At 38.3% G+C, this 62,611-nt stretch overlaps 5 protein-coding genes across 5 annotated transcripts; 3 read left to right on the forward strand and 2 right to left on the reverse strand.

Annotated features, from left to right (window-relative positions):
• Positions 1 to 28,929: 28,929 nt before the first annotated feature.
• Positions 28,930 to 36,896, reverse strand: LOC107188310 (ataxin-7-like protein 1). The gene is made up of 6 exons (XM_015576589.1): positions 36,499 to 36,896; positions 35,504 to 35,560; positions 35,287 to 35,391; positions 32,778 to 33,532; positions 29,843 to 29,893; positions 28,930 to 29,741 (listed from the first exon to the last, which is right to left on the reverse strand). Exons 1-6 carry the CDS (start codon positions 36,581 to 36,583, stop codon positions 28,998 to 29,000), a joined length of 1,797 nt encoding a protein of 598 aa, XP_015432075.1. The 5' UTR covers positions 36,584 to 36,896; the 3' UTR covers positions 28,930 to 28,997.
• Positions 36,897 to 37,873: 977 nt separating this feature from the next.
• Positions 37,874 to 39,580, reverse strand: LOC107188592. The gene is given in 3 exon segments (XM_015576909.1): positions 37,874 to 38,320; positions 38,323 to 38,538; positions 39,496 to 39,580. Coding segments are annotated over 3 exon segments (384 nt in total). The 5' UTR covers positions 39,499 to 39,580; the 3' UTR covers positions 37,874 to 38,155.
• Positions 39,581 to 47,125: 7,545 nt separating this feature from the next.
• LOC107187591 lies at positions 47,126 to 49,191 on the forward strand. The gene is made up of 3 exons (XM_015575721.1): positions 47,126 to 47,185; positions 48,031 to 48,734; positions 49,048 to 49,191. The coding sequence occupies exons 1-3, from the start codon at positions 47,155 to 47,157 to the stop codon at positions 49,189 to 49,191; spliced, it is 879 nt and encodes a 292-aa protein (XP_015431207.1). The 5' UTR covers positions 47,126 to 47,154.
• Positions 49,192 to 50,888: 1,697 nt separating this feature from the next.
• LOC107187602 (vitellogenin-like) lies at positions 50,889 to 53,900 on the forward strand. Its single transcript, XM_015575733.1, has 4 exons — positions 50,889 to 50,939; positions 51,603 to 52,113; positions 52,712 to 52,898; positions 53,682 to 53,900. Exons 1-4 carry the CDS (start codon positions 50,909 to 50,911, stop codon positions 53,898 to 53,900), a joined length of 948 nt encoding a protein of 315 aa, XP_015431219.1. The 5' UTR covers positions 50,889 to 50,908.
• A 2,153-nt stretch (positions 53,901 to 56,053) lies between these two features.
• Positions 56,054 to 60,523, forward strand: LOC107187985. Its single transcript, XM_015576199.1, has 3 exons — positions 56,054 to 56,124; positions 58,290 to 58,957; positions 60,046 to 60,523. The coding sequence occupies exons 1-3, from the start codon at positions 56,094 to 56,096 to the stop codon at positions 60,277 to 60,279; spliced, it is 933 nt and encodes a 310-aa protein (XP_015431685.1). The 5' UTR covers positions 56,054 to 56,093; the 3' UTR covers positions 60,280 to 60,523.
• The last annotated feature ends 2,088 nt before the right edge of the window (positions 60,524 to 62,611 follow it).

Below are 62,611 nucleotides of genomic sequence, written 5' to 3' on the forward strand. Positions count from 1 at the left end.
CAAACGGAAGAAAATTTCAAGTGAGACCGCTTGCGCGTCTTAATGGCGGGCTAATCCACCGGGATAAACGTTCGACGATTATAATAATACACGTTCTCTGTAATTTCGATCTACGGGAAGCATTAATTACGCGTGCACGCGGGATCGATGGAATGCTTGACGCTTCAGGGCATAACTGAACGGCGGAAAAAAAAAATGAAGAATGAAACATGCCTGTTTGGTGTCGCGCAGCGAACTATCCTTATATGTATCGACAGAAATGCCGCGGGATCTTGATAAATCACGCGATGGTATCTACGGTGACTTCAGGTGTATTTAAATACGGCCTCTGTCATCGCGTTTATAAAGGAAGCTGGGACTTGTCAAGTTCGTGGAAGCGATTGTGTATTGTAAAGTGTTCCACAGACGTCTGTTCGAATTGTAGATTATTTTGTATTTCTTGGTGAACTGAGGAATCGATGGAACGTGCAAGCAAACTTGACATTGATAGCAAGGATGACTGGGTAATTGTTAATATTAGGGGTACCCATAAGTAATAAATTATTTTCCCAAGACCTTATTTCTCATTAGTTCTGTGACAACCGGACAAGTGTAAGTACAAATTTGTTTAATGTTATTCTTCAACCAGTTTGTTAGTAATTTATTCCCAACAATATAAATTTTTTTCATAGCCCTGCAACAAAATGGTGGGTCACGAAGATAAATAAAAATATCACCCAATGACCGATCGGTGGTTCACGCCACCCTGGATGTGTTAAAATAAATTATTTACATAAAGAATAAGAATATTATCTCGTAAAAACGGAAAATATACTATGAACTGTGTTTCCCAGGCACATCGCGCCCGTCGATGTTGCGTCAAGTAACGAAGGTTAATGAAATTGACAAAGGCAATGATAAAGATATGTTTTGTTTTAACTGTCTCGATTGGAACGGCAGTGGAAAGGCTAAAAGAAATAATACAAAATATTTTAAAACCAGAATAGTATAGAAATAAGAAAAAACTGAGTGGGGACACCACAAAAAGAACTATAACTTGGGTCGAATTCGACCCCGACCTAACCATTAGAAACTTAAATTTGCATCTTGAAAATAAAAGTCAGACCCTCAGCTAAATTTACCTACACATGACAGAATAATATCATTTCTCAGGAGAAAAATATGTAAAATTAACACAACTGTCTAACGTCTAATATTTATGTCTCGTCCACAGATTGCAAAGCGTTAATCATTTCGTCGACGTAAAAAAATGAATACCCATATTCGAAACACGACACCTGGTGACACGGTCTTTCGTTTTATTTCCATTCAGAAGGTTGAAATCGTTTTCGAAAGGGCTCGTTTAACGATCCTGTATGTAACTCATAACTCGATAGAAGAAAATCGCAAGTGTAATGGCCGTGGCGGCGTCGACAAAGGCGAAGGCGGCATGTCTTATCGTCGTCTTTCCACGTAGCTCGAGTCCACTTGTTTTCACGAGCGCGAGCGGAATGTAAGCGAGGATCGAATCGCTCGTAAACACGGAGAAATAGCGGAACGCGATATGCAAATCGTGGCGCGTTGGCGTGTAGCTTGAGCAACCGAGTGAGAACCCTTCATTCACGATCAAATGTTCGCCTCGAGTCGACGTGAAGATGTGGACAAAGGGTACAGCCGGATAAGAGGGTCAAAAGTGCTATACTTACGACAATACGTCGTTACTGGGATAGTATAAATCTACACTGGCCAAAATTTCTACAATAAAGTCACCATGCTTTTTGATGAATTCTTATAATTATTCGATTATAAATGTTCGGTTTATAATTATTGGTTATAATAGAACGGTTCCAAAGTTACAAGGTCTCCGCACCTTTGATTTGCTCTCCTTTAAAGATTGAAAACTGTGACTTAATACACTAAGGTTCTGGGGTCCGTACATATGACCATTTATTCTAAAAATAATGTAAATTAAATTTCAAGGAAATCGACAGTCTAGTTGCTACGGTTACAGATACAAACAACTAAATTGCAAATAAACAGGAAAATGTAGCCCCACAATTAAATTGCAAATCAACAAGAAAAAGTGCATTTAAACCGCTTTCAAAATAAACAACAACTCATGGGTATCTAACGATCTAATTAGTCCAGACATATGGCCATTTATTCTAAAAATAGTGTAAATTAAATTTCAAGGAAACCGATAATTTAGTTGCTACGCTTACAGATAAAAACAAACTAAATTGCAAATCAACAAGAAAAAGTGCATTTATACACCGCTTTCAAAATAAACAACAACTCATGGGTATTTAACGATCTAATTAGTCAGGCAACGCTCGATTTCTTACGCTTTCGAATCTCCGCGTCAAAGTCCATCGAGTGTCGCGGTTTTATCGCGAATTCGTCCCAGCGCCTACAAGCCGACTCGACAGGTTATTGACTCCGTCCCGGCACGTGAATCGAGTCGGGCACACGGCGTACATGAAATAATTATTCTCAATAACCGATATATTGTCGTAATTTATACGTGGTTGTCGGCGCTAATGAACGCGTATCGCTGGCTCCTGTGCACGGCCCGAATCGAATGGAACTACGGGGCGTCGATCGATGGACGACGCAGCGGTCGGTTGAATAACTCTGCGAATCCGATAACATCTGTCAATTAATCGATCACGCTCCGATTGATCCGTTCTGCAATGCCCTTTGGCTTGTTAATGGACCATGGACACTTGTGGGTGTGTGCAATTTTCTGACTGATTTACAGATTTTAGAATTCACCCTTTACGACCTGAATTATTTATTTCAAACAGAAATAAAGTTTCTTTTGCATATAGTTATTTTATGGGTGTCACAGAAACAGGAAAATTTAGGAAAGTATACTGAAGAATATTGTTCGTGAACAAGAACGAATATTTGTTACATAATTCGTAAATATTATTTTGGGGAATGTATCCATCTAATAGGAAAAAATTAAACTATAGAATGCTATGTTGAATATTCAGGGTCGTAATATGAGTTATAAATGCTAAGTTAATGATTCCAGATGGAATTCTGATCTCTGTCCTTCTTTATTCTATATCCCATATTTTTGATGATCGATGGGCGGTACATGGATCGAGATAGACCCCTACTCATCTGTCTTTAGAGGCGTTTTGGAACTTATTTCTTTGAATTATGAAGGTCTTCTTACGAAATACAAATATCTGCATACTTTAGATAGTTACTGTAAATTGGAATAGCACGTAAAGTTTCTGAAAATATGAGTCAAAATGGACCCAGACTCAGTTCTTCGACGATTAAACACTGCTAGATGACCCACGCTTTTTTCTTCCCTCTGTCCTTCGAAAACCATTTACATGTATCCAATGCCGGTTCAAAGTAGAAAGTCACCCACGCGACTACCAACGAATTTCCAATTCCACGAGCGCGTCCGTGGCGCCTTCTCGGCCACAATTAGCGCGACAACACTCCGATGATCCCACAGTGGGATGGTTAGTGCTGTGTGGCGGTGCGATTCAGTCGTCCGTCGTCGATTAGCAATGCAAAATCGAGTGCACGTGAATCGTTGGGGAAATAGTGTCCACGTTTATGGGCCAGCTTCGAGTAAATTAATATTGTGACGACAGGTACATCACACGTGGGACGATCATGAAGAAAATTTGATCGAAGTCGGAAAGAAAAATTAACTGAAATCGGGAAGAACATTTGACCGAAATCGGGAAGAAAATTCGACCGAAATTGGGAAGAAAAGTTGACCGAAATCGGGAAGAAATTTGTCCCTATTGCGAAAGTCCACATTGTTTTTATTTGTTTACGACGAAGTTATAATGTTAATACCGTATATTGTTTAGGTATCGACGATCGTAAGTTAACGCAAATACAAAAGAATTCTATTGATTTATGTTTGTGGATTTAATGTATTGCGGTGTTACTTAACATTTCGACTGCGACATCATCTGCATAATGACACAACTCTTGGTCCAGAGTTCAAAATGAACGTTTATGGTAAAATATTTTGTAAACAGAATTTACATAGGGAACATCTGGTTCGTAAGATTAACAGCATTATTGCATTGATGAATTTTTACAACATCTTAACAACCACCACAAAAACCTACCTCCCATAAATCAAACTTTCACTCCGCTCTATACCTCAAAATAAAAACCTACATGAGAAGCGTTTTAATGTTCAATTAACTCCACCTAAAACTAACATCCCTTAAAAAGAACACAACAAAAGCTTCCAAAACGTCCCATCACTCTCAATCCACGTAAAATATTCCTTTCCTCCGAACCACGTGTGCCGAAACTTTGAAACATCAGTGCATGTCGTCGTATCGTTTGCGCAATCCGTAACCGCATCAATCATCAGTTCCCATTTCCATGACGTATCGGTGTTTTCGGTGGGGGGCAATGTCAGCCCACGACGCTACGAATATTCGAATAATTCGAATACTCGAATAGCAATAGAATTCAATATTGGTACTTGAATCATTCAAATATTCGAATGTTCGAAGTATTTGGATTTTTCGGAGTATTCGAAGTGATAGAATTTTGGATTGTACTGAATAGGAATCTGAACATAATACATCTATCCACGCTTATAATATGAATACTTCATACCATTCGAATATTTCGTACCATTCGAATACTCACAGCTCCAAATTTAATCGAGCATTGTACACGATCGTAGAAAGGAAAAGTAACACTCACCCGGCCTGTCAATCCTCTGGATCCTCGGCTAGCGTCCCGGTCGCCATGTTCATCCGGCTGGTCGATATGTATCGACGTGCAATCGCGACCCCTCGCGTACGGAGTCGAGAAAGGACGCAGGACAAAGCGAGAAAGAGAAAACAATCGATCGTGAGACGCGCGCGAACGATCCCCGGGACAAAATCAACGGTGCTGATCCCCGTACAGGCTCGAAGAGGTGACTGGGGAGATTCTGTGGACCGACGGTTCTGGTTCACGACTGGTTCTTCTCCTTCTCCTTCGGCCTATGGCCCCCCTTCCATTCGTAGCCTCGTGCACACCGACCAGCCGTGAGAGGGACAGAGACGGGACGATGGTTTACGAGCAGGCCGGGAGTGAGAGACACTGTTGGAATAGAAAAGGAGGAGAGATAACCAGGGATGCTGGGTAGGACTCTCTCGAGAGTAACGGCGGCGGGCGTACGACAGGTTGCCGTGAGAGAGACGGGGAACACGGTCGAGGGACCGGGGTTAACAACGTGGGGGCCCCGACACCGGGTGAAAAGAAGTCGATCAGGTAAGGGTCAGGGACGACGGTCGACGAGGGTTTCGGGGCCGGCTGATGATGATGGGGCTCGACTGGGATTCGCGATGAGAGGATGCTTGCTTGTTGGTGCGATCATGGTGGAAGGTTGAGCAATGTTGGAGCTTTTGGATTTAGATGTGGTGCATGTTGAGTATGTTTACGAAGAGTTGAGGTTGTAGGTGGAATGTGGATGTTTTTGGTTAAATTTGTGGGTTTGAAGATCGTGTAATAACATTACAAACAAAAATAATTAAAATCGTGAAATCGTCAATTTCTGCATGTGGCTCGAACAGTTTGATCACCCACTGTATGTTCACCCTTTGTAAGTAGATTAGTCCAACAACACACAGACAAAGGAAAGTGAAATTATGTTAATTAGACAATATTAGCTTAATAAGAATGGATCCTACCATTATGAGTCAACGAAAACGAATTTTTATGCGGGAAATTAAAACTCGCCTAGCTTTCCCCCCTCGGTTGTGTAAATAAAACTAATCGTCGGTCTCGTAGCTGAGCTGTGTAAATATTAACCGTACCCCGATAACACACCTCGAAGGTGTGCTATTAACGAGGAATTACTTTTTTAAGAAGAGGAAGTCCGAAGGTTGCACAATCCGTATACGATCAGCACGACCAGCGCGTTTTCATCTTGCCTTATGTAACCGCTTATAAACGAGATATGAGATCACACTCGTCTAATTACCGGCGTGCTTTCACGCCGTGTCGTTTTACGATGATTGCCGCTCTGCCGTATTCGATTCGTAGGTAAACACGAATACACCGCCGGTGTGCAAATTACTTGATTTCGACGTACTGTTTTTACGATTTTGTTTACCATTGTTTCAATTAAATTCGACCAACTGGGAAAATAAATTGGGAAACAGATTGGAAAACACGTTTCCTATAAACCCTTCGCACTCGACTGTTCCCTGTGAAGGGACAAAATGTATGGAAAATTAGAAAACAAATGGAACCCTAAACCAATGTCTCTGAATATTTCAAATACAGACGTCTCGACGGACCAATACATTTACCTGTTCCCGTGACAAATTCGAGTGACCTTATTATTTCTTTGAACCGACCGCCGTGACAGGAAGAACGTGACGGCGTAAAGAAAAGAATGACGTCACGGTTCCACCTCGAAGAAATCGGGCTATTCAGTTGTCGGATCCCCCCACCCTTCCAGGCCCTGAACAAGACCCTCCGAGGCCCATTCAACGCTCAAAGATTATACCGGAAAGATTTTTGGTCCAGGTAAGAGATTTGACCGATGGATTTCAGCTCTTGTTCCCGAATAGAATCGCGGGTACTCGGAAACCCCTTGGATTCACCCTCACCAGAAGTACACTTCAACGAAAAGCCACGTTTTTATTTTATCTTTTCTCTTCCCATTCCGTTATAGCACGAAGAGGAAGGGCCCAGGAAGGCGCATTACGCGCGAGTAATTCAATACCGAACCGGTCGAGTGAGGTCAAAATGAGCCACGCCGATGTTTCAAAGCCCCGTCGTATCTGGTTATAGCGGACCGTCCACCTGAAACCTTGCGTATACTCTATCTTTAGGCCGGTGTTGCAGTTTCGGCGGAGAGTAAAAAGGCTAGGGGGTCTCGACGGCGAAGAATTTGTTGCCGTTTAGTGCGGTTTAACCGACGTGGAATTTAACATTAGAACTACCAAACAAGTCAAAATTACTTGTCAGTACACTCTTACAACGATTATTAAAATTTTATAGATTTTCTTAGAACTTTTGCAACTTTTAGTACGATATGAAAATTAAGAAATTAATCAATTTATAAATTTATCATGTTTATCGACCGATCGAAATAGATACATATGTGTTTATCGTCGGTAGTTCTAGTGTTGAGGGTACGTTTTGGTATAAATGGTGGCAAGAACGGTTTTTTTAGGATTTTTCTGAAAGAAAACTATAACAGGGAAAACAATCAGTTTGGGATTTATTCATACCCCCTTCAATTCAAGAACGGTTTTTTTAGGATTTTTCTGAAAGAAAACTATAACAGAGAAAACAATCAGTTTGGGATTTATTCATACCCCCTTCAATTGTTTAATTAAATGTTCCACGGTAATCCTCCAAGTGAAATAGATTTAATTGGACATTGCAAGGACTAATTAAATTTGTGACAATGAATGGACTGCGGATTTTATGCATTTATAGCGTAGAGGAATGTACAAAACTGAATCAAATAGAGACTTTGATAATATTTAGTCAATTATTATGTACAATTTATACATGAAGCTAATTATTACAAATAATTATTATAAGTTATTTCCAATCTCCTCTCCCCTGACTCTATTTTCACAAAATGTCAAATTTCATACATGTTGCGTGACAGTAACTGTGAGTATATTCACAAATAAGAAAACAAAAAAATCAATTTGAAATATAATAACAAGTTTTTGGTTGTACCAACGTTCCTGACGTCTTTAAGACGATATTCCCAATAAGAAGAATCGGTGTTCAGAATTCTAAACGACACGCAGCGTTTTTTCTAACAACCACAGATATATCATTGTCAGAAATCTTAGCCTTCCAACGCAACTATACTCTTCCAATAGTCTTTTCTACTCTGTCAGACCGTCAACCTACCATCGAAAACCAAACAACTCCATACTATAATAAATACCACAGAAGGCTTGCCTTGAGAAACGAGGTTCCACTCCCGAGTCACTAAAATTCGAGTCACGTTGCTTGTGGTTGCCTTCGGAATCAGATGAATCCGATAATCACCGCGCGGCATCCACGCCACAATTTGTCTGCGGGGGCCAAAGTCAACAACAGTCGATGAAACGACGGCAATGACCCCGGACACGATGGACAAGGATCCAGGCGAACGCCACGATTGGGCCCAGCTGGTGCACTCAACGGCAGTCAACAAATAGATCCTCGAGGGAGCTCTATACTTCTCGATCCGTTACGTCGTGGATGAGTCAAGCCTCCATTTGAACCCGCGGATACACATCGGTCACTCTTCTATTTTAATAATTGCACCGAGCACCCACCTCTAATTTTACCTCGTCGCCCGTAAATATCCCCTCCGGTGCCTAGTCTAGATGTCCACTTTGTTTTGGTCACCGTGAAACGCGGTGAGCGGCTACGCTGGTACGGAACCAAATGTGTCCCCTCGTATAGCTGATGGTGACGATATACTTGGGCAATAAACCAGAGATGGGCAAACTCATTATCTAGATAAAACGTTTCGAATAACGAATAAAAGATAAAAAAAGTATTTCGTCATTTGTAATGTTTAAACGTGGAAATTTCAATTTTTATAATAAAATAGTACTTCTTTATGAATGAATCGACATTTGTCGAACAATTATTTAATCTCATTAACTGTTTAAAGCTCAGAACGATGCCCTTAGATACTGCTGCTTTCCACTGTGTATTGTTCGAATACAATTCTGCCCAACTTTACAGTAAATTTGGGGGAGTCATTAATACTGGGTTTTGGGTCTGGTGGTCACCAAAATCCCCTTCTAGCGACACCTCTCGATCCCCTCGCTGTCTAAGAGAACTGGAAGAAACGCGAGAATAGAGGCAAGATGAATTAACCGCGCGTCTCGATTTCATTTGTCTTCCGTCATTGCCCGTTCGACCGGCCAAGTCGCGGCGAATTAAACGGTCTGCTTCGTCTTACCTAGCTTCCCTGATTGCGACGTAAACAAATGGAACCTGGTCCTGACGGCTTCTATTCCTTCAGCTGCTGGGTCAAGTAGTTGAACATAATTTTATGAATGTACTGGTTTGTACCTGTAACTTTTAAAGACATTTTATGAATATTTATACAGTAAACAAAGATCATAAAAAATGGTCAGGATCAGAATTGCTAATAGAAAATCTTCATTATAATATTGTTTAACAATTAACTTCACCGAGCCCTGCAACAGAATTTGTAAATTCATGAATTTTTACTGTGATGTAATTGAGTTTATCGGTGTATCAGTAATTAATTTAAGCGAAATATAATTTATAATTTTCTACCAATATTTTTACAGCTTTTATTAAATTCATTGCATCTATTACTATAATTAACTTCGCTTTTACTTTATATCCTTAACGATCCGTTTCCTTAAGTCTACTTGTAGTCTGTCTTTCTGTAACTTATTTGTTTATCTCTTTTCTTTTACTGTGCATCATTACTCTGTCAGAGTAGTTGCTTGTAACTAATAATAATAATCATCATCATTTAAATCTGACATCTTCCCACGCAATAAACAGTAAACTAAAAGAATCTTCAGTACAACATCTTTTAGCAAAACAGCAAGTCACCAAAAGTAAATCTAAAATCTTCCTGCGCACTAAACAGTAAACTAAAACGATCCTCTCTAAATATCTATCAAAGAAACAGCAAGTCACCAAGAAGTAAGTCCATCAAAATCCATGAAATCATTAAAAAAATAACATCTGTTACAACAAAGTAGACAAAAAATTAACCTCGATCTTCTCATCGATCATATTTCTTAATAAACAACCAAAATCCTATGGAATTCCTTCTTCACTTTTTTCCTCGCGTTCCAGCATCTCGTATCCTCATAGGCCACTTCTGTATACCGAGATAAGGATCGTTCTCGATCACAGAGATCGACGGACGATCGATCCACGCACGGTCCCCGTGCTCCTCCCTAGCAGACAGTCGTCGGCGTAGAAAAAAAAATCTGGAATTCCCGGTGGGTGGACCAGTTCTCCGTCCCCGAAGATTGCAGTCGCGAGCGGTGTCCTTTCACGAGTCACGCGTCGCGGAAACTCGCTCGTACGGCGTGGATTCGCGCGATTCACGAACGCAGCCTGCGGGACGTCGCGTCGAGCTGACAAACGTTCGACGTGCACTCTCGAAATGGAACTGCGTCAGAGGCAGTGGTGTTCTCGTGTGACGAGAAACACGTTGTACACTTATTGATTAATCGATACGGATGTGTGGCGTAGATGTGGAAAGAAGATGTACAGGACGGGACAAAAGTAATGGTCCACTGATTTCAGGTGTAAATTAATACCTCTGAAAGTGTTGATTTATTGTTGTGACGTACTTATGATAAAATCGAGGTTTGCTACTGCTTTTTGGTAAATTAATATTGTGGAGCTCGTTGGAAGATGGTGTATGATTAACACTAGGTTTACGGACAATTTTTATACTCGTATTTCCACGGACACGCGTCAACGAAAATGTACAGTTTCTTTAGAAATAACTTATTTTTCTTAATACTCAATCTACGATCGCGTTAAATTGATGCGTATCCGTAAAGATAGGTATACCACGTAGGGAATTTCGACGTTAGAAGGCATTTTAAATGCGTCCCGTAAACAGAGTGTTAAAATTAGGCTTTCAGGTGTAAATTAATACCTCTGAAAGTGTAGATTTATTGTTGTGACGTACTTATGATAAAATCGAGATTTGCTACTGCTTGTTGGTAAATTAATATCGTGGAGCTTGTTGGAAAATGGTGTTATAGTGTACCATGATATTGTGTGATTTGAATAATTTAACACTACTTGGTAACACACGTAAGTTTTAATGTAAACGTAAATGTAACACTGTACTATTATATGTGTATGCGTGTACTAGTGTGACTGTTCTGATTGAGAGATCACGGATCGATTTGCGATTGGTGGAAAATGCAGAATTTTGGTTGATGTATGTTTTTGAAGGAAGTGGGGTTTGGTGTATGTGTAAACAAAACCTTGCAAAATTGTTTGTAACATAGAAAATGAATGTTCACATACTTGCTCTGAATGTACCGTTAAAAAACAATACACTAGAAGAAATACAGTATGTTTATTTCCCGATCCAATTTACACGAATCCCGACCCCCACTGTAAATCAATCAATCGATGAATCAGTAATAAAGTATAAATAAAAAATATAAAAATTAACCAATGAATTATAAGTCGTGACACTTGCTAATTAAATATCCAACCGAGGCAGAGATAAACACGTCGTTCCATGTTTTAAATTTCTTTTTATTTTCGAAGCTTTTATGCACACATAACGATCAACGGTGTAACAATCCTGTCGTCGCTCGATCGCAACCGACACTCTTCTTCTCTATTTCTCTATCTCTTTCTCTCACACGTTTCATACACTTTCTATTCTTCACTCTCTGTCTTTCTTTCTCCCTTCATTAACAGGCAACATCCATTTCCTCAATTCCTTCGTAACGTATCCTCGCAACAACGCGATGCAACCGATAGCCAACCATATCCTTACGTAATACACCGATCGCTCGTTACACGTAATTTTGTAACCGAGCGACGAAATCGTTGCAGAGGCCTGGCGTCAGGATGAACGCTCGTTTCTATCATAATACTGTTCGGTTCGTCTTCGAACGAAACGCCTCGGAAATGTTCCGCGCGCGGAAGTGTCGTCACGTAAAGTTCAACCGTCCGATGGCGGAGCTGGGTCAATTTTGACCAATACTACGTACTATTGACAATCGAAAGATCATCCTATCTTTCGTCTGACTGTCAAGACATTCCGCCGCCGGAAGGTTAAAGAACAAACGACACCCCAGCAAGCGTTCCTATCGAGCGTTAACACCGACGTCGACTCCGCTAGCGTCGAGAATTCGCGGCGTTCCTTCGCGAAACGCGGATGCAAAATCGAATTTTACAATTCTTAACGGTAGAAGTTTCCTGTGAATCGAACGTTAGGATAGTTACAGAAGTGTTTGAAAAGAGGTAAAAGTTCGAGTGGAAGTTCATTTTAAGAGAAATGTTTAATCTAAGAATATCCGGTCGTTCCCGAGAGATAGATTCCGTATAGACTGGTGAACAAATATGTTGTGAGAAACTATATTTAGTATTATAGGTCTTTCATTTGTTGAGTAAATTGAAGAACTTGAGAGGATTTTAACGATTAAAGGTATCTCAGGGAACTGCAAGTAATAGGTGGACCTATACATTTGAACACGTACTGGAAGAATCTTTATTAAATAAACATATTGTATTATTTGTTCGATAAATAGGTTTTTTATATTCTATAGGATTACGAAAAGAATCGATCTATGTAAAAACAGTCTTAGAAACTCTGTTGCAATATCTAGTTTTCAGCAGCCATAAATGTGGACGTTGAAGCCCAGAAATCGCAACTGAAACTTAATTAACTGGCTAACCTGAAGATTATAGAATACCGATCAATAAGAGTTTTCAACTTGATTCATTAATATCTACAATTTAAGAGACGAACGAAGTCAATCGGATGACTTTGAAATTCCAACGTTTCCGCCATCTTGTATAAAAATGATTACCGCTACGAGCCAATATATTCAACGGCATTGTCATCCCGTAGCAGTGTAAATATCAAATTCTTACTATAAGAACTAACATTCTATATTATAATTACACTAAAAAAAAATATGATTATGCAATACAAAAAAAATATTGGAGTTAATCAGTTTTTGTTAACCAGTCTATACAGCAGTCGTTAGTCCCAGAGATTCTTTCACGAGTCAGTCCATCCGAGACAGTCTCGAATCTCACGGAATGAACGATGAAAGATGTGACCAACGAACCGTTCGGAACCCGTACGTAAGATCTATAAAAATCTATAAGTTTCACGGCATGCAGAGCAAGCATCGATTCGCATCGAGCGCGCGTTTTTATTAATGTACAGGAAGTCCGATCACGGAGGAAGCCGCTAAAGAGAAACATGGAAAAAGACCTTTACTACGTACGAAAAAAAAAAAAAAAAAAAAAAAAAACACGCCCGAAATGGGCGCCCCCTATATCTGAATTATTTTATTGCGGAGAGGTGTGTCTTTAGATATAAACATGCTAAATACCTGAGAGAAACGCGATCGCGAGCGTGTTTGTCAACACGCGCCGACCGGTTGCATTAAAGATTACTCCTTTTTCCTGTTTTTTTTTACATAGATACAACGCCGCCAACATTGCCAGCTGGCTATACACGTAGTCGATACGACCACACGACGGGAACGTCAAGTGGTCGAAGATGAATCCTACGATCGATCGTCGACGAACATTCGTTATCGTCGGTGATACTGTACATCTTATTAGTTAGTCGATCCTAAGGTATATATGATCATCAGCAGACTGTGGATATTTATGCGAAATTCACGTGTTTATGGACTAATTGTGGAGAACAGGAATTGAACAGTAATATTTCACAATGAATATTTAGTATAAATGAATGGCTTTAGTACATAAAAAACAATTGAAATTCGATTTTTATTAACCCTTTAACGCCCATGTGACGTATACGTTATATCTAAAAAATCATATTTCCAGGGATTTTGTCGTGAGCATACAGATGAAATTCACGTATTGTGGTTATTTTTAAGTTAACTAATCGCGAGAAATAATTTTTTCCTTTGGAAGAGGTGTTTGGACGTTGAACGGTTAAAAATAAATTGTGAAAATTTAACAAAAATAGGTCGTTTTAATATCGATATTTTCGACTTCAAAATAACAAGATACAACATACATATCAATCTCTTAATTTTAAAATAATGATTTATGAGTCTGGGCGTTAAAGGGTTAAGGTTCATTCAGTTGCATCTATCAGGAATGCATAAAATTATATGCACTTGCAGCATTAGAACGTCCATAGTAATACTGTACATTTCAATATCATGATTTATTGACTGATAAGATCAACCAAGAGTAACTACTATTCCCGGCAGTAGATCCTATCATGATCTATAGCCAACCTGTCCCCTTTCTGCAATTTCATTCCCGTACTGCAAAAAAAAAAAACGCATCAAACCAAGTATGGGCAGAGCTGTAGAAAATTCAATTTGATTCCCATTCCCTCGACAAATAATTCGTAAAACCATGAATACGCACAAAGATTCGCAATCTCCAACGATCCACAGGGATGAATTTCGCGACTCCACCGATCGATGGTCGAGTCGGACGAAGACGATTAAAACGCTACAGGATCCCATTTCGATGTGAGCTATGTATTGTATCGTTCCGTCGATTGACGTAATCTATCCCGATTAATAAAAAAATATGTATTAAATATCGGTGAATGCGTGCACGCGCGAGGCGTTATACAAAGCAGAACTGGGCAAAATGTAATCTAATTACAAAATCCAAATCACGATTACAATATCATTGCAATGTAATTGCAAGACAAGTAGAATTATCATTACATTGTAATTACAATACAATTACATTTTAATTAACTATACTAAATTTACAATAAAAATTACAATGTAATTGTGAAATTACAATGCAATTGTAAAATTACAATGTGGTTGTAAAATTACAATGTAATTCTAAAATTACAATGTGGTTGTAAAATTACAATGTAGTTGTAAACATACAACTTAATTGTACAATTGCAATTGCATTGTAATTGTCCCGTAATTACATCGTAATTACATTGTAATTGTGATTTGGATTTTCTAATTAGATTACATTTTGTCCAACTCTGATACAAAGAGTCAGTTCGCTGATGCGGCACGAAAAAACGTGTGTGTCACGGTGATTTATGCGGTCGGTCGCGCAGTTGCACGCCTTACGAGCTAAGCTAATCGTAATTCTTTCTTTTTCCTCCGGTACCGAAGGAGGAAGCGTGCGCCTCGCGCCATCGAGTGTGTACACACGTACACGATTTCAAAAGCGAGCCGACACACTATTTTCAGTGTACTTTCTAATTTTACGTTACGGCGGATTCCCTCTGTTCCGGCTCCTCCTCGAAAGAAAAGGCGTTTACGGGGCATAATTGGTTTGAAAATAACCCGACCAGTTTGACACGTCGTGACCCCCGGAAAAAGAAGAACGTCTTTGGGTACAGTGCCTCCCCGAGTTATAGTGACTTAAAAACAGTAGGAGTTTGCGTCAAAGTTGGGCATAATTTTATTTGAATAATAGATAGTGAAAAGTAGCAGTATCTAAGGGCATCATTCTGAGCTTTAAACAGTTAATTAGATTAAATAATTGTTTTTCAAATGTCGATTCCTTCAAGAAGTATTGTTTTGTTATAAAAATTGGAATTTCCACCTTTAAACGATTGAAAATGAGGAAGTTCAAGTCAAACGACCAGGGACTGCCAACAAATTTGACGGATAGTGGATGTTCGAGCCAGAAAGGTACACGTATACCAAAACGGGCAGATAAAATATACATTTTTTATCTTCTTAAATAGTTGTACATACTATGAGAAGAAAAAATGATTTCAATTTTGAAAGGTACAAAAAGTATTTCAGCACGTAAATGGGACCAAATAAATACAGCCCTGAATAAGTACCAAAGGACACCCTCAAGGATATCACACAGCACCCCAACTGAGAGTGTCACACCTAAAGTCACTATAGCTAGGCGAGACACTATACTATACACATCTTCAAGTGAGTCCCCGTGGTCTATGTTGCTGTTACATATTTTGAGGGTGTACAGGGTGCTCTTTGAGTAAGTATCGATCCAAAATCTTGTTTTTTTTTTTTAAGTGTATTGGAGTCTTTGTACAGTTATGATGCAGATGAGGTTTAACCCTTTTTTTAAAGATCTTCTATAGAGTGTTAATGAAAAGGTGGAATATTTTCATAGGGTGGAATTTACACGTTATAAATAATAAAGAAAAAGTAGATGAATTCCAGTACTTATTTACGATGTTTTTTTTTAATAAAAATTGCCTTCCTGTATGGTGCTTCGGTCAAATATTTTAAAAAATTAAACAAGATTCTGTCATTTAAAGCAAAGTTCCAATGCTATTAGCAATACAATTACTGAAAAATATTTGTTTAAATTGGTTCCTATCAAACAAGTATCTTCTGAAGTACATTTAAAATAAAACACCTAAAACAATAGAGAATTATTGGAAAGAAAATTTCAAAAGAATTAGGAGTGCAAAGAGCTAAGCTTGCAGATGATTATAATAAAAAAAAAAATGAGTAAAGATCTAAATGAATTCAGATACCATCACCTACAAAATTCCCCTGAACGTCCACCTTTCAAGATTTAAAAATAACACAAAAGGTGCACAATTGTTCAGGCTACAGCACTTTCTGACCAGTTCCGACGTGGCGAAAAAGTTAATGAATTTCTCCTCATATTTTTCACCACTAAAAATTCTCCATAGCAAACGTGGACGTGTCTTTATTCCAAATTCCTGTGAAACATACTCGAAGTACCTAAATTTCCGTACACATCCGCGTTGTACAGATTTCTAAGCACGTTCGACGATATGGCGGCCGTGCGAACCAGGAACACGTCTGTTTACTATATACCATCTCTGATTTCGGATCGAATGGCAAATTAATCGCAATCAACATGTATATCACGACGCACCGAGGGTGGTTGCAGAAGCCCAATTACATCGAGAACGCGGGCTCTTCGATCAATCCGTTTAATTACCAGCCAAAAATTCGATTCCGATGCTGCTTCGAGTGACCAGAGAGGTTTCTGGTTTCAGTCTCGATTTCGCGTTTTCATGAAAGCTGCTGCCACGAGTTACGTGGAATTATATGTATACAGTGACCGAGGAAGGAAATATTAATTGCTGCCTTCTTCCTCGTTTTCTCTTCTCGTTAATGATATGTGACAATACAAGCAATATATTCGAATTTGTACCAACATTGGTGTACGTTCAAATCTTCTCGATTCGAGATATTCGACGTCGATATTGATCGAGGCTTCTGGGTGCAAATTAATGTTTCTGAAGATTTGGGATTTTCAGACTTAACTCAGATTGGCGACGTATAATCGTTACTGTTTGTTCTTTTGAGACCAAGGAGTGCACTCTTGGAAAAATTATCGTTTTATCTGCCTTTTGGCTGAAAATGATAAACTAATACTGATATTACTTAGCGATTTAGTAACTTTGTTGTGTCACGGTTTACTAAATTTCCTAAATTGAAGCATGCTTTAGAACACAGATTTTGACAAAGTTTAGTACCGTCTATGAATTATTATTAATATACTAAAACATTTATCGTGCGCGAAATAATGTTCTGATCAATTTTGATTGTTATATATATTAATATCAAAAATTGTAAATAGGCATAAAGTTTCGGAGTTCACTCACAACACATTCTTGTACGACGTTTTATATTGAAGAAAAAGGAATTTGAAATTTATCTGCTACGTATGCACTCGTATTGACCATAAGTAGAAACAGCGAGTAATGATCAGACACATTAGATAAATCCTATTTAATTGCACGTGTACGTAACAAATTCTCAGAGTAATTTTTTTTTTTCAAAAAGAGAGTCTAATTTGCAAAAATTTTATTTGATATTTTCTACTTGAGTTTTCTATGAAAAGTTATTCCTCACTAATCGCATCACGAGTGATCCCCATCGCGTGTAAAATTAATAAATTCTGCTATTTGGAAGTGATTAAACGCTGAAACCTCGAACAATATTAAATTACAACACCTCTAACATCGCCAATGTCTATTCACAGCTGCTTACACACCGAGACACGCTGAGAAATCGGGGTGGAAGGTAAGAACGGACTGAAAAAACAAAATCAACTTACAAATAAATATAAAACGTATATTTAAATTAAATGCCACAAAGTATTTTGTCTTGCGTCATGAACGAAGTCGGGACCTTTTCTAGTTACTTTCGTCCGCGTGAAATCGCAGTGCTCCGGAGACGACGTGTGAACGAAAACGAGCGAACACGACACAATTGCACGCGAATTGTCCCGTGAACCGGAAGGAAGCGTCACGGTTCTTCGAGTTCGAGTCAATAGATTTTTCGCTACGTAAGAAATAATAACTTTGTGTTTGTACTCGCGATGGACAAGATATGAACCTCTCAAAAATTGAATTGACAAATTTCAGTTTCTACAAATTTTTTAATTTTAAAATTTATGTACAATTTTTACTAAGTTTCATTTTATACAAGCTTTTTAATTTTAGTCTTTTATGTACAATTTTTGTCAAATTCCATTCTGTATAAGCTTTTCAATTTTAATATTTTATGTACAATTTTTGACAAATTTCATTTTGTACGATCTTTTCGATATTAATATTTTTTGTATAATTATTTTTAACCATATTCAATATAGTAACATAAAATGTATTTTTGAAATAAATCGATTCATAATGTTTCTACGTATATTGACTCTAAATAATTCTATCGCTTGGAGTTGATTTGAGAGGTTTTTGGAGATTTGTTTAGTGAATTCGTAAAATTAGCCAACTATGGACTCGCTCCTGTTAATTGACTGAGATCTGAATGATAATTATTAGACCAAGTACATCCCAAGCTGCTTCGAATCTTGGTATTGGATGTATTCGAACATATTACGAGTACTTAAAAAAACAAAAAGAATTCTCGTGGATGTAATTAAAGTCTGGCAGAACATGTTCAAATAAAAAAAAAGCACTCATAAATCCCTTACGGACTTGATCCACTTATAAGAACAAGAAATGTACATTAAACAATAAACTAATAACATTAACCCTCGGATGGCAGAGCCTAGGTGTATTTTGACCCTAGCTTTTAAACGTTCTATCTAATTCATCGACTTACAATATCTAATCTAAGCTAGAAGTCATTAATTTCAGCCATTTAAGAAGGCAGGTCTTTCTGAATGATTGCACTCAAAAATATTTTTAAAAAGGAAGCATGGCGGTTCAATTGAACCTAGGCACGAACACTAAAAACATCTACCTTCTGAGGGTTAATAAAGTTCAATGAATTTCCTATTTAATCTATTTACTGTGAAACTAATTTTAGATACTGAATTGATAGTCCAATCAGTACTAATTAAGTGTCAGAGCCACTCTAACCAAAAATTTAGACACATTCTTTTCGAATAGAATCCAAATCTGAGCTGGAAAATGTTCTAGGACCTTAAAATACTAGAAGTTCTGTACTAAATTTTTTCGGAAAAAATTCCTCCAAATGTATGAGAAACACTTGTACAGTGACCCAAAAAAATGTTACGAGTTCGCTATATCTTGTCCAACATCATATATCTCGATCGCAAATTTTCTATTCTGACTCATCAGCGTACAATTCTCCATCGTTTCCGTTCTTCTCTAAGCGTACTCAGTCTTATACTATCCGAATACCGTCTGGCGCACCGCGGTTCCACGAGGACTCGTTAACGATACGATGAGAACGACAAAATGAATACTACCGGTGTACCGAGCTCCGGGACGGGTACATCTGAATCGAAACGAAAAATCGTAAATCGATCGAACATAGAAGAAAAATGAAAACAAAACTACGAAACAGCACGCCCGAATCTGAGGATCGAAAACGAAAGGTTAGTACCGCGTTCGTTGAAAGAAAATAGCGAATATCCCTTTCCACACGCTTGTACACGATGTGACTTAACGCTTAGTTAACGACATTATTGCTGCGCGATCGCTTTGTCGTTGATTAATTATTATTGCTCAATGAGGTGAGAAAAAGGTTTCTATTCGAATGATCGCACCGCGAACAGGGGAATCTCTGTGATTTCTGAGAATAGTCGACCGTGGGAGTCTATCGGTAAATTGGTCGATGTATTAAACCTCGGGAATACGGTGGCAGGGTCATCGAAGACTCGTCGATTTTAGAATTATAGAATCTATCGCGTAAATCTTTTCATTCGAACCATATAAACGATTAATTTGTTGTTTATGTTATAATTTTCGAGCCAACGGGTCTGCAATGACCCCACGACTGTACTTAGAGAGTCAAGTCCTAGTTACGTTATTTTAAAGAAACGTTTCTTCGAAGTTGTCCTGTCACAGATCCAGGGGACAAACTTCGAAACGGTGCTTCACAATTTTTGGGAATCGATCGTGGGGCTCTAACAATATATCAGTCGATAAAGCAAGCCTCGGTGCACACAATGGACCGATCAATCGATAGTCTCTTATCTCTATCGACGTTCAACGGTTAAATATCGTTATTATTGTCGTTGTACGCTGTCACACCCTCTCGCAACCGTGGCGAAACTTGCTCGCGCAAACGAACATCGATCGATGACCGCTCATACGCGTGATGTACGTGACACAACAGTCTGGAGAAGATTGTGCGTGTGAATCTCATATATAATAGGGTGTTGATAAAAATAGGGGACACCTTCACAGGGTGGATTCTATGTGCAAAACTAAGACGAAAATCAAGAATGTGGAAATTGCGTTGGAAGCTTCGTTTTCGTGTTATTAATTAATGAAATGAATGAAACAAACTCGTGAAACAGTTGAACGTGATTCTCAAGTAGAATAACCCTTAACGTAAGACATAATTTCACGCGTATTTTGTTCGTACCTTGCGAAATTAGTAAGTCTGAAAGAAAGCCTAGAACGCAATTTCGTAATTCGTGATTTTCATCTTACAAATGTAGAATCCACCTCACAAGGGTGTACCAAACTTTTATTAACACCCTGTATAATGAATACAGTGACTTTGACGAATATTGTAAGACATCAGGTGGTAAAAGTTTTGATAAATTTAACCTTTCGCTGCTGCTATTTGCCAACAAATATTCCTACTCTGCTCTCAACGACTGCTAGAAAGGCGCTTACATTTTTGCATGATTTGCAAGTTCATATTGTCACGACTAGTCACCGTGAAACTTGAAATTTTCTACAATCATTATTCTGCCATAACGTCTGCCACAGCGAAAGGGTTAAATTGTTTGGTAGTAGACCTGAATTCGTAACTTTTGCCAATGGTTAAGATAAGAGTATTAATGATGGTCTTGTGGCAAATTTCTGTAACAAATTACTGCTTTTAAATACAGAAGCATTCATCTGACAGCTTGTCAAGCCCAATAAGAAGATAGTTTATCAGACCAATTCTGTATAAAACAAGTCACTATATTCATTTCACCTACTATACAGCCTGATGAGGTATACACTTGATGTACCCACACGTAACAACAACAGGTTGAGGTCTGATAGATAGTGTAATCCTGAACAAAATTATTCTTTTGTAAAGTTATCGTTACAAAGCTTGAAAGCGTGTTGATACTGAATATTATATTTTTTCTTGTATAATGAAATTGGATCTGCTGTCTCCTGTGCCAACTATTCTGTTCATTTCACTATTTTATGCATATAAATTTGTCACTAGCAGTATTTACAAAGACACAAAAGAAATTCAAGCAATGTTCCTTAGCTCCGTTAGTCCTCTAAACTCAACATAGAAATGACTCACAGATTTATTCGCATCAGTCAGGATTTGTTGACCACCAGAAATAAACGCAGAATTTCTTCAATTAATTATTGTTCTCCACATACGTGAACAATTCTGTGCGTCACATGAAATTCTTCGAAAATTACTTAACAAGAAAACATTTACAAACAACAACTTGCTAGAATGTTTTTTTTTTTTTTTGAGAATAACTCTCTATCAGATCTCAGAACACGATCCCTACTTCTTGGAGCACCCAGTACAACCCCCGGATAGAGCTAAAGGCTTTCGAGGCCGTGCAATTTCGCTCACGCTTCCTCCCTCCCCCGAACCTCAAACAGATTAATATTTATATACATGTGTATATATATAATATATACCCATATAGAATTCATCGACACCGTAGGTACGTGGGTAAAATTGCTTACGCGATTTATGTACAAATTATCACGGTTTCAGGTAGCCGAGAGGATCAGCAACGATACTGAAAACGAGCCAGTCGTGTCGGTTCGGGGTTGTATCGATCCGTTCGTTCGCGATCCACTGGTTCGAACGATTAATAATTTATTGCTGCGTTATTTCACGATGGCCGATCGATGGATCCGGTCGGGGCCCATTTGACGGGTGAGATCGCAGAAGCGTCCAGTCGGGTTTCAATGATCACTGAGTAATTCATGTCGTTAAGGCGAGAATTTTAATGGCTATTTAGTCGTTAAGGCGAAGTAGTCGTTTACACGGTCGGATGAAAGTGCGAAGGGCGTCGATCGGAACGCGACCATCGATTCATCGTCGTTCACGACGAACCAGTAGCATCACTTTGATCGACACCGGACCGACACGACGTTCTCGTCTCAGAACAGCAGGTTAACCTCCTTGCCTTATAACATTGATAACGATTTCAAACTGCATTTAATAAATATTTGTATAATTTCTTTAAGTCAAAGTGAAATACTGTTTCGATGGTATTAACATTTAAGATTTAGAGTTAATGTTACACTTGCCGTTGGAATTCTTTTTGTATCTGGGAAATTATTAACGATAAAGTAATTCTTGAGAGTGGAGTTGTTAAACAAATGGTAAGGCAAGAGGTTAATTACTGTTGCTAGCGTATTGTTTATACTGCGCGCGCGGAAAAACGGAAACTCGACGTTTCTTCGTCGGCTCGATGAGACGCAGATGTGCGTCTTTTTTCTTTTTCTTTTTCGGTGAAATTAATTTAGCTTCTATGCGGTTTCTGTTTTGTTTGTACATAGCGTGAGGAATCTAATTTGACGTCAACTTAGTCTTATAATTATCTGACATACGGGGACAAAATTATGTCTTAAAGTCACGTGGTATTAAAGGGGACATATGGTACAGTGAACAATCTTTTACCCTGTATATTTTTTATCAAGACTAATATCTGCTATTTCACTATAGAAAAATTTGAATCCGTAGTAGACTGAGTAATAGAGTATTAGATCTGACGGTAAGTCCTATTGTTTCAGTAGTTCAGTCATTTTTGTAAATATTAATAGTTAATCTGAATTTAGAAAGATAGAATAAATATTGTTTTATAACTATTACAAAGGAATTAATATTTTATTTTTCCAACAGATTGCCAATATTTGCATGAAAGTCCACGACAGAAGTGTTCATCAGACCTAATAAAACAAATCGTCCCTTCGCGAAAAAAGTGTCACAAGTAAGAAATTATCAATCTTCATGTTACCCCGCGAAATATTTACTAATATGAGTAGATCCACCGTTCAAAAAAATATAATAAATTGAAGCAATACTTCAAGAGAGATGGGAGTATTGTCCTTTTGTTTAATGCATAAAATGTTACGTAATTGAATTACCTTCCTTTCGCTCTCATAAAAAATTATATGTTCTCGATTTCTGACACTTTTCTTGCTGCAGTACGATCAACAATTACCAAAATGTTCATGAAATAATTTCTACTTTACATAACCCTCGACAATTTTCAATAAAAAAAACCCTCGGCAATTAATTATGGAGATATTATGGAACTCCTGTGTTCGAATGAAAAATCCAGATGGTAAAGCACTGATTGCTGCATGTCACCCCAACTACCACGTAACTTTTGCTTGACATATTTCATCGCACAATAAACAATTCACGAGTTCAACGTGTTCAAATCAAGCGATTCACCCCCATACACATCGTCTTTCTTCGTCGTTCGATAAAACGAAAGGATCTACCGAATCGGTGCGTTCGCGAAAAAGCGAAACTCAATTGTACACTCTGAACGCTACAAAAACACGGTTACACAACGAATTTATCATTCTACGCGCGGTCGAAGTAAGCGCAACACCTTTTCGTTTCCTTTCCTCTTCATCCCTATATATTTTTTTTTTCGTTCGTTCTCGCTTTTGTCCTCTTTCGAAAATCTCGGGATCGAAGGATTTTTCCGTAATTTTTCGGTTTTTTTACGTTTTTAAAATGAGGGATGGGGGATGGTTTTGGGGTCCGCCTACTTTCTCACTAGCGCATGCGCACGATTTAGAATTATCTTCGCTAATTATTAATTAGTTAAATATCACAATCTATGATAAGAAGTCCGTGTGTGTGTATATACATATATATAGATACATATATATGCCACCTGTCGCGGCACGCTGGGAAAAAACAGACGGCGCGCGACGTAAATAAGAACGGACGTAGTTACAAAAATAAATAATCGTCTCGGGGGTGAGTGTGGGTTTCGTTAATGTACAGGGTGTTTTCGAATTACAGGTTTCGAGAACAATATGAGAACATTCGTTAAAAACAAAGTGAAAGTCTTGAAAAATACAGGCTGGTGAAGAAATAATTTTTTGAATGTTGAATTTTTCTTTTCGCAAGATAATATTGGGTTATGTCATCGATAACTTCAGTTTTAATTTTCGGAATTTTTTTCGATTCAAGACACTACAATCTATTCCATATTCTCGAATATTACGAAACTTAGTAATTTACTCGGTTTAAATTGTTTTTTATCTAATTGTAATTTGGTAAATTTTCAATGTTTATGCCGGAAGTTATTCGTGATTTAACCCAATATTTGCATATACAGTGACTCACATAATTTGGAAGTAACATTTAAGTGTGTAAATTTTTATATATCTCCCATTTATGTTTCATTAGTTTTACTTTTATCGTGCTTTTGCCATGAGTTTTTCTTAATTTTTGGAAGAAAATTCGTAATTTGATGCGTAACATGGTCAAACAAATCTGACAGCGTTCCGTGACCAACTTAACGAGTCACTGTATGATTATAGAAATTCTACCTACTTTTGAAATACGAGCAACAATCCCATAAAAAATGTATACAAATTTCTGTAAAAAATGTCGACAATCCTACTACTAATTCAAAGTGTAAAGCAATGAATTTTTTAAATTCTATACTCATTCGATTATTCAGGGTTGAATCCTAAGTGACTTTCATTTATTTTCCAAATCGAATCCAATCGAAGACAATTGACAGTTGATTTTTATTTAGTCTATATTCTTCACTGTTATTAAATTCAACAATGACCATTAAACCTAAGAATTATTATCATTACCCTCTACATTAAATCTTCGCAATTGGCGACAAAAGTTACTTCTGACTCAACCCTATGCTAATATCAAAATTAAACATTTTCCAAAACGATACCTTCACAAGCCCAACTCTTTATATTTCCACATCAAGTTTCACGTACAGATTTTTACCGTGTAATTAGAAGACGAAAAAAAGAACACCCTGTACATCGAGGGACAATTACCGCTAACTAATATCGTCCGCCGTACACCTCGTCAAAAGAAAACCGTCCACGTAGATTTAAAAACCGCCTAAGAGACACACACAGAACACGTTTTTTTTCCCCTTAAACTAGAACTAAAGTGTTGCCTAAAGAATCGTTTCGTGTGGCATTTGCAGACAAGTCGATCGCCCGACGTTTCAGCACTCCTAGACTACAAATATTGTACAACACGCGGAACAGAAGCGGAGGAGAACCGTGGAGAAAATTCATAACGACGATGCGCGCCCGAGGGTCGCGCACGCGCGCTGCTATTTATAATATATATTTATATTATGTATACGTAAAAATATTGAAGAGATCGTTGATCGATAAAAAAAATATATATATGTATATGTGTACTATGATATACGTATGTACAGACGAGACCCTCCGTTCGCGGACCGAATCGTGGGAATAAGTTCCGAAGGACTGCCTGGAGTGTAGGAGATTTATGATCGATCTAAGAGCACGTAGCAATTTATACAGGGTGTCATCATTCAACTCTGCTCGGTAAAAAAAGGGTTCGATGAATAGTCTAGTTCGTTACTCTAGACTACTATGAAAATACAGAAGAAAGGTATTGACTATATTTTTTATATGATTCTCGAGACAAATGCACACTCTATACAGTAATATCTCGATAAGTGCGACGTACTCAAATTCAATTCGGAGCGTTCATGGCAAGGCGGAAAGGTTTTGAGCCCCTGTTTAGCTTCTATTTACTCTGTTTGAGTGATTCCCCCTCCCCAGTGGTGAGAATAACGCCGTTGCTAGTGTCGCATTAATCGAAAAATCACTGTATATACGTTTATGGAGGGCTTTCATTATGACGAATCGAATGGTATCGATGTCCAGCCCTTCCATTGTTGTTAGCGCCTCTAAGTTTTAAAAAATTTCGTTCATAGTGTGCTATTGGCTATTAGTGCCCAGTTATAGATATCTTGTTACTGGCAACAATTACGTCAAAACGTTGTACTGTTCGCATTATTTGCAACAGAATTCTACCGTGACTTCGTTCGACTATGATGTATAGTTAAAAACATCTTTCGACTATGACTGGTGAAACGTTTCGCTGTCCACGGCGTCAATCGTGGTTGAATGTTTATACTTTGTGTCACGCGCGATTTGTATTAAAACCTGACGCAGCACAATGGGTAAACCGCTACGTGGTGTACCTTGAAAATGGACTTGAAGGTTATATCTTCAAAGGGGTCAATGACAGTAGCGCAGGTATCTAGGTATCAGGACATATAAACTCAAGGACACTTTGGTCTGTTATGAACAATGAGGTCGCTAGAGGTGTTTACCTTGCAATAAATAATCAAAAACAATTACAGTGCCTTGTGTTTTCCCGGTTATCACTTTACCATTTAAACATGCATCAAGCTCAACAGAGTATCCTCGTTGGAAGATTTGGATGATTCCTCTGTCGCCATTTTGAGGTTATGAACCTTAAATCCATTTTTAAAGGCGATTTTATCTGGCTAGCTAATTAAACATGGTACTGTTTGATCCATCTTAATGAGGTTTCCGTACATGTACATGAGAATAAGAATGCCTAAATACTTCTGTTAAATAGGAAGAGAGAAGAAAGTATCAAAGAAAATAGTTACCTCTGTTCAGGCAGGTAAATATGAGAGTGTATAAACAGATTAAATTCATTTCGGTATAAAGGACAGCAATGGGAACTCAAAACATGTCGCTATTTCAGAAAACACTAATGACCTTCATGAAAATGGCATTAAATATGAATCTATTTATATCTTCACACATAACTTCTTAACCAGCACGATTTCTGTTCTCAGACAATTTCTTTCACTTTCATATACAGTAAATTATCGATGAGTGTTCGAAGGCTTCTCTCCACTAAATGTTCAGGCGTCATTCCTACCACTGGTTGGGGGCGGTTCTCCGTGGAACCAATCAAGCACCCAGTGGTAGGGATGACGTCTCACCACTCAGTGCCAAGGAGCCTTCGAACACTCTTCGATGATTTACTGTATAACCGAAATATTCAAATCTATTCCGTTTCTTTTGACATATTCTGTATAAAAATCACTGCACACTCTTAGATCGAATCTGCCCTCCAAGATTCAAGACTGTCCTCCGTACGCGCGAGACTTGCTTCCCCACCTGTCGGTCCGCGGTTGAATTCTGTTCGACTATAATCGGTTTATTTACAAAACGGCGTAATTCCTATGGTTCTCTGTGACTTTTTCTATGTACAAAACCTCGTGGTTGCTCGCGCGTTCCTAAAATGCACTCGTCGATTACACTTAGCTACACTATTACGGAATCATCGATGCACGTTGCACATACACGGAACCCATAGAACCGATCGCGCACAACGAGGAATCGGCGTCGCCGATCCCCTCGCGCACCGAACGATCCATTCGAAATTTCTCGATGTCCTACCGAGCCGTCCGTTCGTTTCGAACGTAAAACCACGGTTCAACTGATGAAACTGCGCGATGAAATGCAACTAGACCCGAACCTAACCTGAATGGCGAAACCATACACGGTCGTGACGTCACAATAAGGTACAATATACCTGGCATGCGAACAGCCGGCGAAACGTGAGATTTATTTGAGGTCTATGGGTCCACCCGGCTCGTCGATGGTTGTCACCATGGCTGGTATTTATTACGATTTGGTAAAAAAAATTTCTTCACCGTGAACAATTCGAATTCATTCTCAGTCGGTATCCTAAGATGTTCGACGGTGTAGTAATACTCTTTCGAGAGGATTGTTCCTATTGTCGCCGGCACTCGACTTTCCATGGTGAGAGCGCGGGTTAGTTACAAAACACGTGGTGTAAACCGAGAATTAGATAAATAACTAATGAATAATTTAAAAAAAAAAACACAAAGATCAAAGAATTCAATTAATTCCATTCGTTCGTTTACGGGAATTCGTCAATCCATTAATAACAAAATTGTTTTCCGTATTTACGTTCCATTTTGATGCTGGCTGTCCAACACACATCAATCGATACAATTCTAACGCTAAGAAACTATAAATATTAAATTAATAAAATAAAAAAAAAAAAAAAAAAAAACATTACAATTCGCATGTTCAAATTCATTTTTGTTCAGGAGAAATCACGATTTCCGGGTCAGAATCACGAATTCCGGCACACTCTGTCTAGATTAAGCATCATTGATACAAGATGCTGAGGGCGGGGTCCTTAACGGACCTATACACGTAATCGTAACGCGCGTTATTCTGGAGAACTCGAGGAATGTTTTGGAATTTTAACGGGGGGTGTAACTCGGCGAGTGATAGTGTGTAGCCCGGTGGATAAAGGAAACTCGCCGAGTATCGTTAAGACTTCCGTTTTCGCTTCGCAACGATAACATACCCTAAATTCGAAGAACCTAATATTCCCATTCGACGAGAACCGCTTCTCGCGAAGCTGCAGATCGTCCCTAAAAGCCATTTCGAAATCCAACGTGCTTCACTCGTCAGATCCACGAAATGATTGGTCGTGGAGTGTTCGAAATATCAAAGAGTTTCGGGGAAAAACGATCATCGTCGATTTCACCTGGTACAATATAAATGTGTCGACGTACGCACACAGAGCTCTACAGACGTCCACCACGCGGCAAAATAAAAGAACCACATCCAGTCCCATGCCAGAATCTCATGCAAAAAGAGGACGATCATCCTCCCCCTCGATTCCAACGATAATGCTCGCGGGTTCCATCCGTGCCCCTTATTGCTCTCGCATCGACGTTCACCCGTGACATAAAGACATTTGCCCCCCTTCTCGACAGGCTTCGGACCCGGCTGCTCGACGACGGCGAGAACGATCGTTCCGAGCAGGGGATGTCGAACGAAACAGGAGGTAGAGAATAACGCGCCTGTGGCGCGTGGATCCTCAGCCTGGAGTGGGTGGGGTCTTGTGTCAGTGAATATTAAAGTTGTACTGCTTACGGCTGGACGAGATACGAAGCCACCGGCTGACAGCCAGCGGCTCTGGATGACAGTTCGACCACGAGATATCCCCGAAATGGGGATACGGTGAGGACGCTGTCGTCGCTTCGACCTGTATCGCTGTGGACAGATCCTGCTGGTAGTCGTGTTTCGTTCTCTTCGGTTGCCGTTGGCTGACAGGACTCGGATGGGTCGAGTGATTCAGTCTCTTCCCGTTGATCTGGGGCGGGTGTTGTTGTTGTTCCAGCTGCTCCAGTTGCTCGAGCTGTTCCATCGGTTCGAAGATCAGACTGGGCATCGAGGCTTGAACCTGGTAACTCCTAGATATGGGCGAATGAGCGATATTGTTCGAACGTGGTAGCTGCATCACCAATTGGGACTTGTCCTTGTAGACGGGAGAGTAAATGGTCATGGCCGTTTCCGTGTCGATGTCCACAGGCGTTTCCGCTTCCATCACGGTGGTGACCAACGATGGTTGTGTACAGGTCGCTGGCAGTGTCGCTGGCACAACCGGTATCACCGGGGACGCTGTGCTCGGTATCAAGGTGGCCACCGTGGACTCGTCGTTGTTGGTAGCTGGCAACGGCGACAACGATGGCAGCACCACCGATATCGGGGCCATCATCGAGCTCGACTGCGACGAGCCGGTCGAGTTCACGATCGACGACTCCAGGCTTCTCAGCTCCTCGTTCGCGAAGTCCTCTTCGAGCTTTGTCTAAAAAAGAGAATCGTTGGCGATACTCGCAATAAGAATCGTAGCGCCCTTACGAGGTGTGTGTGTTGGCGTTTAAGTGCCCAAAAGAAACCATGCCTTACAGGTTTAGCGGAGCCATGCGGGGCCAGACACCGATAAAGCAAATCAACAGCCTGCAATAACAAAAACAGAAAACAGGTATCAACCGACACCCTTCCTTGCTGGCGCTCTCTACTTGTTTCGCAGCTGACTCGTCTGGGTCCGATCGATCCATGTTTGTCAGCGACGCTTTTATTCTTTTTTTATAGCTTTTGTTTTCCGATAACGTTATTATGTATTTTTTTTTTTTTTCGTTTCGTTCGTTTCGTTCGTTCTTGATCTAGATCTTTATGCTTTATTTAGCCACGCTACGTACCGTCCGGTGCGTCTTAAGAGATCTACGAAAACGAAGGACAATCTGAACTGGGGTATCGACTGATACCTGAAACGACGACGCTGATTTCGACCGCACAATGTCATGGCTCGACTAAATTTTGACCGGCGGCTGGGGCTCTCGGTTTACCCCGTGCCACCTGTTGTCCTCGAAATCTAGTTTCTAATTGTATAGGCTGATGTTTAAGCGGTTCAATCGATATCTCGATGCTTTCGTAGAAGCAACGTGTACATGCACGTGATTCGTATATTTCTTAAAGACGCTTCAGAATTATATTCCGAACGACACACGTTTGATGTTTAATTTACCTGATTAAAAAATAAAAAAAGAATGAACATCTTTGTTCTTGAATTTTCGCAACTGTCAGGCTTCCCGTGATTCTCCGCGGTAATCTAACTCTAACAAGCTTGTTTTCCACACTTTTAAGCTTTCCAAAGCCATCGAATATTCCTGTTCCGAGAGTTCAGAACACCGAGGCGATTGTTTAATCAAACATTTTTCCTGGACATACGACGAAAATGAAAACTCGATGAATATTGACGTTTAAAAATGGGAACGCACGCGTTCGTTTGCAATATTGCTTTCAACTAATTAATTAAAATCAATTATATTCATTTCAATAAAACGAAAAGTATTGGTAAAATACTGATGAAACAGCGGGATCGAATTGATTAAATTTCACGTACGTCTGACGGTGTATTTCGCCTTTGCGCACGAAAAAGTTATAATTTTACGCTGGAAAATGCACACACTACACGTATGCACTAAAAATTACTAGACCATGCAAATCACTTCACAAATATGCGACTGCAGAAAAATAAATATAAAAAAAGGAATACTACAAAACATAGTCTAATTATTTCGAGACTTAAAATTCGTATAAAGGGAAAGACAGTTAAGTTCCCATAATGCCAGTCACGCGTCATTGCAAAAGAAAGACGTTCGTGACGGGATCACAAGACTCTTCGAAATCGAATAGGAAAAAGAAACAATTCATTTTCTATGAGAACACGCAAAACAATGTGACAAATTCCTCACAAAAAAAAATCGTACATCATCTTAACACTACAAATCGTCAAGTGGTTAACCCTTTCACTGCGACCACCGTCGTCAATTATTTAATACCACCGGATCCTTTACATACGAATACGGTACAATAAAAACGAAAACACTTCAAACTTCACAGACTAAGCTTGTCAAAAAATGAGTACCAAATCATTTAAAAAACACACAAGGTCCAAATATCAACTTTATCGGAATTAGAAACTATTCGTGATTCCCATAAATAAAGCGATTAACACATTCATCGCTACGTGGGTACTCAGTGACTGAAAAAAAACTTTCCGTTCACGCCATGTCGATCACCCATGACCCACACGGAGGTAATATGAATTCAAACGTAAGACAATACAGTAAATCATCGATGACTGTTCGAAGGCTCCACTAGGAGTTTGATTGATTCACGGCAGACCTCCTAGTGGCGGGGATGACGTTTGAACACTTACAAGGGAAGGATCCCAACTGTACCACTTCGATTTTATTGTACTATGAATACAGGTGATTGTTTATTACATTGTAGAAAATTAATTAAATTTTTGCATTACTCAATTTTCACGCAACGGGTCACTTCACCGTCGCGGATTTCACAAACAGACACCTATATTCATAGTATATATATAACTAAATATGTAAGTGTAATTAATTATACCTTCAAAACTATGCAATAACTACGACTAATATTCCACATATATCATTAAAAATACGTATTGTATCATTCTACAAAAGATCGATAAAATCAAAATGGTACAGTTGGAGTCCTTGCTCCGTCAATGTCGAGAAGCTTTCGAGCATTAATCGATGATTTACTATACTATCAAAGTGAACGGAACGTTATTCAAGATAGGCTCCGCGATGAACCTATATACAACAAGGATCATTGTTCCTCTGCAGCGAAAGGGTTAACAAACCGACAACCAAAAGACGATAAGTAGATACAGTGGATTCTGCTTACTTGGACCTTCATTTAATCAAGGTGATCGTTTATTTAGGACAAACCTCCAACAACAGAACCCAATCGAATGTACTGTATTTGCACTATGTCCAACTTAAGAATAACTTCGTTAATTGGTAGAAGACCGACAGAGACAGCGAACTACGAGCAATCGCATGCGTCCGAATCGGTCGGCAGTAGTGGGGGCTGCGCAGATCGGTCGAAAACTGGTCCGAGCGTGAGGTTATTCTTAAGTTAGCTAGAGTTTCTCTGATACATCGCGTAATTGGAACAGCCGTTAAATCGGACCCAAGAACGGTAATCCCAATATGTCCCAAATACCCAGAATCCACTGTACACCCACGAGCAAACTCGCCTTCCACCAGGGTAAAAAGGGCGTAAGAGAAAGGCCTCCTTTGGTAAATTTATTTCAAGTACAAAAATTTCACATAAATTTCAATAATTCCCAAGATTAAGTGATAGAAAGCCTTTCTCTTACACTGGCTTTTTTCCCCTAGGGGAAACTGAGTTTGTTCACAAGGATACCTCGCGGTAACGATAGGTGATCCCAAAAGGGGATATCAGCGCAGGCAGTCGAAAGAAGACAATAATGAAATGCACTCGAAACTCTTACCTTTGGCAGTGGATACGTGTCTGGCAGCGAGAGAACGGGCGGCGAGCTCGGCGCGTCCGCCTCGACGGTCAACGCGGGGGTGTTCGGCGTTAGGGGATTCAGGCTAGTGGTCGAGGATGAGACGGTTACGGTGCCGGTCACGGTCACCTTCGTCGGCCGGCCCGGCAGCTCCTTCGCCGCCCGGTGATCAGCGAGGAGCTTGTCGAACGTTTTGCTCCGGCCGAGGACCGTCCTACGTAACGAGACCGTGTGAGCCTTGCAGGTGAGCGACCTGGTGCAAGGCTTCCCGGTCTCATCGTTCCAGACCCCGCAATGACGGTCGGGATCATACTCTCGGTCCTTGAGCAACGACCTGTCAGTTTTGAGCCTTTTCCGCCGTGGCTGACCACTGCCCGTCGATGTGTTAGGGCTTTTCACAGGGCTCGAAGAAACCGACGACGTGCCACCGCTGGTCGTGTTCGGGGTCTGTACAGGTGGCAAAGACTCGAGCGGCGATCGTGGCGACGATGGGATCGGTAACGATGTCGTTATGCTCGTTGGAACGCTCGGCTGTTGTTGTTGTTGTTGTTGTTGTTGCTCCCCGGGCCGTTTCACGCTCGTGTGATTGATCTTGACCGCCCCGGCCGGGATCTGCGGCGACGACGACTGGGTCTTTTTCAGTTTCGAGACTTTGCAATAAGGCGTTTTCACGGGTGGCTTTACGGCCGGGGTGGAGGGAGGCGGGAAACTGACCGTGCCGGAAGGATGGCGACTTTCTGCGGCAGAATATTTCAACGACGTTTTAGAATTTTGTTGAGAGTGGGCGAACCTGATCGGGTGGTTATATCGTATAGGGAGCGGTTATTGTGGTCGGTTGCTTGGGATTCGGGATATTCTTGACACTTTAACGACCGCTGTCGCGCATATGCGTGATTTCGATCTGCCTGGCGGTTATCGACCGGCGTCGTGAAAATCATTCGAGATCGATGATTTGATGCTTCGTCCGTTGACTCTCGATCGACAATGCTTGGGTCCGCTTGGACCCGTATGTAGTACAAATTATATGTAGCACAGAAATAATATAATTTGCGTAAATTGTAAAAATTGTGAAAAAAAAATTTTTGTTTCAATTATTTTTTTCATATTGTTGAGAAAATAATAAGCAAATAATAAAGGGTACACAAAATATTAAAAAAAGTCGTTTAGAGTGTGTATTGGAAGGTAGCTAAACTTAGGGTCCGTTTGGACTCCGGCATAGTCTCCCGTGCGAACGGTCGATTCCAGTTCTTAGCAATTATTAGGCGAGAATTTTTTAGTGAAATGTGCAGCCGTCAAAGTGTTAACACGTTCACCGCGCAGCCAATTTCGGCTGATTTTCCATCATGTGTTATTTGACCATTTTAATTTTTATTAGATGACGGTCACCGGTGACCGACGCAGCGGTAAATGTGTTACCACGTTCGCTACTAGTGTCGCGTACGTGTAATGCTCCAATTTCTGAGTTGGAATACTTTATTGGATGAAAGCAGAATGTGTTTGGAATATTCACCTATACTTTCGTGTTATTCATTATCTTTGTTTTATTTTTACTTGATAATTAATCAGGAAGGTGATAATGTTTCATTTTATAGAATGACGAAAACCTAGCGTGGACTGTGACGAACGTTTGTGAAGTAATATTGTAGTAGCGAACGTGTTATTGTCAAGAATTCTGGATGGTTAGGCTATGTAACAGTGATTGAGTGGTGATTAACTATCATTTTTCAAGTTTCATGAGTAGTCTATAGAGGAGATATAGTGTTGTTTTAAAAGCGATTTTGGACTAAGGCATTCAGCTGTTAAGATATCAGAATTGTCAGAAAAGTGTAAAGGCTCTTAGGTGCCACCCTACTATTCACCCCTGCTCCAATTTAATATTTTTTCTGTTTGAATTTAAACGTAATAATTTCCAACATTGCTAGAGGTAATACAAATATGTAAATGTAGTTGCTTACTGGCAAAAGAACTGCCATTAATTAGCTGTATTATCTTTATTATCTTCTGCAACATCGATAGGGCCCGCTTATCAAAGGTCTACTATAAAACTACATTATATCGTTTCCACCGACTATACTTCAGCGCAGTCGTTTATATTAACAAGATAAAACCTTTTTTCCTATATTTACTTCCGAATATCAATGAAGTGTTGTTTTTTGCACTTTCTGTGAATTATGTGAAACAATAACATATGTATGCATATGTCGTGGACGACGAACTATGTAGATTCAACTGCTCTAATTACTCGTGAAATTGAGTATAAGTTTTATTTGTGAGTGTCTCATAATATTGAATATATATAATACTTTTTTCATATGATCTTCAATTGAAAATTGTATTTTAAATAGTGATAGATATCTATCCATTGATGCAAGTTTGTAATATTACACGAATATATTTAATTTTAAACAGTCCTTGAATGTATGTTTGATATCAAAATGCTAATGTAAAGGAACTAAACTAATAGAAGGAATAATATGATCTAATGACATACCCATATGCTGAATAAGAGCTTGTGGTTTGACTATGGCATGGCATGTTTCGCATACTACCGTGTAAAAAGTATCTCTTTCAGGGCAGAATCCATATAAATCAATGTCTGAAACAAAGATAATCTTGTTAGGGCAAAATACATAAGGATCAGTACAATATTTTATGTTAAATACACTAAATGAAACAGCCCATATTAGGCAACACAAAATACTATTTACCTTCTGCCGCAAGGCGTGTGACTGAGCTGGAAAGTTGTCCTTCTGTTTCTTCATCGCCTGAAACAAACCAAATCCTTTTATGGTGCAAATAGTAAAACATTCAGTGCATTATATAAATATATCTCATTATAAAATCCTTTAAACCATAGAATGTATGTATCATTAATTTAATATATACTTCATAGCAACAATTTAAAACAAGACAAGACTATCATATCTGATCTTACAATCAACTAGAAAGTTCAATTTCCTTATACTATATCTCTAAGTACAATATAACAAGAGATTAAAATTAATTCCATGACATTGCCATTCTCACATATATCAAATCTTTCCCCTGAAAATCCTACCATCATTCATCCCTATCATTCACAAAAGCAGAATGTGAAATAAAAAACACAAACTTCTGGGGTAAACAGCATTTATTATGTTTACATTTTGTACATGCACAATCTTTCCACAGGCTCTCATCAGAGAGTGATAAGAGAAAGAAAGGACAGATATAAAAATACAACGGTGTACATATAGAAACAATATTCCCGGCGAGATCGTGCGGCGATCGCGTCCGCTCGGGATCATTAAACGGGGAGGGATCAGAACAGCCGATCCATGCCGGGATACCGAGTATGTGGAACGTTCGACGCTCCGTGTGTTTTTTCACGATCGGTATTTCTCGTTTCACGAATTACATAATTCTCAAAGAAAAGTAAATCAAATAACCGCGATGCGTTCGTCGTACGCGTCTCAATGCGTTCATCATTCGCAGACAATTGTCGGGGGCAACGGTTTCTGAACGAGAGCATGTGTATGTGTGTGTGTGTGTGTGTGTGCGAGGGGGGTACCGTAACGTGATGCCCGTGCGTCAAGTCGACGGACAAAGGAGCATCGAAGTTGAGGTTAGGTAGACGGTAGCTGGGACGCTCGCCGTTGTCGCGTTCCGAGCAGCGACAGCGGCCGAACGAACGAGCTTTTCGATGATATTACAGCGCACTTACTCAACGGCTTGTCTCGTCCGATTCTTTCGATCCAGCTGGACCAGGGCTGGCCGTGAAAGAATGTTGGGCTGTCACTTCCCGACATTGCCAGTGGCGCTCGCGTTCTGAATGAAACACGATGCGATTTCTCGTGTGTATATAGCGAGGCGAAAGTGTTTTGGGGCCGGGCCGCGTGGACTGTCAGGTACGGCGGCGGCGGCGGCGGCGAGTCGCGTGCAGTCTGCCTTTCCCTCGACACGCCGATTTCTTGGACACATTTAGCCCCCGTAATGGTCACGGCGTCCCCTATTTAAATGAATGGAAAAAAGCTACCGTACGCGGATCCCGTCTGGCATGCCCCTGTCGTGAAACATCTCTCACGGATCCGAGGATTTCTACTCTCGCCTCTCTCTCCGTTGTACACCCAAGTACGAGTAACACGTTTCGGCGTACGGCACGCACGCACGGCTATTACTGAGACTCTTGGCCACTGCATTGGAGGAACCGCCGTGACGTCACCGACGTACAGACGGCTCACTCGTGCGCAACTTGCTCCGCGATCCAATAGGACGCCACGGATCTCTGCCCGAGCTGCCCCGTTGCTGGACCTTATTGGCTGTCGCCGCGCCGCTCAGCAGGTGGATTGAAAATTTGAAAAGTGGTTTCCTCGACGGAAACGCATTTCACGGTCGATTCTACGATGAATCTAATGAAACTCGGATCATTTTTACGAATTTATCTTTGGGACAGTATCAGCTAGAGTTTGCGAAAATTTAATGTTTGCTTGGATACATTATTTGATAAGTTTTCGGAGTTTTATTACTAAGAATTCAATTTCCGATGGAGTCTTTAAATGTGGCGCGTACCGTGTTGAAAAAAAACATGACGGTATTGGGCGTAGTTTAAATATTCTACAGATTCTCTGATACCATTGATTCAAGATTGATTTTAATTTATATAAAATACTTGGGAGTTTTATTGTGAATTTATTTTCACAGAACAACAACTTGACGTCGTATGCAATGGAAACTTTCTATTTTATATCAAATTTTTGACGGTTTCGATGACAAAAGAAATTCTTTTAATGGTTCTGAAGAACAAAGTCAATTGTTGACAAATAAAACTAAATTCTACATTAAGTGTTGTTGTATATAACTTGCTTATCAGCTGTTCCAAGCTTATACCATGTGGTACTGCCGAGTAATAAATAAAAAAATCGGAACATTTCTTTTAGCTGTTCAATAAGTTCAAGATGAAATGATTGATTAGTTATACTTTTTACAGATCTATTTAAATTAATTCTTAACACAAGTAATATGTCGACGAGATTGGACACAGCTGTCAATTATCTTTCCATTGTTTTTCTATGTTTCTATTATGATCTATGTTTCCTGTCTTAAAAAGTACGATCGTTTTTATAAAAGAGATCGAACATTTTCCCTTCGTTCCGTACACGCTTTCTATTCACCCAGACAATAGCAAAACACAATTTCAAAATGATTGCAAAATATATTCTTCCACTTAACTTAAATCATAGGATCATTAATCCTGTGTCAGTACAGTAAATCTCAACTTCTTACAAACGAGTAGAACTGTGACTAGCAGACAAGTGACGGCAGTATTGTAGTCTGGCGTCAAACGTTACAAATAGAACATTGAGAAATACGTGAATGATTTGTTAGTAGCCCATAAAGCGCGAGTCTGCGGACAATGGAGTTGGCTGAGTTCTGTGCCTCGTGTCACCGCGATTCTCTTGGATCTGTACCCAGTTCAGGTACCAAAATGGCTGTTTCTCTTTCGGCCAAGTCTTGATTCTGTTTATCAAATCGATGTCACCAAGAGCGTATCCAATGGATTTATCGTTGTCGTCGAGACGGTGGTCGTCGGTACAACACTGGCGTCTCCGTTTAAACGATTCGAGACCGACATTGCCGTTGCTCGTTCTTCGAGGTACTGAGGAAGAACCTGAGGGTAGCGGGTGCGCTCAGGACTTCCGGCGTAAGGTGGCCGTTGGGAGTGCACCAAACAGAAGACGGCGAACAGAAATACAACGTGTTTCATCTGTAATGAAAAATCGATGGACTCGCTATTATATGACGCATAACAAGCTGTTTGACGATATGAATTTTTGATGTCGAGAGTGAGCTTCAAATTGAATGTTCCGATATTAACGTAACGTATACGCAAATTAAATTGTAATGTATAGGCTGTTACGTTGAATCGGGAGAATAAATTATTTTACGTAGAAGTATTGATTACTAATTATTCGGTATTAAAACAAATATAGGATCCCTTAATGTAAAATTATCCTTAATTAATTTTAATTATCAACGAACGTGTTGTAATTTCTATTGTAATTTTATTTTTAAAATATCGCTGTTATTTTTTATACTTATTCGTCGAAAATTAACAACCATCTAAAAATGCACCAAGGTTAGAATAATAAAAAAACTTAAAATGATTATTCTGCTCCGGAAGTAGATTGTTCTACATAAAGTAAATTCTTAACAAAAGGTTTCTCTCAAATCTTAAAGGTGCTAGCGGTAACGTAAACTAAAAAGAAACATATTTCCTATACTGAAGGTTTTGTTATATTATCAGTTACCCGTAGGTATCATTAAAATCATACCATTACTGTTTTTTGCAAGTTAATAAATATCGTAGACGCATAAACATCCACAGTCTGTTTACAATATTAAGTGTACTCTCTATTTAAACTGTTACTTGGAGAATATTAATTAATATTTATATAATTAATTATTTAAGTCTCACAAAACTCAAATGGACCAAAACACAGACTCTAATTTTGAATTATATTGTTTACCAAACAAACACGTAAATCAATAAAACACCTATAGTTTACACATATAAAACCGTCCAACTGGATATAATTCCTTAATTTCGATTTTACCTTGAACCAGGTATAATTCAAGTAATGCAATAATTTATTTACTGAACCGCGCACAAAGGTTAAAATCAATGTTTTATATAAGAAGTCAAATGTCTAAATTCACTTACCATGGTATCGTTTTAACAATATCACTATTACGTAACAAGGTCTGTCGAGTGTATCGTTTCGTCACTGTTCGCCGATCGTTCGGTTTCAACGTTCGGAACCGATCTATCCGCAGAAGATGCTGGCTGTTGTATATAAATCCGAGAATACTGGACTCCCCACCACGGACAGGAACGAGTCATTACGTCGATGGGAAATCGCAGCAACTTCCCGTGCCCTGTTCCCCAGGAGGGAATCGCGTTTCTTCCAAGACGTGAAATTTGCATTCCAGGGGGAAAGACGCGTCAAGCAGCGTCATCGATATCTTTCACACCGAACGCACAGTAATTTCTCCGGTATACTAATAAACTGGATCCTCCTTAATCCTTCCCACTTTGTGAATTATCACTCGATTATGGTAATTCGTGACCCCGATGTTAGAGGATCGTATCCTTCTTCTTAATAACAGAATATTTTTATCATGTTTTTTACACAGCCACGGTTACTTTTCTAGGTGAATTTTTAAGAATGACAGTTAACTTGTTTACCAAGGAAGACGAGGATCATTCGTCGAAATCTTTTCTTTTTTCGTTTTTAATCTAGTGAAACAATTGTCACTAATGGAATGAATGGATTTTCATCTAGCTCTAGCGTTTGTTAGTTAATTTATATAAATATGTATTTTATGTAGTTTTATTAGTACAGATGGAGAAATGACATATTTTATGTTTTCGTTGTTATTATGGCTTCAAGTACACCCGTTTTTTTATTAACATGTAGATACACAATTTAACTTCATTTTGGTATGTTCGTAACAATATTTTGTTTAATTATTGCACATCCAAATGCATACTTGTAACAAACTACTAATTTGTCCTACCGTTGATAAATCGTAAGTATGACTTGTTATTGCCGATTTGTATGTTCCTTTTCGTTGGTTGTTATTTATTCTAACACTCTTAAATTATATTCTGTCAAAACAATATTGACATATATATTTCTTTTTAAATTATAAAAGACGTAAAATTGTTGCCATATGTGATTAAAAACATAAGAATATATTTTGTAATAAAGAAGGTATCATTATAAGTGTATTTTCAATTCCATTTTTGATGAAAATTCAAATGAGAGTCATCGATGATTGGCGTTTTTAAATTGAAAAAAGATTCGACTGCTAAGCAGTATCACTATTATCCTATTAGTAAAACATTTTGGCAACGCAACATGCAAAAACGCATTGTCACTATACCAATGGTTTCATTCTTCCAAACGGATGATGTCACAAACAGAGAATCCTGCGGTTTTAAGACACAATAAATGCCTGCAGGTGTGTCATTCCACGTGAAATTATAAATAATTATTATTTCCCAGGTTATATCGCAGAATATTATTGTTTGGCGTCGTGCACTGCGTTGACAGCCGTCGTGGTTTTGAACCGGCGTCGTTCGACCATTAAATTCATTCTCTTCATCGCAATTTTTTCAAACTGTCACGAGAAAAAAAAGTGACAAATGCATCAACCGGAGAGTAGTTTTAATAACCCAACTACATAATTGCAATAAATTTCCGTAAAATAAAAGATAAATTCTTTCAATCGCGTAGACATAGTCCACGACCTTCTTGCGTTGTATTGTTGCTTAAAACATCGTTTTCAATTCTTCGTATCACAACTCATCTTCTTAACATTGTCAAGGATGCATTCCAAGAGGATAAGATTCCACTGTTCCGCGGTATTTTTCTGGATAAAAACAATAATCTGACACATTAAGATCCGTGAGTTTTAGTGGTCGCTCTAAAAATGACACCTGGGTTCTTTGTGCAACCCATAAACACCCGGTATATTTTTATTCTATTGACAACCGAATAAAATCTTCAATAGGATAACAAAATATGTGAAATTTGTGTGAGATAAAATAAAAATATTTTATAGTTTAAATTTTCACAAAGTGAATCTCATCAAGTTGAAGAAAGAAAAAGAATATGGAGAGTTCCTCTAACGACAGGCACTTTTTTCGAGCTCTCTAATAAGATTCATTTTTCTGGATTCTCCAAATAGAATTTATGAAATAATTGAAAATTAGTGAAATACCGAAGGAAGGATAAAAAGGGTGTTTGCACCTATTATGGAGTGTCTTATTAAAAGCATAATATTTAGTATACATATATATATTTTTCTTTTTATTTTGTTCTATAAAAGTATATTATTTATCTTTAGCACTTTTGCTTAAACTGTTTGAAGGATCCCGGCCAAATTATCAGATTCAACATTGAAATACGAAACTTGACAAATAAAAGAGTTTAAACTGAAAATGTTTGAATTCCTCTAAATCAAAGCGGAACTGAACTTCGTTAAAAACAATCATTTCAAATGTATAAATACAGTGTTTTTAATTCATACAGACACCATTAGTAATTGGGTCACTTACCCAATTGGGACACATGACGCCTTGAAGACGCCCATTTTACGGCTTTTAGCCGTCTTCAACGCGTCATTAGACGTTATTCGCTATCTGGGTATCCATGTGCTATCCGAGCCTGTGGAACTCCCTCTAATAAAGGGAATACAAAACGTTCAAAGGTTAACCACGACGTTCCGACAGTGTTGCGAAGTACATATAATTCAATTTTCTTTTCTCGTTTCTATTTGCAAACATTCCGATCGATAAATAACCGTCCGTATCGCTCGAAGCGAATGAATCGCGACGAAAAAATGGCGGAAATACCAGGAGCACAAAACCGTCGCGCTCGTATCAGCCGAGCCCGCGGTGCTTTCCTCTGAATCGCCTCGTATCATACGAGTCGTATGATTCCCTGCTCCTCCGATCGCCTGCTGTCATCGTCTCCGGCTAAAAAGAAAACTCGAGAAAGTCAGCAACGATTTTTACTGCCACGGTCCAGTATACTCCACGCGTCTCGTTTGTCCTGAGAAATCGTGGATCGCGAGACATCCTGGGTTTTCCCAACTTACGTCGCATTAAGGCGAAGCTTCGTCTCGAAGAACGCAAGAAGTAACCTTGATCCGTTACTCCCACTATGACGGCTGAAATGGTTTCTAACAGAAAATCGAAAGATTTTCTAAGTAATTCAACAGACTATAATATTTACCAAATATGTAATGAACTATTATCTCAATGCTATTAAACATATTTTGTTGATCTGTTCTCGGTACACTGGTCTCGCGGGAAATTTCGAATTAAGACAATTCTCAGTGAAAATTTCGATGAAATCAAATATTGAAAGTATATTATCTTTTCTGAAGGATTTGAGATTGTGTAATAGAATGCATACAAGTCTGTATAGTGTACTTATCATAATATATTGTTTCCAATAACAACGTACATAGAACCCAGACAGCACACGACGCCTTAAAGACGCCTATTTTACGGCTATTTTAGGTCTAAGGTGTCTTTCAGCCGTGTTCAAGGCGTCATTTGCTATCTGGGAATTAAATGATAATGAAATAAAATGAAGGCAAGGTATTAAAGAAGAAAGATTTTGTATCTGTTGCTGGATGTGCAATTATTCTTTGCTTGATTGTGATGCAGTAATAAGTAAGATCAGGATTTCTGATAACTCGATAATTGGATCTAGTTCCTGTCGATACGTTTCTCGAGTAGGCAACTTAATTTGGTATGTGTATATACGCGTTACGTCATTGGAATTACACGTTTTATTCGTTCAGTGATTCTTTTTCTTGAACTTTGACATCTGTAGCTACGCGTACGATAAGATTCGGTATTTACCGATTGGTATATTAAGTTGTAGCATAAATTCTGTTCAACAGATTTTTTCAAAAAATAATAACAAGCAATCTCGTACACGATGTGAAATTAACAGTGTACATATTTTTTTTAAACAAAACACATATACGTATGTATTTATTTAAATGTGACTTTAATCGTAATAACAACACGAACCACCGAGAGACACCGTATATAAATACACGTCCTCCTTACAACAAGAAGAAAACCTTATTTGAAACAGGTTTTACGAGCTGCAAATAAAAGACGAATTTAATTATATCGCCATATGTACCTTGATACATGAAACCTGTATGTGTACCTAGTATGGAAACATGTAGCATTTTCTAACTAGAACCTCAGGACACTCTTGTTCAATTTTCTATCTACATTTTTTCTCCTTCCATTCACTTATAACGTGTGCGCATGTAGATCACAGATGTGATATAGAATAGATTTACATACATAATTATGTTACATATGTGTCTGGGACTTCGTGTCTCATGTTCTGAAATACCGATCGCGCAAACAACTGTAGATTTTCTGCTGCCCTCTACATCATAAGAACGGTGAATTCGTGAATTACATTCAATCTGCTTACAGCTAGCCAATGAAGAAGCTAAACAACATGAAACAATTGATCAAAATGAACAAGCTCGCAGCTAATTATCTCATATTATTTGCGATATAATTCGTCAACTTGTAGATGATTGTAGTTGCCAATTCTATGCTAAATAATAATGATTGTCCAAGTCTAACCACACGGAGCTCGCTGCGAATGAAGATCTATTCCCACAACGCCTACATCGCTTTTTTGTACCGAAAAATAGTTGCGTCTAATATTAGTGTTTCTTAACAATTTATATCTTAAAAAATTGCTCCCAATTTGCTCCCTCGGAATCTACAATTGCTCCTATCGCACCGTTTATATTTAATGAGATATTCGCAAATGAAAAAGTAAAAATTTGATGTTTGCAAAATATGTAGATAGTTTGTAAATGGTCTTTTTAGACAAGTATTATGGTACCAAAAAATTGCTCCTGATCTGTTTTATAATAATCAATAGTGAGATATCTCAATAACAACTTATTAACGAGGAGCAAATGAAATAATGTTGTTGTATACAGGTTAGGTATACGTTAGACGGCAGGCGCTCGTTTATTGCAGCCTTCGGGGCTGTAGAGGGCCAGAATTCCAAGAATATTACAATATCTCATTAAATATAAACGTTGCGATGGGAGCAATTTTAGATTCCGAGGGAGCAAATCGGGAGCAATTTTTAAAAACTTATTAAGAAACACTAATGTTCGGCGCCAACTATTCTCCGGTACGTTGTGTGTATGTAGATAATATGATTTGTCGGTAACAAATATATGCACTGTATCTGTTTAAAGGATGAATGTAATATGAATGGAGAGTAGATTTTTATGCAAAAGTAGATTTTCTAAAGTAATTTATGACGACAGGAAGAAATCTGAATTTTTTTTTTAACAATATCCAGATCTAACAAGTTTCTATATATCTCGATTCGTACTTGTTATAAACAATATAAACAATAACAATTTGCATTATAAAAAAGCTGGCAGATTGTTTAACAATATCCCCCAGAAAGGTAATTGTTATAACAATTACTTTGTTAGATATAATAAATTAATCGAGAAATAATTTTTGGTGCGCTCGAAAGAGCAAATTCTACAAAAAAATCTAGGCAATAATTTTCGAAATAACTGAAGAAATAAACTGATACACATTTCTCACGCTTAAATTGTGTGAAGTTAATTATGAATAACAAAATATTCCATGTTTCTGGGAAATACTAAATTCATTTATACTATACTTGATAAGAAGCATGATCTGCAAAATGATAACAAATATAATATCCTTTTCGATAGAATTACTACACAACTTGCCTGAAACCGTAAACATTTTATATATTTAATTGTCCTTAGTTTTCCTGCACTTCTATTCTAACGCAAGAATTCTGTCAAAAAAAAACTAATTTAACGCAATGAAATTTGTTTTCCTTGTCAAATGACAATGTACGTATCTTCGAACGTTCAACGAACCTACGTTCCATTCACTAATCGGTATTCTTATAATCGAGGTTTTTATTTACAATCAAACCGCTACTGTTTCACCTATTATCGCACTAGTAGTCGACTATCATCTAATTTAGTATTGCAAACGAGATCATTTAAGTTAATCAACGTAATAACGGCAAAATTACTCTTCCCGCTCAGCGAAATAAGCGTCATTTCAAGGTCCTTGCCAATTAGACGTTCCCTGGTTATTTCCTACCTAGCCGTTTTTTTCCCTATTTCTTCCGACGAACCCTCAATATTTTACCCACGAATCTCAAGTCTTACTTTCCAGTTTACTCTTAACACATTGTCGACCAGTCATGTATCAGTTCAACGTACAAATTAAATCCTCTTTCAAAGTTGTAAGATCTCAAAGGGGTATTCTAGTTTAGAGTGTAATTTTTTAGGCCCTGTTATGGATATTATTACAAAGAAACCATATGATTTCTTTAATACTCGTTGTATACTAAAGCTGACTATACTATCCTTCTTAGCTCAACTGACATAACTAACATTTTCAAACATCCAAGAAAAATAAGGTTCTATAATTTTCCTTGTGCCATCCAATGTTTTGGATTATAGAACATTTTAATATAGGAAACGCTTTAAATTATATTTACTTTTTTCTTTCATAAGCGTAAGTGATAATTAATACCTACCAAATTTAGTAGATAAGACAATGTAAACTAGTAAGATCTAAACTTTAATTGAAATGTGAAAAATACGTGGAGGTTCAAATTATTTCGAAAAATCCTGAGAAACGACAATCTGGATATTTTAACTATGCAGAAAAGTATAGTCACCTATCAATATTTGTCTTGGTTGGATGGATTGATTCTTTGCATATTCAAACGTAATCCACCTATTTGCATCAAGCAGCTAAACACCCCTCGAACCAGCTATCGTCTATAATTATACCTTGTATTTTCGTTAACGAATTATTCCTCAACTAGGTAATAGTACCCAGTTCACGTTCAGGGATTATTTCACTTCTGGTAAATGTGAATCCGCCCTCGCGCGCGGAATATTCCGCTTACGGATGCAAATTGGTTAGACGTCTTTCACTTTGAAATGCGTTGACCTAATCCTGAAGCATAATTTAGGCGTAAATCTGTAAAGACACTGCAAAGACAAATGTCGTAACACCAACATTTTGTGTTGACTGCCATGACACCCAAATATGGGTGACATTGCAAAAGGTTTGGATTATTTAAATATCATTACAAAATTTTGTGTGAATTTAACATCGCAGTGTAATTTAAACAGGATCAACTGTCTCTGCTACCTAAACACGTATATTTTCGACGATTTATGAATTAAGAAACGAACTGACGTGTGTCTGACTACGTACGGCTGTTTCCACTGTGTTTTCTTATTTCCCTGTATATCTACAAAACCATAATACATATAAAAAAGTGTACATTTGACAATTTTAATGGGTTTCCATTCCCTATAAAACTGTACAATAAAATTGCTAATAATTTGTTTATTTATTTACTTATTTAGACAATTCTTAGGGCAAGTGTATTATTTACTCTAAATCTTAAATATTAATACCAATGAAACAGAATTTCACTTTGACTCAAAGAAAATGTATGGTATACACGTTTATTAAATTCAGTTTGAAATCGTCATCACGTGTCTGACTCGATGTTATAAGGGGTTAATAGATAGCTTGAAAGAAAACCGAAAGACGGACGTTAGGAATCGTAGTTAAGCCGTTCGTAGAAATTTCAGATGCTAGCTGAGGGGGCACACGTTCATTAAATTGTGCCCCACCTAACCTGGCCCGCCTACACGAAGGCCGGTGCGACACGGCGACGGGACAACTTATATTTCGACCAAACCATCGGGCGACGCGATGAACTACATCCTAGTGCCGTTTCTTCTAGGTCAGTTTTGCCATCTGTCTGTCTCTCTTACCCCTTTTCCGATTAATTGATTGCCGTGCTCGTGACCGGTTATTGTCGGTGTCAAGAAGGATGGGTCAGGCTATGTAACGTGTTAAAACATTAACACCGTATTTACGTCATACCAGGCGCGTTTATACGAAAATTTGACGTGATTATATCGACCACTCGGCCGGAACAAATACAGTGAATTGGTAGATGTATTGATGTGTGGATACTGAATGTTTTGATTAAACGTGGATTGATTCTTCGTGGCTGGTCACGATTCGAACACAACTGTGGGGTTCAGTGGATGATTGTTTATATTTGTGAAGAAATGGATACCGAGATGTTTAATTCTGTTCGTTTGATTACGTGATTTTATGCATTTGTATTGGTGAACGAAATAGAAACTGGAATGAGTAGTACTGAATCCAATGAATCCAAAAGAATCCAAAAGAATCCAAAAGAATCAAAAAGAATCCAGAAGAATCCGAAAGAATCCGAAAGAATCCAAAAGAATCCAGAAGGATCCATCAAGACCCATCAGAATCCATCAGAATCAATCAGAATTCACAACAATCCATGTGAATCTATTAGAATTCACCACAATCCATGTGAATCCATTAGAATCCATTAGAATCCTTCAGAATTCATCAGAATACAAAAATTCACCACAATCCATGTTAATTCATTAGAATCCATCAGAATCGAAACGAATCCATCAGGAACCATGAAAATCCCAAACACATTGGAACCACATATGTAGAACAATCGAAAAGAATTTTCAAAAAATCTAAAAAATGTGAGAAGTGACCTCTTTGAATCGATAACGACTTATCTTTCAGCCGTTCGGCTACCGAACAACGACGATCAATGGAAGAACGGGCCGGAGTACACGTTCAACGCGACAATCGGCACGATCGCGAGCATAGACTACGACCATTTATTGGGATTGCAAGAAGACGATCAATCGGAGGACTATTATAGAGGTTCGAGTGTGACCACTCAACTGAAATGCAGGCCCAGAGAGCCAGACAGATTACGCTGTCGATTCGAGAACACCAAAATCACCTTGTTAAATGCTTCAATATTCGAGCCTGATGCTGTCATCCCAGCCGAGGATGCAACCTACAGGTCCTTCGGCTTCGGGAACGTGTCGTTCGAGATCGAGTTCGACCAGAACGGAATCAAAAGTTACGAATTCGAAAATGACAGTGAAATAATGGTCGATCGCACCGCGAGCATGTGTCGATTGATAGCCGGTCATCTGAACTTATGGCCGAAGATGGGCGAGGTGAAGAGGATCAAGAGACTGGAGAACACGACCGTGGGCGAGTGTCCTGTCAGTTACGATACCGAGAAAGTGAATCTGGACAATTGGACGACGATCAGGGAGTATCTGCTCACTAAGCCCCTCAATATGCAAATGAAGAAAGGGTTACAGATTAGAAAGGTGATACACCTGGACGAGTGTCTTCCTCATCCGGTTTACTTCTTCGGGACGCGGTACACCTTTGACGTGGTTCCGTTCGAGTCTATTCAGAAATTGGTACGTAATCACTAAGGTGGTTCTTATTTTCAATTTTAGAATTTTTTTTGCAACGCCCCCGAAAAAATTTCATAGTAACGTAAACCTTATCCATCGAGCTTTAATATCCCTTAAACAATATTTCTCTGATACTTTCAACAATTTTATAAATGCCTTGTAACATTTACCACATAACTTGTCCTCTTTCCATTGGGCAAAACGTGTTCATTAAAAAAATATGTGACGTTAAGTTTCAATGTTATGAACAATTTTGTAGAATGTTCTGACCTTTTGTTTTTACAAATGTCCACTGATTTTTATTCCATGATTCTAGGTATCATCCGTGGGAAGAGTGTTCCTTTCGAATTCCAACTTCACTTCCGAAACCGTCAATACACTCCACGTTTACGACGAGAACAGGAAGTTGATCGGAAATGACGTCGCCTCCGTCACCGATCCTTCGTCAACTAATCGATAAAATTAGAACCAATTCTTCGGTTCGTTTTTTTTCTGTATATGCAGACGTAACGTAATTCGTGGCAGCAAGAGGGCACGAATTAATGTCAGGGATCTACAGATGTACGAAAAATGAATTTATGTGAATAAAAAATAGTTGAAAGTTGATATTTACGACACCAAGAAGACCCACTTTCATTCGAAGCAATCAAAGCATTTTCAATTTAAACTCTTTTATGCATTAAGTCCCGTCTTTTTAATATTGAATCTCACAATTTGGTTGTGATTCTTCGAACAGTTTAAGCGAAACTGCTACGAAGTCCCACATGCACGGAAGTAAAAATAAATAATATACTTTTATGGAATAAAATAATAACTGTACTATATATTATACTTTTAATGAGACACTCCATAATAGGTGCAGAGAAATTCTATTTTCATTCGTTCGATACTTCACTAATTTCAAATTATTCCATAAAGAATGTCTTTTTAGAGATTCCAGAAAAATGAAACTTACCAGAGAGCTCGAAGAAACACAAATATCAATAATTTCTTATTATTTCTTAACAAGCTCATCGGGCCACTAATCTGTCCGTAGTTGGGTCACTTACCCTAAACCATAGGATCCTCTAAATCCGTCACTGCGATCACAGACGAAGTATAGGAGTAGACATTGCATCCAATATATTTTTGCGGCCCACTTTTCTGGGGTTACGTACCCCATTTCTATTTTAATGTCACTACCTACCGCAGATTCACCGTTCTCAAAACGTAGAGGTCGCTAAAATCATAGGCTTTTTAAGGTTTCGGTACTACAGTTTAGATGGGCCAACTCCCATAAGATGAAATGTTTACTATTATACCTCGTGCTGCAATACACGTACATTACTTTCCGACTGGAAAGAGAAAGAAAGAGCTAAATTGACGCTCGTTAATTCGCAAGAAGGGGTCAGTAGTGCAGCTAAACTGGCCACGTTATAAAAGCGGCCCCAACGTCCAATTACACTATTGAAGTGGTTGAATGTTGCACGGTGCCCATCATCTACGAACTGATGAACATAGTGCCATTTTTCATGGGTAAGGGTCATTCCACGTGAATCCCGTTGCATTGGTTTTCCTGAAAGAATTATGCGAAAAACCACTCATCTAAACGGATTTGTCTCTCTATTAGTTTTAGTTCAGTACTTTTAGAAATTCCTGCGAAAAAAAATACTAAAAATTAACCTATTTTTAGTTTTTATCGCAGAGTTCCCAGTTTTTGATCTAATACTCCTGGACTATTTGTGTAATCGACGTTCTACTATGACAGTGGATACGAAACAACCGTTGGATTTAAATGAAGACGCGGTTTATGGACACTTCGCTCGTCGCTATTGAATTGCAATTATATTAACTATAAGTAACATAAAAGAAAAGTCTCCCACAAGATATTTTTTCTGAATTTTATTCGTTATTCGTTGTACGAATAAAAATTTATTCGAACACTGTCCAGACCTTCCAAATGTATCAGAAGGTGTTCGAGGGCGTTCAAGAACGTCCAATGTCGTCCGATCTCTGTCGGAACTAGGAAAGGTGACAATTACGCGCACGGAAGATTTCAGCAAGAATTACGTTCCGCACGGAAACGGTCGTTAATCAAATTGTTTCCAAGGAGACGATAATGAATCAAGTTGCCTGTCGTATAAAAGGTAGACAGATTGATGCTGTCGCATCAGTTATATCGTTAGAGGTTGGACGACATGTTGGTAACAATTCTACCGTTTTTGTTGGGTATGTAAACTAAGAACGTTCAAGTAATCTCTTATATTGCTAATTGACACTAGGACATTACTGTAGTTCCTTCGTTTTACTAACTTTCCCTATATGTTGTTAGAAATGGACCCTCAACTTTTATTATTTTCTTAACAATATCTAATAGAATCATAACTTTTGTTACTATAATAATAATTATTGGACTCCTTACTATTTTACCCACTGCATCTTTTTTAGTGATTAATAGACCCCTGATGTTTTAATAAATCAAAACTCCTCACTATTACAGTATAACTACAGTATTTACCCCATCGAAGAAAAGTTTACTGAATTTCATTTTATCGTTTCCTTCAGAAATTTTAGATAAATATATAATACATACAGGCTGTTCTATGTAAGTGTTGTCACAAAACTTTAGGACTTTTTTTTAACTTTATACAATAGCTACAGATTGGTGAAAATGACCCTGCATTCACTGCACGGCGGTTAAACTTCGAACACTCATCGCTAATTTACTGTACAGCAATCTTCGAAGGCTCCTCAAGCACTGAACATTAAATATTTCATAAACTAATGGTCAATAACCCTTATTAAAATCAGCGTTACTTGTTATTAGTATTAAGCACCCTTCGAACACTGATCGATGATTTACTGCACCTTGTCCATGATTTAACATTCCAGCCGCACACGTAGCCGTCGACGAGGACGCTCACCAGGCCTCCGACTGGCAACGATACGGCCCAGAATGCACATATGACGTCCTGGTGAACATGTCTCTGTCCAACGTCGACGACAAAGATGATCGTACCTGCATGACGACCGTGACCGAGCTAAGGTGCAGGCCAAAAGGCAGTGACACCCTCAGCTGTCGTTTCGCCAACTCAAAGATGTTCAGCCTGGACGTGAGAGGGGATGTGTGTCCAGAAGTGGATAGATTCATACCGAACAACGACAGATTCCGTGACCCGTTTGAGGTCAGATTTAACTCATTGGGCATCGAGAACCTGGTCGTCCCGAGGAACATCTCGAGTGGCAGGCTGGACATAATCAGAGACATCGTGGGCCAGCTGAACATAGGCTTCGAGCTGGAGAAGGGTAAGCAACGGTTCGTCGCCACGGAGAAGTCCAGTGTCGGAAACTGCGAGGTGGAGATCAAGATGTCGAGGCCAGGATACGGGAGGGGTAGCGACAGGTAGGGATGAACCGATTCAAATAAATACACGTAAATAATTGGTATTTTTGTTTCGATATCGAGTGTTTTTAGTATCGATACTTTTCGTTGCGATATGCAGGGTGTTCAGATTAAAACAGGCCACCTAAATATCATCTCTATCTGTGATCATACGAGAAATATTTTTTACGTGGTTTCAAGCAGGGTTGGGCAGAATTTTATTCGAATTACACAGTGAAAAGCAGCAGTATCTGAGGATGTCGTCCTGAGTTTTAAACAGTTAATGAGATTAAATAATTGTTCGACAAATGTCGATTCATTCATAAAGAAGTATTATTTTATTATAAAAATTTTAATTTCCACGTTTTAAAAGTGATGAAATACTTCTTTTTATCTGGTTTCAAGAGACGAATTGGATGGTGGACAAAATTATATAAGTGAATTTTAAATTTTTAGAAAGAACCATTAAAAAGTAACAGTTATAAAAAAATGTTGTCACCATCCGATACAAGTAGGTGTTGATACTTTTGATACGATGCTAAGTAGGTATCGATATTTTCTTTCGATGCAAGTTATGAGTAAAAGTATCGATACCTTAATGGTATCGGTTGATCCATAGTGACAGGAAGATGGAGCAGGATATGGACATTGTGTTTGAGCCCGAGAGACCGGAGATCGTGCCCCTGAATAGGGCGATGCTGGATATAGAGAAGGTCAGACAGATAAAGAAGTGCTCGGAAAAGTCGTTACATTTCTTCGGGACCAATGTGAATCCAAATTTGGAGAAGAATATTTACTTTGTCATGGTAAGACGGGGTGTGTCACAATTGGGGTAGTACAACCGTTTAGGTTAAGTAATTACAGTAAATCCTCGATGAGTGTTCGAAGGCACCTCGGCACTGAACATTAAATATTTCATAAAGTAATGGCCACAGGCGGCTGAAACAATTATCATTGGCTTCAGAATTGCAAGCTTATATCATTCTGTGCTAGACCTCGTTAAAAAATCAGCGTTACACCTGGAAAGTTCTCCTGGTGCGTGCCAAGAAGCCTTTGGACAATCATCGAGGATTTACTGTATACAAGAAAAAATGAGTCTGAAAGAAAAGAATGAAATTTTTTCGGGTGATGCTTCGGTTTTTGAAATAATCGAATTTGAAAATTTATTGGAGACCCGGCTATGTTCATTGCATTTCATTTCTACTTATTGTCACTGCGATACACTTGTGCTCGATGAATTTTCTAAGTGGGTTTTCTTAGAAGCTCATGTAAAAAAATTTATTCTTCTTTTTCGACGTATTTTTTCGTATAGATTCATCTCCTCATCTATGTCCACACCTATTTTATTGTTATCTTATAGACTTCCAAAAAATTCAGGAATACTTCCCAGGATCTTTACTATATGATCGAATAGTTTTTAAAATCGAATGTTAAAAAGTTTTCTTTTAATAAAAATTCCTTCGTTTCGGAAACATTTGAGCGCGAAATTTCACTTTTACCATAAGAGACCCAGGGGTGTCACGGAGGGTTAAAGTTAGATCCATAAAAACTGTTAAATTTTGTGTTAACTATATTTCTGTGTTTTCCAGACGACGTCAGTTACTCGCATACGCATTTCAGAAAAGGGGATGACTTCGTGCACCGAATCTACAGGCACGCTGAATGCAGTGAACAAGGCCATAACAATGCCAATCAATCAGAAGATAAGCTTGTCTCTGAGAAGCATAACTCCAGCTCAAAGCTCGTTACCGGATATAATGAATCCAGCGTCGACTAGTTTGTACGGCTTTAGAAACATTAAACATTAACTGAAAAAACAAAATTAACTAATGTAAAAACGGTTCTACAGAATGTACACTGATTATCGTTTCTTAGAGTGGTAGGACGGATGCACCAGTAAATGAACAAGTACCAGTGAACAAACATTCTATGTAAAAACGAGTAAATTAAGTTATTAAAATAAGCAAATGAGTAAATATTGATATTGAAACAACTTTCACGCTGTTAGTTAGAAATGTTCGTTTACTAGTGAAATCTGTATTTTTCTGTTCTTGATTTAATTAATTGTATTTTTACAATTTTTCAAATGGAAATCTATACGTTATAAAATGCTGCAAATATTAAAAAAATTTAATTTTCATGTGCCAAGTATTTATTAATATTATTATCGTTTAAAATTCGACTTTAATAGTTAGAAAATGTCAAAAGTGCTCGTTCATTGGTGTATTTACCCTACATTATTTACTATTCATTTGCCGTTTTTTTATAAACTCACGATTAACCGGGCTCCTATGTCAATAATCGTTCATCTGAAATCACCATGCAAAATACCATTCGTAGATCATCAATTCGAAATTGTATGTAAATATTCATTAAACATTTAAACACATGAAAAAAGTGATAATTCCTATTTGTCTGTCACAGTCCTATTGTCTGTAAAATTTTCATTACGGTGTCGGATAAAAAAGTTGTAAAAAGAGATCTTTACTATATTCTTCGCAATTCGGACAAATTGCAACTTTTTCGCAATTTTTTGTACACATTATATAGTAAACAAATTTTTCTAACTTCCCAATTTAAAAAAAATCATTTTGATTTAAAGATTGAGCGAATAATTTTTTACCCATTATATTGGGTTGAACCAAAAATTCGTTTGCAATTTTAAGGAAAAATACGAGCCTAAATATTGAACATTTATTTTTGCGTTTTGGTCAATAACGTATCCGTCACGATTTTTTAATGTCTCGGCTGTCTCTCCAGTGCTACTGTGTCGATTGCAATGTGTCTGCACGTCTAGAAATTGTGACGTCAGATAGTAAACGAATCGTCTCTGGTGAATACGAGGTCGCTAATGCATATTAGACCGGGAGCGCAGAGATCCCCATTGATAAAGCTTCTATTCGTTGTCATCTCGAACGCTTATCACGGAACGACAGATTGCGCGAGATTAACAACGATCGGTAGAATAGAGAACGTCGCTTGCAACATGGTTTATCAGAACTGGTAGTTAGAAGCAAGATTTAATAGCAATAAGGTAATTCTAGATTGTCGAAAATACATATTACATTCGATTCCTTTCGGACGAGTACAGGAAAATACTTCAACAATAGCAAAACTTGTTGCTAACATACACGTCTTCGAGTAACCGAAAACTCCACAATAAAATATTAATCGAAGAATTGTTATTTCCCTTCGTCGATTGTCAATTATTTTACGTTTCAATAGTACACAATTAAAGCATAATAATATGTATTCAATACTATTGAAACGTATTTGAAAGTATTGTATTTTGAAAATACGTATCATTATGTTTTAATTGTAAAGAATTTTAAAAATAGGTACTATATATTATGTTTTAATTGTGTATTATTTGAAATGTAAATGACAGTCGATGAACGGAAATAACAATTTTTCGATTAATTTTTCGTTGCGGAGTTTTCGTTTACGTGAAGACGTGTATGTTAGGAATCAATTTTGCTATTGTTAGCAAAGTATATGAAATTGGTTGTACACTGTTGTTCCGAAGTATTGCACGCCTACTACAAAATACGTAGTAAAAGCATAACCAATGCATAGCAAAATTTTATTAACCCTCACATGACAGTCCTTACTTTGCTCCCATTTTTGTCACCCCTGTAAAATCGTAAGTTAAGTTTTATTCTGTTTAACAATTTTAATTGTTCTCCAAACCTATGAATTCCACAGATTCAAATGTAATTTTTCATTCTTCGGTGCAATACGTTGAAACACTAATTGTGTTTTAATTCTGATCATTGAAAAAATTAGGTGATTAACAGCCGATGAAGAGGAACCATTGAATCGCGCCGAGACGTTCCCCGAAGACCGGGATTCGCGAATAATCCGCGAGCTCGTATGATAATTACTTAGCCCGGTAGTGGGACGGCTTAATTAAATTACGAGGTCGTCGGAGTGCATCGGTGATATAAAAGGACATTCGTGCCGAAGAAGAGTGTTAAACCAGTTGAAGGCAGTGCCGCGACATGCTCGCCTCATTAATTCCGTTCTTCTTAGGTCGGTAAGCCAATTTTCCATTTAGCCATCGTTATCGTCAATCTCTCTAAATCGGACCAGGAACTGCTTACGCGAACGATAATGCACGACACTAATTATAACATCATTGAACGTCATTTCTAACGTCATAACTTTCATCGTGTTATGGAATCTCGCTCTTTTCGAATGTAATCGGACTTATCATCGCAACGTTAACCCTTAGAACGATCGAAATAATTAATTATACATTGAAGCAACATATACTAAATCAATAATATATTCGTTGCATAATTCTATATTCTTAGTCTGCGTTTGATTGGGGAAAAATTTACAAAATTAACAGCACGGTGAATGGTTGAATAGTATTGGTTAATATGCAGATTTCTTTGAGTAAAATATATTGTTACCCAAGATTCTAATCTAAGCCATCATACAATATTTTTACTGGATTTCATAAGTTTCTGCTAAAATTATTTGCGATCATTTTAAAGGAGGTCTGGTAAGTGAAAATTTCTACGATCAGATAGTTTCCGAAATAATATCGTAAACCAGCGCATTTCAATCACGCTAATATCAACTAAAATTGTCTGGAATACGTCAAGAAATATTTCGAACCAACTTAGTTAAGATAAACATCTCTACCGTCAAGATAGTTTTTGTTGCAAAAATTCTCAATCTGTCGCCCTAAAACAATATATTGGGTAAGTGCAAAAGTTTTGTTTTATTATATTAATACATTATATGTCGATGTCAAGGCAACACAGTGAATTGTTGTTTGGAACAAAAATTGACGCGATCAAGTGTGTTTTATTGTGTAAAATAAAATTAAAATTGAGGTCCAGAAAAGAAATTTTAAAAAATGGAAAGAATAAACGTTACAGACGTAGCAACAAAATTTTTGTAAGCTCTTTAAAGAAACCGTTATATCCATCGCACTATGTAGTAAAATGTAAATTTATTAATATAATTTAATTATACGAATTCACTGAATAATAACATTCAAAAAATTTGTTCATTAGAATAAAAATTTCTATTGAAAATACATATGTTACAGAAGTATTATTATGTATTTTATTAAATTATAATTAAGTTTATTATTTATTAGTTGACTCTTTTACAGTAAACCCATCAAACCTTTTGCACTGACCCAATATTACACATCTTCGTCACTCTATTTCCTGTCATTATCTTCTTATACCAGAAAATTGCTTGCGAAAATATGTCAGAATACCACAGATGATAAGTGACCACACTCCAACAATTGAGACTATTTCCTTTCCTATTCACAACTTAGTGTACTAGGTTGTTGCATAATAAACGTCATTTCTCAACGCGCGTCATGTCAGCCATCTTGAAATCGTTAAACGCGGGATCAAGAAGCTCGTAACTAGTTCACAAGAATGTATTCATTCAGACGGACTTTACTTCGATTAAAAATATTTTCCAGATAAAATAAAATTGTATTATCTCCGCCATTCAAAAACGTAATTTATCATGCAACAACCTAATAAATTAAAAGTTCTGAAATACAGTGACCCACAAAGTTCACGGAAAATTGTCACATTTGTTTAACCAAAGCATGTACCAATCTGCGAATTTAATTTCAAAATTAAGCAAAATTTATCACAAAAGCACGATAACAGTAAAGATTACAAGAATAGATCAACAAAGGGTGTTAATAAAAATGTGGGACACTTGCATAGGGTGGATACTACATGCAAAACTAAGACGAAAATCACGAATGACGAATTTTTTTGTTACAAACGAATTATATTTTAGACAATTTGTTAGATAAATTATATTTTAGACAAACCTCGTCTACTAGAAGTTTTTTAGTATCTCCTCTGGTTCTCGAGATAGTACATTCGGGTCAAAACTTCGTGGGATGGTTTCACCCCTTAAAGTCGCGTCTCAGCCGATAAAAAAAAAATACGTATCCCTTATTTTTGACTGTTTAACAGCCATACCAAGTTTCATAAAAATCAGAGGAACACTCCCGTGCATTTCCTTGTTCGATAATTATGGATAAGAAATTTTAACGGACATTCCTGTGGATTCTAGATAGCGTTTAGGGTGTCCCAGAGGATATACAGGGTGAAACAAAAAAAGAGTTCGTAACATCTGAAGTAGATAGTACTTGGAAAATGATGAAAAATTCAAAATGGGAACCGTTCCAATCATTTCAGTCGCCCGTATGGCGGTCGACGAGACCGTGTGGAAGCACGGGCCGGAGTACGTCTTCGACGTCGAGATGAACTTCACGTCGATCCCGATGAACCACGACGCGGTAAAACGATCGAACTACACCGCGATGAACCTCTTCTGCAGACCTAAAGGACCCGATTCCCTGAACTGTCAGACGGGCAATTGTCGCGGTCAGACCGTGGACATGACCAACGACAATCAACTGGACGTCTCCGAGGAGGACTACAAACAACTCTGCAACGAGGATCCGTTCGAGATCAAGTTCAACCAACGTGGCGTCGAATACATGATCGTCAACGAGGGCATACGCGTCTACACACTGAACGACCTCAAACTGATCGTCGAGTGTCTGAGCATCGGAGTGGATTTGAACGGTGTGCCAGACGGGATCTTCCAGGTTCCAGAGAACACCACGATCGGTCGTTGCAACGTGAACGTCGGGATCAATCACTATCCGTCGAAAGGAGTCGCTAGCAAGATGAGGAGCTATCGCTACGAGCTGGAATCGCTACCGCAGCTGAACAAAGTGCCCGGCGAGGCTATTGTGATCCAGAAGACGATCAAATTGAACAACTGCAGCCACTACGCTCCGTTCTACTTTGGATCCTATGGAGACAATGTCGTCGAACCGGACCTTCAGTCCCATTTGGTAAGTCACTTTGTTTTCATGGGATATAATCATAGCCAAGTTTTCCAACTGAAATACAATCGTATTATCTCCGGCGTTCGAAAACGTAATTTATTATGCAACAACCTAATAAATTAAAAGTTCTGACAATTAGTTCACGGAACATTGCCACATTTGTTTTACCAAAGCATGTACCAAACTGCGAATTTAATTTCAACATTAAGCAAAATATAATCATAGCCAGGTTATCAGTCGGGGGAGCGGCAAAAATATTAACACATCGACTGCCACAGTGAAAAAGGCAGTACGTAGCCAGACACGCTTTATTTTGTTTTTCACCCCTTGTCATTCGGTTTTTTTTACGACTTCACTCTCAATAATTACTTTATCGTTAATATTTTCCCAGACACTTGAGGAATTCTATTCTTATGGCAAATGTTAGATTTATTCTAAACCATAAATGTTCATATCAGCGAAACAGTATTTCACGTTGACTCAAAGAACACGAATAACATACTTGTTTACTAAATTCAGTTTGAAATCGTTATCACGGGTCTGACTCGATGTTGTAAGTCAAGGGGTTAAAGTCATAAAACGTTAAAAATTTATGCATTTTATTAATAGAGGTTATTGGTCGTGTTTCAAATTGTATTGCAATATTAAATATTACGCAAAAATGTTGTAACTCTAGGAAAGAAGGGAAGGACGGAAAAAAGTGGCTTCTGGCCCACCCTACAAGAAAAAAAAATTGTATTTTGCCCACCCTCCCAAAGTTACAAATTTTTTGCATAATATTTAATATTGCTGTATAATTTGAAACACGACCAACAACCTCTATTAACAAAACGCATACATTTTCAACGATTTATGACTTTAAAAACAAAATAAAGAGTGTCTGGCTACGTACAGCCTTTTTCACTGTGGCAGTCGATGTGTTAATATTTTTGCCCCCCCCCCTTGACTGATAACCTGACTACGTCCATGGAAAAAACGTTATGATAATACTGTTAAATGACTCGCTCCTAAATCAAATTAAATTTTCTATATAATATCGTAAAAATTGTTCAACAAATTAATCACAAACAATCTACCGATCTTTTCCATTCCAGGAAAGCTCGTCCAGTCGCATTTTCGTGTCCGACGTCCAGTTCGTCTCGTCGATCACGAGGACAGGGACAATGGGCTCGGACAGGATGAACAATCTCGTCGCCATCTCGGAATACATAAGCGTTACGTTACGGGACATTCGAGGCGCGAAATGGGCACCGTCTGAAATCCCCGAGGCATCGAAGACCAGCATCGAGATGAACGCGGACGTGAATAGAATTTACGCGATGAAGTAAATTTTAAACATTGTTTTCGCAGTACATTATTTTTTTTTTTCATAACAATCCATCCATTTGCAATTACCGACCAGTGGTTTAGTTAGAAAGATCGTCAATGTAAAGTGTTCCTTCGACACCGTAACGTGAAATAAATCGAAGCCTCTGACTGCAGAGTGAAACACCAGAGTGAAACGATACTTTGCGAATTATTAGAAGAATATTTACTGTGTAACACCGTCGAGAAATAAAGTTATAGAAATTACCGATAAGAATATTCCATTTGCAGACGGTGAATTTAATAAACGATTTCTGGGGACTAGTCTTGTATGTAAAGATATCGAGTTAATCAGCATACTATGTTCTCTGATAGCACACAGACGGCTTAATGACGGCTTAAAGACGCCGCAGAACTAAAATAGCCTTAAAATGGGCGTCTTCAAGACGTCATGTGCTTGATAAAAGCAAAATATGTTTTGCACTATTCACCAATATTTTATGTTACTTATTATCTCTGTTTTAGATATTTGTAATATAGGTATTGACTTCTGAAGAACTTATATTTTAAAAGAAAGTGAGAACATTCCACTATAAAATAGTCTGCGACGAACATTTTCGAAACCAAATTAGGGGCAACAAACGTGTTAATTTGCCACTGAAAATTCTCCAAAAAACCATCCCACACATTTATTAACATCCTACAGATACACAGATAAACAACCCAAGATAGTACATGACGCCGTAAAGACGTCCATTTCACGGCTATTTTAGGTCTGAGGCGCCTTTAAGCCGTCTTCAAGGCGTCATTGGACGTCATGTGCTATCGGGAAATCGATCCTCTTATTTCGAGCAACAACATCCGGTGGGTATTAGATAAATTTCTTTTTATTTAAATTACGGTTACATTAAATTATATCTACGGTGATCCACGCACGTGAACGCGCGTGCTCACGGTTTTACAGCGATCATCGTTAAGTTTAAATTGATTGACGAGTGTTGATTGACAAAACCGTGTGTGTATGTTCGCGACGTGCGATCGACAGCCTCTGATCGCGAATACCACCCTCGATACGCGTCGAGGCGGTTCTCTGTATCACGGAATAAATCGGCTTCTATATTCACGTGACTAAAATCCTTACATCTAGGTGCGCAGATTGCAAACGACCCTTCGTTAAATTGCGTTCACGTCTCGATACTCGCGACGATAAGCTTCCCCGTCGACGTTCAACTCTTTCGATACCTTCAGCCGACGTATTTGTTTCAACATCTACAATATCGATACGGTGTATTCGAAACTGGTGATCACAGGTGTCGACGAACCTGTTATACAAGGTGAACCACCACATGAAAGAACAACATCATTTATCAGGAGAAAAATGTGTCAAATTGTCACAAGGAATGGATGAGGGTTAAAAGACAAACTTGAAGAGTGATAAGATTTAACTTAAACACTCTTCAGCTCGAAACCACGAAAGCCAATCGCGACTGTGCATCGAAAGGGTTGAACGTTCGATCTCGATCCTCTCGATTCAGGACACTCGGAATGCAACTTGGTATCCTGACTAAATGTTAGAAATGCAACCCGGTACAAACGATGAATTATCAGCTCGTGGAATGGATAACGTAGTGAAGTAACGTGTATTTGTTCTGTATCTAAAGTTAAGATGGAAAGATCGATAGGAAATGCTGAACGTGTCCTGCCTCACCGAGAAGCTTGCGCTAAGTCTTTTACTTCCTCGCCGTTAGGAATGCTCGAAATAGTATTTCGATCGATTGCACTTTCAAATTAATTTCCGCGTTACGGTTCGATCGTCGAACGCAGATTGATTATTTACTAATGATTTAGTCTTAATTTAGTTGTGACGTATATCGAATATGGTCGCAATAAATGTGCACTGAGCTCGCCCTCCGAAACACAGCCTACTCCTACCGGAGCTGTCCGAACACTCGAGTACTTACTTGGACTGTGTTGAGTACTCGAGTGGATGGTTTGATAATCGAATCAGTTCGAGTACTTTCGAGTTTGTATACCTTGATTTCTTTATCGAATTTGGCGCTCGATCGTTAGAAGTCAATTGAGTACTAGAGTACCCGAGGATATTTTCAATTATTTCGACAGAATCAAGTACTCAAGATTTCGAAAATCTCAATTATTCAGGATAGAGGAAATACTCGAATAATTGAACACGTCAATTAATCTGTTCTGTACCAAGATTTCGAAAATCTTAATTGTTCCAGATCGAGAACTAAAAACTTGAATGTTACTCAATTATTCGGAAGAAACTGAGTTCTCGATTAATTGACTACATCAAGTATTCAAAAGATAATTTCAATTGTTACAATGAAATCGTAT

Source organism: Dufourea novaeangliae, unplaced genomic scaffold (assembly GCF_001272555.1).
Source record: "Dufourea novaeangliae isolate 0120121106 unplaced genomic scaffold, ASM127255v1 scaffold16, whole genome shotgun sequence".
NCBI lineage: Eukaryota > Metazoa > Arthropoda > Insecta > Hymenoptera > Halictidae > Dufourea > Dufourea novaeangliae.

Bases quoted from the DNA above. Each gene is read 5' to 3' on its own strand.
- LOC107188310 (XM_015576589.1), bottom strand. From the start codon at position 36,583: ATGTCGGGAAGTGACAGCCCAACATTCTTTCACGGCCAGCCCTGGTCC. The intron at 33,533-35,286 runs GTATGTCATTAG...ATTCTGCCGCAG, and splicing joins AGCTCTTATTCAGCATATGG to AAAGTCGCCATCCTTCCGGC. The intron at 29,894-32,777 runs GTAAGAGTTTCG...TTGTTATTGCAG, and splicing joins ACACGTATCCACTGCCAAAG to GCTGTTGATTTGCTTTATCG.
- LOC107187591 (XM_015575721.1), top strand. From the start codon at position 47,155: ATGAACTACATCCTAGTGCCGTTTCTTCTAG. The intron at 47,186-48,030 runs GTCAGTTTTGCC...CTTATCTTTCAG, and splicing joins CCTAGTGCCGTTTCTTCTAG to CCGTTCGGCTACCGAACAAC. The intron at 48,735-49,047 runs GTACGTAATCAC...CCATGATTCTAG, and splicing joins TCGAGTCTATTCAGAAATTG to GTATCATCCGTGGGAAGAGT.
- LOC107187602 (XM_015575733.1), top strand. From the start codon at position 50,909: ATGTTGGTAACAATTCTACCGTTTTTGTTGG. The intron at 50,940-51,602 runs GTATGTAAACTA...TTAACATTCCAG, and splicing joins AATTCTACCGTTTTTGTTGG to CCGCACACGTAGCCGTCGAC. The intron at 52,114-52,711 runs GTAGGGATGAAC...GTTGATCCATAG, and splicing joins TACGGGAGGGGTAGCGACAG to TGACAGGAAGATGGAGCAGG.
- LOC107187985 (XM_015576199.1), top strand. From the start codon at position 56,094: ATGCTCGCCTCATTAATTCCGTTCTTCTTAG. The intron at 56,125-58,289 runs GTCGGTAAGCCA...CAATCATTTCAG, and splicing joins ATTAATTCCGTTCTTCTTAG to TCGCCCGTATGGCGGTCGAC. The intron at 58,958-60,045 runs GTAAGTCACTTT...TTTCCATTCCAG, and splicing joins CGGACCTTCAGTCCCATTTG to GAAAGCTCGTCCAGTCGCAT.